At 40.2% G+C, this 72,089-nt stretch overlaps 2 protein-coding genes, 2 long non-coding RNA genes and 2 pseudogenes across 4 annotated transcripts; 2 read left to right on the top strand and 4 right to left on the bottom strand.

Annotated features, from left to right (window-relative positions):
* Nucleotides 1-22,228: 22,228 nt before the first annotated feature.
* LOC124542783 lies at nt 22,229-23,977 on the top strand. Its single transcript, XM_047120673.1, has one exon. It carries the CDS (start codon nt 22,229-22,231, stop codon nt 23,975-23,977), a length of 1,749 nt encoding a protein of 582 aa, XP_046976629.1.
* Nucleotides 23,978-35,042: 11,065 nt separating this feature from the next.
* On the top strand, nt 35,043-35,752 carry LOC124542695. The gene is made up of 2 exons (XR_006967350.1): nt 35,043-35,446; nt 35,523-35,752. It is a non-coding gene; the product is annotated as an uncharacterized LOC124542695 (long non-coding RNA).
* A 6,594-nt stretch (nt 35,753-42,346) lies between these two features.
* LOC124542782 lies at nt 42,347-42,997 on the bottom strand. Its single transcript, XM_047120672.1, has one exon. The coding sequence runs from the start codon at nt 42,995-42,997 to the stop codon at nt 42,347-42,349; it is 651 nt and encodes a 216-aa protein (XP_046976628.1).
* A 4,814-nt stretch (nt 42,998-47,811) lies between these two features.
* Nucleotides 47,812-49,247, bottom strand: LOC124542748. Its single transcript, XR_006967375.1, has 3 exons — nt 49,037-49,247; nt 48,764-48,897; nt 47,812-48,445 (listed from the first exon to the last, which is right to left on the bottom strand). It is a non-coding gene; the product is annotated as an uncharacterized LOC124542748 (long non-coding RNA).
* Nucleotides 49,248-49,850: 603 nt separating this feature from the next.
* LOC124542781 lies at nt 49,851-54,133 on the bottom strand (annotated as a pseudogene).
* Nucleotides 54,134-54,454: 321 nt separating this feature from the next.
* Nucleotides 54,455-63,139, bottom strand: LOC124542747 (annotated as a pseudogene).
* Nucleotides 63,140-72,089: the final 8,950 nt, after the last annotated feature.

Genomic DNA, 72,089 nt, shown 5'->3' with positions numbered 1-72,089 from the left:
GGTCTTGTTTCTCTAGCAGCCGTTTGTACCGGATGGACGGCACGGGGCGCTGCGGCTTGGGCTGCACTTGCCTTTTTGGCCGCCTTCCCCTTCCCTTTTTTGGCAGCAGCCGCTTGTGCCGGTTGGGTGGCACGGGGCGCTGCGGCTTTAACCGCATATGTCGGCGCCGGTGCGCTGCGCTGGTCTGCAGCTAGGGGGGGACGTAAAATCCTCCTCTCGAGCACCGAGAAACGAGCATTAAAGCTCGCCATCTCCTGACGGATCAGGCGAGCCAGCTCTGTCTCCTGCGGCGACTGTTGCTGTTGCTGCGCTTGCAACGTGGCGTCAGGTGTGGCGCTCAGAAGGCCCACCTCCCGCCTGAGGTGTTCCCGGCGGAAGTTGGCCATCTCGGCCTTGAGCTCCAGGTGCTCTTTTCTGAGCGCCTCCACCTGTGCTGCGAGCCTGGTGTTCTGGGCCAGCAGCAGCGCCGTCTCCTCCGTGTCAGTGCGGGTGAGCAGCACCTGGGCGCACTCCAGAATCGAGGCCGTAGCCTCTTTTAGCGCCTTCTGGCTGCAGCCGCTAAGGCCCTTGGAGACCTTGCCCACTCGTCTGATGGCTGCAACCGCGTTCGTCATTTTCAAGTTGAGGTCGGAGGCAGGTAACTCGTCTGCCTCGACCCCTAAGGCCGCAGAATCTGACGACTCCGACCGAGGAGTGGCTCTCCCTTCCACCACCCTTTTGGTCAGAGCCGCGATCTGCCGCTCGTCCTCCTCATGTTTTTGGGCGGCAGCTGCAGCCTTCGTCGCAGCCGCAGCCTCACGCCTGGTAAGACCGATACCGGCATATTAAGCGGTAGTGGTCGGCCTTCCTTTTCTCATTCTTTCCGTCCGTGTGTCGCTGCGAGATGAGTCCGACCCTGAGTCTGGACCCTCTCTCGCGCGTTTTTGTGAGCGCTTTGAGTTGGCGCTCACCGCGCTCGCCACGCTCATCCTGCTGGATACGCTGTCGGTGTCCGACAGCTCACCCAGTCGCTCCAGCCGTACTACTGGCATCCTCATCATAGGCAAATCATTGTCCGTTGTCGTCGCGTTGTGGTTGTTAGATAAGATCAATCTGGCATCCCTGTCCCCTCCAGATTCGACGGTCTGTCCGATCCGTGAGGCGGATCGGAGAGGGACTAAAACCCCCCTGGAGAATTAATTTTGTTAGATGCGCTCATTGTTTGTGTTTTTGCCGGGGCTGCCGGCGGAAGAAAAGTATAAAAAAGATGAAAGAATATAGAAAAAATAAAAACAAGAAGGAAAAAGAAATGCAGTCGGGACCGAACTACCCTCCGGCCATGCATCCCATCGCGCTGCGTAGCCACTTGGGATTCGGGGTTATTTTTTATCGAGGTTGTCTTCCTCAAAACAAAATTTAAATTTACAAAATTTACTACCTACCTTAAAATACAAATAAAATAAAATATTTATAACCTACCTAATAATTATAAAACTAATTAATATATATTTACAAACTATATCTACACTCCTTCCTTGCCACGGGGCCGCGCACACAGTCCACTCTGAAAACAGAGAAAGACCGGGAGCGACCCGTGGCATACCCTCCGCGTCAGTCTTAGCCGTGGCCGGCGAGCAAGCTCAAGCCGGCCCCGTTGCCCAGGGTGCGCCACGAGGAGGCGACTGACATGCACCCCAACCCAACCCAACCCAACCCTTTTTTTTTTTTTGTTTTACTAGGAGGAAATGCATTTACGCATTCCGCCCGGTCGAAAGGGGGGACCGGGACGGATATGTGGGACTCCCGGGGCAGAAGGCCCCGTCCTACCCACTAAAACCTCCTAGGATTTCCGCCTTAGCCGCAAGGCGGCAGGACTACGGGAACGCACGTGGCTCACCACCGCGGCCCTGCCAGCGGCCGTTGCTGTATAGAGGCGACTCGTCTCGAAGGCGTGCCATGATGTTGCGGCACGCTTCCGTCTCCGCCTCCGTCAGAACCGTGACGGACTCCCCCGAGTCCGCCACTGGAGGCTAGGCGGCAGCGGGTGTAAAGGTCCGCTGCCGACTACGCTATGTCACGTCCGGGTTGTGCGGCGGCGGATGTAAAGGTCCGCCGCCGCTGTGTCAAGTCAGGTCAAGGCAACCGGCCTAGATGGTCACGGCGTCGTCGACCAGGTCTCCGTCGACGCAACGGGAGGGAGTTGGTGTCGTCCTCCCGCTGTCGTTCAGCCTTCTCCTTGGCGGACATTACGACCTCGCTGAAAGTTCGTAATGCCGCCCACGCCTCTTCGCTCGCGACCATCTTGCGCACTAGGGCCGGAAGCGAAATGTCTCGTCCAAAAGCCGTGAACAGGGCTGCGCGAGGCTCCGCCCAGGCTGGGCACTCTGCGCGCGTGTGCTCGGCCGTGTCCACGGCTTCGTTGCCACAGTGGTGGCACGTCGGTGCAGGTTCTCTGCCGACCACGTCACACAGGTATTTACCAAAACACCCGTGGCCGGTCAGGAGCTGCGTCTGATGGTAGGAGAGTGGGCCGTGTTTGCGCTCGACCCACTCTCTCAGAACAGGCCGAATGGCCGCCACGAGATCCCCACCGGCATCCGGAACTCGCAGCCGTTCCCTCCACATTTCCAGAAGGCGTTGTCGTGCCTCCTTCCTCCACTGTAAGACTTGGGGTGAGTTCCCCTTCGCTCTTGCATCCTTGGCCCGCCAGTAAACACTCGAGTTGATCTCAGCCTCGAGGTCCCATGGCGGGCTTGCAGACAGCAGACAGGCTGCGGTGTTGGATACCGTACGATACGCCCGAGCCGCTCTGAGCGCCATCACCCGCTGCGGACGTCACCCGCAACGTCAGTTTCGCACTGGTGCAGTTTATGCAGCGTGGTGCTGCTCCGGCTATCCAGTCGGGGCATTTTTCTTTTAAGTGCAGTCCACCACAGTGACAATACTTGGGCTCGTTTTGTTTGCAAAATCGCCTTCCATGTCCGTATCCCAAGCACATGGAGCATTGCACTAGTGGTGACTGATCTGACGCTCTTATTTTCTGCATATCTATATGCACTTTCCCCGTTTGCAGGATCCTATTGTGAATAGCCGGAGAGACCCTGAGCACAACGTGTTTGGTGTGTGGGTTTCTCGTCTTCTTACAATATCGTATCTCAACTCTGTCTTCCGGTTTACTGAGATCGTGGAAAACCGATTTGTTTTGGTTTATCAGTGCGTTGAGGATGTCCTCCTCACCGTGTATTGCGAGAACGTCTCTTAATATTAACATAGGGTCCTGGTTTTTAACCTCCTGTATATGCTCTTCCACACACCTCAGCCGTTCCTTTAATTTTCTTCTTTCTTCTACGGTCTTGCAACCCACTATTACTTTCCTGTCTTTAGTTTTTCGCACCTTTTCAACCGTAATCCACCTGTCTTCCGCGTTTACCGCTTTGCGCACTCTTCCAAGGACTTGGTCCCCAGTATCTGTGTCATTTTTTGGTGCGATTAAGATGGAGTGCAGTGCGGGCTCCCTACGTTCTAAGTTGGCTACTGCTGATGCTGCCTCCACGTAGGTCTTCGCTTGTATTAGCGCGGAGTTTTGTAGGGTCGTAATGGCCTCTCGCACTTTCCCCATTTCGAGGTAAGTGTCTTCTATTCGTTGACTTTGCCATTGCAGCATTTTTATTACGTCTCCGTTTTCTATATTCGTGTCTTGTCCTTCTGTCATCGTCCCCTTGTCACTTTTGTCTTTTATGAAGGTTCCGTCTCTCTTCTTTTGTGCTTTCGTTTTGTCTCCAGCCTCTTCCTTCATTAGCCTGAACATTTCGTCCAGCGCCATTGTGATCCCGGCCTTTAGATCTGTCTTCAGATTGCGAGACTCACTAAGGTGAGTTTTCGCTTTCCGGAGCCAGTTCCGGGCCTGAGTCACCCTGTCGGTGGACTTCACCTGGTCTCTGTCCTTCCCAGGCGGAGAAATGCTGAAAGCTTCGGTTGAGGCCCTTTTTTGTGCCTCTTTATTGACTTGCGGTGGGTTCGAATTCTTTACGTGTGGTCCTTTCGTTTCCCATTCTCCTATACTTCTCCTTACTTGGGAGATTTCATTTTCAGTGGACGTTCCCGACGTCTCCGTGCGGTTTGAGGATGTTGAGACCATCCTGGGGCTCTGTTCCATATTTGACCCTTTAACCGAGGTTTGGAACATATTTAGGGGGAGCTGCGTCAACAATAAAACTTAAACTAAGTTCACCTGTCAATAGACTGAGTGAACGTGTATAAAATGTAAATGTCTTTTTATTTAAAATAAATAATTGTTAAAATGTTTAAAATTGTATAGGCAAATTTAGATAAAATAAATTAAATAATTAAAATTTTAACGTATTTTTAGTTAAAATGATTAAATAATTGTTAATATTTAAAACTGTATAGTCAAGTTTAGATAAAATAATTAAAATAATGAAGATTAAGATATGTTAAAATTTTTAAGAGTATTTAATAATCAAGCAATGTAGTTAAATGTTTTAAATTTAAAATAGTCAATGTAGATAATTAATTATAATGTATTTATAATGTGTTTTTCAAAGGTCAATCGCTCGTCGATCAACAAGCCCAAACTTCTCGCTTCTGTGACTCGTTCTATTCCCTCGCCTTTAATATGCACAAATGGGTTTAGGTCATTAATTAGATTCACCTGGTTTCTTGTTCCTAATAATATATATTTAGTCTTGCTCGGATTTAAAATAAGACTATGTGAATCTGACCATTCTGAAATGCGCTGAAGATCGTCATTTAAATTTTGTATAGCTAAATTTATTTCTGAGTTTTTAAATGATATGTAAATTTGTATATAATCAGCATATATGTGATATTTACAATGTTTTATACTTTTCACTATATCGGCACAGTATAGCGCAAAAATGACAGGCCCTAATATTGATCCTTGGGGAACACCCCTGTTAACGGAGCAACAATCAGAGAGAGCTCTTGACCCATCCTCATTTATTACTTCTACAATTTGCTTACGATTTCCTATATAACTCGAAAACCACTTAATTGTGTCAAGACTGAACCCGTAATATTTTAATTTAGATAATAGTAATGACCTATTGATTGTGTCAAAGGCACGTGAGAAATCCAATAAAACAAGGATTGTACCCTCACCTACGTCCTGAGCACACAAAACATTGTCAATTACATCTAACAACGCGGTAGTAGTGCTGTGATGTTTGCGAAACCCCGACTGTCTATCGGGTAAAATATTTTGAGACTCTAGGTATGCAGTTAATTGGTTACACACTATTCTTTCCAATATCTTCGAAATGCATGGTAATATGCTTATAGGACGAAGATCTTTAATCTCAGTAACATTATCTTTTTTGGGTATAGATCTTACCAGAGCCGTCTGCCATAGGGTCGGAAACGTATTACATGAAATAGATTTATTGACAATAGTGGTAATATTTGACAATGTGATCGGTAAAGTCAGTAGCAACATATCCAATGAAATACCATCAATACCCATGGCATTCGACTTTAAGGAGCGTAAAATTTTTAAAACTTCCAGTTCATTACAAGTAGACAATGTAAAGATAGCTGTACCGTATGTATGCAACTCGTAATAATAAATTGTCGAAAGAGAAACGTAATTGCTACCAGGGATATTTAGAAAATGATTATTTATAGTAGTCGGATTATTGATTTCTTCTGGTATAATATTATAACACTTTTGTTTTATATTAATATATTTTTTCAAGTGATTCCAAAGCACAGTTGAGTTTTTTATATTCGAGTTTATATGGTAATTAAAGTAAGCAGACTTCTCTCTATGTATTGCTTGAGTAACCTGCAATTTCAAATTTTTATAAAAACTTATACTTGTCTCTGACTCTGTCCCTTTCGCTTTTACGTGAGCCGCATCCCGACGACTCATCAACAACTTTATATTGTATGTTATCCAGGGATATTGGTTTTCCCTGATGCAAATTAATTTACTAGGTGCCAGTAAGTCAAAGACCCACAACAAGTTACTATTGAATACAGCCACCATGTCGTTTATTTCCTCGATATCAGTGACACTTTTCCAATTTATTAAATTAAGTGTCTCATTAAGATTTTCTGGATTGATGTCCTTTAATGGTCTATAAATAATAGTTTTTGGTAAAATTTTGTGTTTTTTAATACTTATTTCGCAGGATATAAACGCATGGCCTCCGAACTCAGCTACATAATCTATTCTAATCTGACTAACCAATATATTCGAACAAATTAGATCAATTAAACTTTCACTATTAGGAGTAAAATGAGTGGGTCCGGTGACATATTGTCTTAAGCCATGAGTCGATAGGAACAGGTCCAATGCTTGTTTATGAATATCTCGCGTACCCATATAATTAATATTAAAATCTCCTAACACGTACAGATGATCGTGATAGGGTAAACTACCTATTAGACTCTCTCCTTTATATAATTTCCCATAGTATTAATTTTTCTATATCAACAAACACCTTTCCGGACTTGTGGCGTAAGGCATTTGTTCTCCCACTTCCTAAAATATCAAATCCCTCTCTGCCTAGGCATTATCGTCCAATTTCAATCTTACCTTTCCTGTCCAAAGTACTGGAGTCCATTGTTTACCAGCAATTATCACAGTTCCTCTCATCTTACAACTTATTGAATCCGTTACAATCGGGCTTTAGAGCGGGGCACAGTACTACTACGGCGTTGCTAAAAGTAACTGAGGATATAAGAGAAGCAATGGAAAATAATCGCGTCACAGTTCTTGTCCTCATTGATTTTAGTAATGCTTTTAATGCTGTGGACCATGACTTGCTTCTTGCTTTTCTGGCTCAGGTAAATGTTTCAGACTCCGCTATGCAATGGTTCTCATCTTAACTTCGAGGGCGTCAGCAGGCAATCCGCATAGGTCAGGATTATTCTGACTGGTGCTGCTTGAATGCAGGCGTTCCTCAAGGCGGTATACTTTCTCCTCTGCTTTTCTCTTTGTTTATAAACTCCGTTACTTCCTGTATCTCGTCAAGCTACCATCTTTATGCTGATGACTTGCAACTTTATCGACACGCTACTACTGATTGTTTGTCTGATGCTATTGCTGCGCTTAATACGGACCTATCACAGATATCTCTGTGGTCTGCTCGCTATGGTATCTCAGTGAATCCGGCAAAGTGTCAGGCTATAAGCATTGGTAGTCGTAAACAGCATGCAAAAATTGACACTTCGAATTATAAGCTATTTTACAATAATTGTCTAATTCCGTTTTCCGATTCCGTTAAAGATCTTGGAGTGACCTTGGATAAACACTTAAACTGGTCTGATCAGGTGGGGGAGGTGTCGCGAAAGTTTTACTGTACAATGCATAATAATAGGTTGGGGAAAAAGTTTCTTCGTATTTTATATGAAAATTCAAAAAGTTTTTTTTATAGTTTATTTACATTTGACTAAAGTATGTAGGTGCCATTTTGTTCCATAACTTTTTGCCATCTTGTTGGTAGTGACATGATCCCATTGCTGTAAAAATTTTGGGGCTTCTGATCGAAAAACTGCGACAAGTGGTTTTGGCAGTCCTCTCGTGATGTTAACCTGACACTGCCCAAGGAATTCTGCAGAGACCGAAACAGATGAAAATCTGAAGGTGCAAGGTCAGGACTATACGGCGGATGCATTAATACCTCCCAGCCAAACTCTCGTAATTTTTGTTGAGTGGCTAAAGATGTGTGAGGTCTAGCGTTGTCATGGTGAAAAACCACACCCCTTCTGTTGATCAATTCTGGCCGCTTTCTCTCAATTTCTTGCTTCAATCTCATCAATTGTTCGCAATACAGTTCTGAATCGATGGTCCTGCCGGGCGGTAACAGCTCATAATGAATGATGCCCTTCCAATCCCACCATAAACACAGCATTACCTTGTTGCGAGTTAATCCGGGTTTTGCCACAGTCTGTGAAGCTTGACCGGCCTTTGACCACGATCTTTTTCGCACGTTCTTGTCGTATGTGATCCACTTTTCATCACCAGTTATCAGCTTCTTAAAAATGGTTCGGTTTCATTACGTCGTAATAAAGAATCACAAATGAGTACACGGTTCATTAGGTTTCTTTCAGTGAGTTCATGAGGCACCCATATATCGAGCTTTTTTGTGTACCCAGCTTTATTCAAATGAGTCAAAACCGTTTTGTGGTCAATTGCCAGTTCTTCAGCTACATCGTAACTACTAATATGCCGATCTTGCTCCACTTTTTCAAAAATGGCATCAATTTTGTCCGTAACAGGGCGACCAGAGCGAGATGCATCTTTGATATCAAAATTTCCGGCTTGAAAACGCTTAAATCAAACTTGCGCTACTCTCACAGATACTGCATTAGGTCCATAAAAGGAAGGAAACCTGTTGTTGTCATTTCACATTAGGAAAACCTGTTGTTGTCATTTCCACCGCACCATTCAGGCTTTATGTCGAAGTCGTTTACTGTGACTGCTATTCGTGTATGGAACAGCTTACCAGAAAAAATTAGGAAATCTCCTTCGCGAAACACTTTTAAAATTGCTCTGAAAAAATACTATTTAAATCGAAGCAATAATGGTTGATTTTTGGAATCTTCATTATATGTACTCATATAATATAATATAATATAATATTATATTATATTATATTTAACGGAGCAGGCATGCCCGAGCCCGTTTTTAAAAAAACATGACGTCAGCATAGCTGACGTCACGAGTGTCAGAGTTTCGATCTTTAACCATCTTCGGTGGTATGAAATAAAACTCAGGAAATAATCCTCTCTGATTTATTCCAATATGACCAAGTCTGTCGAAACCGGCGGTCGCTTGATCTTTTATAACAAAAATAGGTGGGTAGACTTATTCACTCAAGATAACAGTTGTTTACAAACATTTAAATATTTCAGAGTAATTTAACATTTAAAAATTCACTAAAAATTATTCATTTAACAATGAAACAGTTTTAAATTATTAAAATAATCATTTCTGGACACGTGTTTTTCTTAAATTCGTGGCTCCGCGCCGACATATTATATTATATTATATTATATTATATTATATTATATTATATTATATTATATTATATTATATTATATTATATTATATTATATTATATTATATTATATTATATTATATTATATTATATTATATTATATTATATTATATTATATTATATTATATTATATTATATTATATTATATTATATTATATTATATTATATTATATTGTTTTATATTATCGTTTAATTTTTTAAGACTATCTTATGTTTTTTGTACACCTATATCATTCTTTCTTGTACATCCTAAGGTTAGCTGGTAGAGAATGCAGTAGCATTAAGCCCGCCTTTTGTTAATACTTTTGTATTGTATAATAAAGCATTAAAATAAATAAATAATTAAATAAACCAGATCACCACAAACTGTAAAAATAGACGATTCCGCTGACACCTGGGAAAGCGAATTTCGACAATTGGGTCACCAGGAAATCGTAGTTAAATATTTTAAATATTAAATATTATAACGATCCTAAGTAATAAACATATTCCATTCATCGTTATCTGTAATCTCGAACTCGGAGCGGGCTATTTTTTTTTTGCTCGCTATTGTGTTGAGCGACATTCCAATCCTTATTGTTGTTTGAATATTCACGACGCTTATCGCATCGCCAACGATTGCATTTATTTTAAAAAAATCACTTATAAATATATATTTAGGAGATAAAGTTTCGGAACGTAAAAACCCGGGCACTGCAATTGAATAAACACCTGCAAGGAACACCTGCAATCGAACACGTGCAAGTGTTCAGTGAGGAAAACAACAAACAACAGATGGAGACCGGCGTGAAGAGATTTTATTCAGTTCACTCGGAGCCGTTGTAGTGTTTAGTCGTCTTAGATTTAAAAGTAGAATTAATGTTAAAATTGTTACATTTTGTATAAATTATTAATTAATTGCATTTTGTTAATTTCATTAAATCCGATTATTTAAAAGTCCTACGTCCATTGTATTTTTATTTTTTTAGTAAAATTTTTATGAATTGCTAATTTCAGAAGTGGGATAAGAACTTCTGTCCATTTCACTTTTATATTGATAAAGTTAATTTTTGTTTTGTTCATTAGAAAATATGTCTGGTGAGAATCAAAGTAGAAAAAAAAGTAGAAGTAAAAGAGGCTCCGAAGTGAACGAACAACTAGATTTAATATTAAAACGTTTAACGGCTTTGGAGAATTTACAGACTCGCGAATCATCAACTCCATCTACATCCGTGGCAATAGCGGTCACTGGTGATAGAACTCCAATGGGGCCTCCTCCGTCCTCGCCGCGAATGAGTGAATCAAGTAGCAGTAGAATAGACGTGGATAGACCGTCGCGTAGTGGCAATACGGATGTAGCAGACAGGATCATCGGAGCACTCAGCACGCTTACTCAAGTAAGATCTAACCATTATTTTGTCTCGAATTTTGACCCGAGTGTACACGACATCGACTCTTGGTGCAAGGAAGTTGACCGGGCTCGATTAGCGAATAATTGGGATGATAATGAATGTTTATCTAGAATTGCTAATTGTTTAAAAGGGGATGCTCAAAGTTGGCTTAACGACTGGGTTACTAACGATCGAACCTGGTCTAATTTTAAGGAAGAATTTAAGCCATTATGCTGTCGAAGAGTGTCGATGTTGCGAACATTTTATTTTACATTATGTGTACGTCTTCCGATAGTTATCCCACGTATGCGGAATATGCTCGACGTTCTTTGTTACGCCTTGGAATTGTAAAAGGCCTTAGTGACGAGCTAATTGTAGCAATCGTTATACGTGGGATAACCGATCCTCAAATTCGTGCAGCAGCTACAAATGCAAAATTAACATCAAAGATTCTTATGGAATTTTTGTCAACTTACGTAAAGCCTAAACGTAGTCCTATTAACTCCCATGATCCTGTGCGCTCATTCAAGTCCAGGCAAATTGACAATAAGCACAGTATACGTTTCAATTCTAGAAAACGGCCATATGAGAATCCGAATACCCGCGACATAACGTGTTTTAGTTGTGGTAGTTACGGCCATTTAAGTAGATTTTGCCCCAAGAAGCCAAAAGTAGAGAATTCCAACGCTAGCCCGCGTAATTTAGAAGGTAGTACTATAAATAAATGTTCTTTTTGTAAGAAAGCTGGCCACAATATCGATCAATGTTTTGCAAAACAACGTTCAGAAACACGAAACAAAAATAATGTAATTTTTTGTAAAGAGTTAAAGAACGATAGCATTAATAAGAATGATGTAACTACTGCTGTCATTCAAGGAGTGCCAGTTGACGTTTTAATTGATAGCGGCTCATGTATTTCGTTAATATCTGAATCAATCTTAAAATATTTCAATGTTAAGCGATTTCCTACTTATCAATTGCTAAAAGGAATAGGTAGCCAAAATATAGAATGCAATAGTTTTGTAACCTTAGTTGTAGAATTTTATGATCTATCACTAGAAATCGATTTATTTATTGTACCCTCCAGCTGTATAGATATACCTGTTATAATAGGAACAGATGTGTTGAACCGTGACGGCGTCGCTTATATACGTACGAATGGTGAACATCGGTTAACCCGTATTAATAATGTAAAGTGTCTTATATACACAACCAAATGTAGCTTTTGAAATAAATACTCCGTTCATTGGTAATGATCGAGATAGGTTGATATCGATTGTAAAAGAATTTTCCTATCATTTTACTGTTGGTACCGCCACTTCTACAATTAAAAACTGTAGTATGAGTATTCGATTAACAAGTGATGCCCCGGTTTGCTATAGACCATACAAACTGTCTTTCGATGAAAAACGTCGCGTCAGAGAAATAATTCGAGATCTATTAAGTAAAGGCATAATACGAGAAAGTGAATCAGCTTATGCTAGTCCCATTATTTTAGTAAAGAAAAAAGATGGGTCGGACCGCATGTGCGTTGATTACCGTGCCCTCAATGCCATTACTGTAAAGGATCGCTATCCATTACCTTTGATAGAAGACCACATTAATCGCCTTGGAAAGAGTAAATATTTTACATGTTTAGATATGGCATCGGGTTTTCATCAACTGAGAATGGATAGCGATTCGATACATAAAACGGCATTCGTAACGCCGGAAGGGCACTATGAATATTTAAAAATGCCTTACGGTCTAGCCAACGCACCTGTGGTCTACCAACGTGTTATTACTAAAAATTTGCAACGGTTTATTGATGATGGAAAAGTATTAGTGTATGTAGACGATGTAATAATACTAGCTAATAATATTGATGAAGCACTACAAAATTTAAAAGAAGTTCTTAGAGTTCTTACGGATGCAGGGTTTTCAATAAATTTTAAAAAGAGCATATTTATATCCGAAGAAGTGGAATACCTAGGCAGAATAATTGGTCGGGGTCAGGTTAGGCCGAGCCCTAGTAAAGTACAGGCATTAATAGACTCCCCTATCCCTTGTAATGTTAAACAAGTGGGGCAATTTTTGGGCCTTGCTAGCTATTTCCGTCGGTATATACCTAAATTCGCTTCCAAGTCTGCTAGTATTGCACGTCTTACTCGTAAAGGTGTTCCATTTGTTTGGGGCCCAGAGCAGGAGGAAGCTCGCAAGTATCTAATAGGGTGCTTAACTAATGAACCAGCTCTTTCCATTTTTGACCCCAGTCTACCAACTGAGCTACACACAGATGCGAGTGCGATAGGATATGGGGCTGTTTTGTTACAAGTGCACGATAAAACTAAGCGTCGTATTATTGCATATTTTAGTAGGAGCACTCAAGGGGCCGAACCTAAATATCACTCTTATGAGCTTGAAACCCTTGCAGTAGTTAAAGCTTTACAAAACTTTAGACATTATCTAATAGGCATCCCATTTAAAATTGTTACTGATTGTAATGCTCTTAAAATGACTGAAAGAAAAAAAGACTTACTGCCCCGCGTTGCGCGTTGGTGGATGTACATGCAGGATTTCAATTACACCATTGAGTATAGAAAAGGTACCCTAATGTCTCATGCTGATTATTTTAGCAAAAATCCTGTGTATGTCAACCACATTACGAAACCGAAAAACTGGGCACAAATAGCACAGTCAGCTGACGAGGAAACTCGTATATTAATTGACAAAGTTACTAATGGTCAATTAGATATGACTAGATATGTAGTAAAAAATGATCTCTTGTATTATAAATACTCTCCTATAGGAGAAAAGTTACGATTACTTTGTTATATCCCAAAAGGACATAGACTGAGCTTATTAAGAATATTTCACGATCAGCATCAACATATTAGTTCTGAAAAGACGGCAGATTTAATTTTAAAACACTTTTGGTTCCCGGGGTTACGTGCTTTTACTAAGAAGTATGTAGCGCATTGCATTACTTGTATTTCGGCCAAAAAGGTCCCAAGGGCTTCGCTTCCACCAATAACTTCTTGGATTAAGCCAGATATACCCTTCAAAATAGTCCACATAGACGTTTTGGGACCTCTGCCTGTTTCTGAGAAAAATAAGTACGTCCTTATTGTGATAGATGCATTCTCTAAATACTGTCTACTATATGCTTTAACTAAGCAAGACGTTACTGAGACAAAACGAGCTATATCTAATGCTATATCTCTATTTGGTGCCCCTGACAAAATAGTTACGGATCGAGCAAGAATGTTTGACAATAATGAATTTCAAAAGTGGGCGTCTGATATGGGCTGTAATATACATTTCATAACACCTGGAGTACACAATGAGAACGGACAAGTAGAAAGATACTGTCGAACGGTATTAAATATGTTGCGCATTGAGGCCCACAATAAGGAAGACGATTGGTCTTAGTCCTTATGGCGTCTACAATTAGTACTTAACTGTACTAAACAAAAAACTACTCAAGTTTCGCCATTACAGCTTCTAACAGGTATAGAAGCCATGACTCCTGTCATCAGAAACCTAGTCCGTGATATCGCCGAAGACGAAACATCACCCAACCGTGAGGCATGGCGGGAATTACGTCGACAGAGGGCTAGTAAGCTAATTGAGCTTAATCGACAAACTCAAAACGATTATGTGAATCAAGGACGCAAACCCGGAAGAACCTTTTAGATAAATGACATGGTTTTTGTCATTAAAGATGCTCAGATTACGGGTAAACTAGATTCAGGCATGCGAGGCCCGTATCATGTGTGTAACATATTACCCTATAACCGATACGAGTTGAGATTGTTGGTAGGATCGAATGGAAAAACCACTCAAGTTCCTCTCAGCATATGGTCTTATGGCGTGGAGAATGGACTCCGGATACTTGCGCGTCGTTTTTTGACAGTAAGTTTTCAGATACTGACGTGTTAACTGGGTCACGTCTGTATTTTGCTTTGACGGCATGTTAACTGGGTCATGCCTGACGTGTTAAAAAAGACATCAGGAAAAACTGATTTCATTTTAAAACGTTTGTACGACGTTTATTAGACAACATTTTGAGTTGTGTGAAAGATGTGTGTGAAATATTGATGTCTGTTTGATTTTGCATATAATTGTCTGAGCGCTCAAGGCAATTATACTACAAATTTTGAAAGATGTATAAAAACAAATTTTAAACGTAAAAACTTAATTATGAGAATTACTAATATTTTGTTTTTTTTTTTACATCAGGTGATGACGAGTCAGTGGTCGAGAACGCCCACACGTCAGGAGAGGCCGATTTAGGAGATAAAGTTTCGGAACGTAAAAACCCGGGCACTGCAATTGAATAAACACCTGCAATCGAACACGTGCAAGTGTTCAGTGAGGAAAACAACAAACAACAGATGGAGACCGGCGTGAAGAGATTTTATTCAGTTCACTCGGAGCCGTTGTAGTGTTTAGTCGTCTTAGATTTAAAAGTAGAATTAATGTTAAAATTGTTACATTTTGTATAAATTATTAATTAATTGCATTTTGTTAATTTCATTAAATCCGATTATTTAAAAGTCCTACGTCCATTTTATTTTTATTTTTTTAATAAAATTTTTATGAATTGCTAATTATATATATATAGTGCATTGATCGTCGTGTCTTTATCTTCGCTGCCTCAAAAAATTTTCTTCATTCAAACTCAACGTTTTCAAAATTTGTTGTTTTATTATTATATACTTATATTATACCAATAAAAATTTTAACAAAAAGAAAAACCGACTTCAAACAAAACACTATTTTAAAACAAATGAATATGCACGAAAAGGTAATAAAAATAATTGCGTATTCAACATATTTTTTAGAGTCTTCCTAAGTTAAATGAAATGAAAAATATTAGACTACTTAAAAGTCGATTCACGATTATATAATGTAGTTATAGTTATTGGTATATTTGGAGCCGGTGTCAGCCACGGTGCCCTTGCCCCAACAATCAAAAGAAAGAAGCGATACGAGCCCCTTGATTGATCCAGTATATTATTTTGTAAAAGGTAATTTGTAAAAAACATATTTGTTAAAGTATTCTCGTATTGTTTTTTGATAGATATACTGTAGGGTTTTATTTTAATATTTAATTTATTTTATCTAAATTTGACTATACAATTTTAAACATTTTAACAATTATTTATTTAAAATTAATTTTAAAATATTTTAACTACATTGCTCAATTATTAAACACTCCTAAAAATTTTTAACATATTTTAATTTTAATTATTTTTTCTGAACTTGACAATACAGCTTTCAAATATTTAACAATTAATTAATTATTTTTACTAAAGACGTCAAACTTAATTATTATTTATTTTATCTCAATTTGACTATACAATTTTAAACATTTTAACAATTATTTATTTTAAATAAAAAGACATTTACATTTATACACGTTCACCCAGTCTATTGACAGGCGAACTTAGTTTAAGTTTTAGTTTTGACGCAGCTCCCCCTAAATATGTTCCATACCCCGGTTAAAGGGTCAAATATGGAACAGAGCCCCAGGATGGTCTCGACATCCTCAAACCACACTGAGACGTTGGGAACGTCCACCGAAAATAAGATCTCCCAAGTAAGGAAAAGCATAGGAGAATGGGAAACGAAAGGACCTCACGTTAAAAAATTGAACCCATCACAAACAAATAAAGAGGCACAAAAAAGGGCCTCAACCGAAGCTTTTAGCATTTCCCCACCTGGGAAGGATAGAGACCAGGTGAAGTCCACCGATAGGGTGACCCAGGCCCGGATCTGGCTCCGGAAAGCGAAGACCCACCTTAGTGAGTCTCGCAATCTGAAGACAGATCTAAAGGCCAGAATCACAATGGCGCTGGACGAAATGTTCAAACTAATGAAGGAAGAAGCAGGAGATAAAACCAAAGCACAACTGAAGAGAGACGGAACCTTTATAATGGAAAAAAGGGAAAAAGGGACTATGACGAAGAGCGAGAAATAAATAACGAGATAGTCAAAATGCTGGAATGGCAAAAGCAAAAAATTGAGGACACATACGTCGAAGTGGGGAAGGTTGCAGAAGCCATTACGACTCTGCAAAAAGCCGCGTCTATACAGACGATGACATACGCAGAGGTGGCATCAGTAACAGCACCAACCAACTCAAAAGGCAGAGAACCGGCACTACACTCCGTAATAATCGCACCAAAAAACGAAACAGACACTGGGGACCAAGTTCTTGAAAGAGTGCGCAAAGCGGTAAACGCGAAAGACGGGTGGATTACGGTGGAAAAGGTGCGCAAAACAAAAGACAGAAAAGTAATAGTGGGTTGCAAGACCGTAGAAGAAAGAAGAAAATTAAAGGAACGGCTGAGGTGTGTGGAAGAGCATATACACATAGAGGAGGTTACAAACCAAGACCCTATGTTGATACTAAGAGACGTTCTCGCAATACACAGTGAGGAAGACATTCTCACAGCGCTGAGAAACCAAAATAAACCGGTCTTCCACGATCTTAGTAAACCGGAAGATAGAATGGAGATAAGATATTGTAAGAAAACGAGAAACCCACACACTAAACACGTAGAGCTGAGATGGCCCAGTGGTTAGAACGCGTGCATCTTAACCGATGATTGCGGGTTCAAACCCAGGCAAGCACCACTATATATATGTGCTTAATTGTGTTTATAATTCATCTCGTGCTCGGCGGTGAATGAAAACATCGTGAGGAAACCTGCATGTGTCTAATTTCATCGAAATTCTGTCACATGTGCATTCCACCAACCCGCATTGGAACAGCGTGGTGGAATATGTTCCAATCTCTCTCCTTAATGGAAGAGGAGGCCATATCTCAGCAGTGGGAAATTTACAGGCTGTTACTTTACTTTTACTTACTTTAAACACGTTGTGCTCAGGGTCTCTCCGGCTATTCACAATAGGATTCTGCAAACGGGCAAAGTGCACATAGATATGCAGAAAATAAGAGCGTCGGATCAGTCACCACTAGTGCAATACTCCATGTCCCCGGGCTACGGACATGGAAGGCGATTTTGCAAACAAATCGAGCCGAAGTGTTGTCACTGTGGTGGCTTGCACTTAAAAGAAAAATGCCCCGACTGGATAGCCGGAGCAGCACCACGCTGCATAAACTGCACCAGTGCGAAACTGGAAGACGTTGAGCACAACGCGTTCAGCGACCAGTGCTCCGTACGAAGAAGGTGGGAGCCACTAGCAAGGGCGAAGATAGCCTATTGCTAAAGTGGTCCCCAGCCGTTCCAGGGTAGGCAACCTCACCAGAAAATACGCAGTCGCCCAAGCTAACCTCCAGCGTAAGGAACTGGCAACTAACGAACTCTTGATTGAGGCCAGTGATCACAAAATCGCATTTGCGTTGGTCCAGGAGCCATATGTGGGCGGCGTGAGAATGAAGGAATACCGTGGTGTAAGAGTCTTCCAGAGCGCAGTCGTAGGAGATGGGACTGTGAAAGCAGCCATAGTCGTCTTCGACGACGATCTGGATGTCATCCAGTGTCCGAAACTTACTAACAACAATATTGTTGTAGTAAGGATCCGAACCAGCGCCTGGGAAATCGTAGCGGTGTCCTTCTACTTCGAACCGGATCAGCCCATAGGGCCATACTTGGACCAAATAAAGAACATCAGAGAGGAGCTGGGCCCACCAGTATAGTGGACATAACCGCATGCTCACTTGACCTGCTGGAACTGATTGAAGATTGGAGGGTAGACCAAACAACCACAAGCCACAATACCATAAAATTCAATATCAAAATACAAAGCAAGGGTATAAATATAGAGAGGACTACTAGAATATATAATACCAAAAAAGCAAATTGGGACCTGTTTACACAAACATTACAACAAGGCAAAATCGAAAAATCAATTAACAAAGAAATTATTGAAAATATAGATAACAAAGAGGTCCTGGAACATATAATAAATACCTATATTCTAATAATAATAAACGCGTGCAAAACTAGTATACCCTTGAAAAACAACAAAATGGTACTTACCATCCCGTGGTGGAGCGAGGAACTTGCCGAACTGAAGAAGACGGTGGTGAGATACAGACGCAGAATCAAGAATGCCGCGAAATCGCGAAGAGAGCATGTAGTCGAAGAGTACCTGAAAAAGAAAGAAGAATATGAGTGCGAAGCCAAGAAAGCCCAAATAAAAAGCTGGAAGAAATTTTGCGAAAAACAGGATAGGGAAGGAGTATGGGATGGAGTATATAGAATTATAAGGAAAACCACCAGGAGACAAGAAGACTTGACCCTCACCAAGGATGGAGCACACCTAAACCCCAAAGAGTCAGCTGACTTGCTAGCTGAGACTTTCTACCCCGAAGATCTCGCTAGCGTAGACAATGTCCACCATCGCCGCACCAGAGAGGCGGCAGAGCAAATAAACGACAGGCAGGATGATGAACATCACGACCCGCCGTTTATTATGCTGGAATTAAAGACCGCGATAGGAGGATTTAATCCGAAGAAGGCTCCAGGGGCGGGTGGTTTCACCGCGGACGTTTGTAGTCGAGCGATATACCAGGACCCGGATGCCTTCCTTGCCCTGTACAATAAGTGCCTAGAGCTAGGACACTAGGAAGGAAGCCACAGTGGTGGCATTGAGAAAGCCGGGCAAGGAGGATTACACGAACCCCAAATCCTATAGACCTATAGGCCTGCTGCCAGTTTTGGGGAAGGTCCTGGAAAAGATGATAGTAGCAAGGATAAAATGGCAGCTCATACCGCGTTTTAGTACTCGCCAGTTCGGATTCATGCCCCAGAAGAGCATCGAAGACGCCCTCTATACCCTGATACAAAATCAAAAATCAAAATCAAAATAAACTTTATTCAAGTAGGCTTTTATAAGCACTTTTGAATCGTCATTTTACAATTAAGTGAAGCTACCACCGGTTCGGAAAGTAGATTCTACCGAGAAGAACCGGCAAGAAACTCAGTAGTTACTCTTTTTTTTAACATTTAAAAAATACAGCGTCATGTTAATTAAATACAATTATTTCAATTAATGTATCCTGCTTGGGAGTCAACAGGTATTAACTCCACGCTTTTTTATCATCTACAAAATCTTGTATCGAATAGTATGCTTTTTCTACCAATGTATTTTTAACAAACGATTTGAATTTACTAAACGGCAAAGTTAAAAATTTCTGCGGAATTTTATTATAGAAACGGATAGAAACCCCAAGAAGGATCCATTGACTTTGCGGAGTCGGAAACTTGGCGTTATAAGTTTATCCTTACTTCTAGTGCATATACAATGATTATCACTGATTTTATCAAAGTGATCAATGTTACTGTGAATATACATGATATTGTTGTAAATATATTGCGACGCAACAGTAAGTATTCCTACTCTGTTAAAAACATCCCGAAGAGAGTCTCTAGCTCCAAGATTATAAATAAACCGAATTGCTCTCTTTTGTAAAATAAAGACAGATTCAATATCTGCAGCGTTACCCCAAAGTAATATGCCATATGACATAATACTGTGAAAATAACCAAAATAAACTAAACGAGCGGTATCAATATCAGTTAGTTGTCTAACTTTTCTAACCGCGTATGTTGCGGAGCTGAGTCTTCCTGTTAGGGATGATAAATGAGAAGTCCACTGAAGTCTGGAATCCAATTCTATTCCTAAAAACACCGTAGTTTCAGCTACTTCAAGACGGTCACCATTTAAAGATATATTATAATTTTGCTTGCTAACATTAGGTAGGGTAAAAACTACACATTTTGTTTTTAGAGCATTCAAAACTAAATTATTTACCGTAAACCAATTGTGTATCTGTGATAATGCACCGTTCACATCGTCATAGTCATTTTTTTTCCTGTCAACCTTAAAAATCAGCGAAGTATCGTCAGCAAACAACACTATATCACAAATACCCTTAACATAGAAAGGAAGATCATTTATACTAGGAATAGAAAGGGACCCAAAATTGAACCTTGTGGAACTCCCATTTTTAACGTAGATCCAGAAGACTTTATTCCATTAATGAAAACTTGCTGGATTCTTTGACTTAAATATGAAGCGATGAGATCAAGAGCTTTACCTTTAACACCGTAATATTTGAGCTTATAAAGAAGCGTTTCGTGTTCTACACAATCGAATGCTTTAGATAAATCACAGAATACTCCAATAGCGTTCTGTGATTTCTCCCAAGCATCGTAAATATGTTTGAGAAGCGCAATTCCCGCATCAGTTGTCGAGCGACCTCTTCTAAAACCGAATTGCTCACCATGAAAAATAGCATTTGTACCGAAATGGACGAGAAGTTGGTTTAAAATAATTTTTTCGAAGATTTTACTTAAGGATGGGAGTATTGAAATAGGCCTGTAATTACCGGGATCGCTTCTGTTTCCAGTTTTAAAAAGTGGTAAAACTTTACTACATTTTAACAAGTTAGGAAATGAACCCGTGTCCAAACTCTTGTTAAAAATTACTGCTATATACGGAGCAATATCGTATATGATGTTATTAAAAAATTTTACCGAAATGCCCCATATGTCGTTAGTTTTTTTAATATTTACAGTTTTAAATACTTTTATGACATCTATTGCAGAAACCGTTTCAAATGAAAAATCAATAACGCATTTAGAAACACTATTATTTAATAACCTAGCTGCATTTGATGTAGATGATTTTAAATGAAATGTTATTTTATGGGGTACTTTATCAAAAAATGATTCAAATAAATTAGCAACCTCTAATTCAGAACTCGTGAATCTACTACCTGTGTTCAATTCTATTGGTATAATTTCCTTTTTGGGTTTTCCACTAACACTACTAATAACATCCCATGTGGCTTTAATTCTATTATCAGAATTCAGGATTTTTTTCTTTAAATATAAGGACTTAGCAGAAATGCATACTGTTTTAAAAATTTTGGAATATTTAATGACGTATTCTAAAAAGGCTACGCTTCGATTCCACCGCCTCATATAATATAAGTCGTATAATTTATTTCTACTTTTATAAATACCAACAGTAGCCCAGTCACTAAACTTTAATTTTGTGTTACTATAACATGATTTCATTTTAAATATATTGTTAAATTCTTTTAGTATTACTTCAAAAAATGAATTACAAAGCTCATTTGGATCCTGTGTCGTAAGATCTAGATTAGACAATTTATACGCCATAATATCTTTAAAACAATGTAATTTGTTAGCCGTTATTGGCCTGTATGTTATTTTTTTTAAATGATTTATTTCTTTGTGTTTTAATGAAAACTTCTGACCACAATGGTCAGAAGTTAAATTATTTATAATTGATACTTCATATATTTCACAGTCACAGAACACATTATCAATACACGTAGAAGTGCCGTCGGTTATTCGCGTCGGTTTATTAACTCTATGAGTTAAATTAAATGACATAAACAAGGCGACCAACCGAACACTTAACGTTGTTTCTTTAAGTAAGTCGACGTTAAAGTCCCCACATACAATTATATATTTATTAGTTTTACATAGCTTTTTAAGAATGTCCTCCATAGTGGTTTCAAACAAATAATAATCTCCCGATGGGGGCCGGTACACGCAGACTATAATGTACTGTGGAAATTCCACGCAGGATAGTTCGATAGTACGTTCGATAGAGAGGGCCACAATATCTTTTCGAGATTTACAAACGATATCATTCCGTACTAATATTAATGAGCCACCACGAATAGCACTCCCTCTTACGAACGCACTTGACAATTTAAAGTTTGAAATATTCAATATGTCAAATTTTTTAACCCAATGTTCTGTGAAACAAAATACATGTATTTTATAACACTCCGAAAATAATTCTATTTCATGATCTTTACACCATATCAAAGGGATGATTAAGCTCAAAAAGCTTGTCACCCTGGTGTCGCTGGATATAGAGGGAGCCTTCGACAGCGCATGGTGGCCAGCAATCAGAATTCGTCTGGCTGAGGAAAAAGTACCGGTTAATATAAGGAGGCTACTTGATAGTTACCTCGACGAGAGAAAAGTCAGACTCAGGTATGCTGGGGAAGAGACGGTTAGAACCACGAACAAAGGATGTGTGCAAGGGTCAATAGGTGGCCCTATCCTGTGGAATCTTCTGCTAGATCCTCTATTGCATCAGATGGAGAAAAAAGAATATTATTGTCAGGCTTTTGCTGACGATATAGTTCTAGTTTTTGCCGGAGAGACTGCTCTCGAAATCGAGAGGCAGGCCAATGCTGCGCTCGGTTTTGCTCACGAATGGGGTGTCGCAAACAAAATGAAATTTGCGCCGCACAAAACATGTGCGATGATCCTAACAAATAAATTAAAATACGACACCCCACGTTTGAGCATGGCCGGGGTGCGCATTGGAATGTCTGACGAGATTAAAATCCTGGGGCTCACAATAGATCGAAAGCTCACTTTCAACTCACACGTAGCGAATATATGTGCAAAAGGCACCGATATATATAAAAGACTTTCAAAAGCCGCAAGAGGTAGCTGGGGTTTACACCCCGAAATAATAAGACTAATTTACACGGCAGCAATAGAACCAATTATAATATACGCAGCAGCAGCATGGGCACCTGCAGCGGGAAAACTTGGGGTACAAAAACATTTAAATGCGGTTCAGAGAGGTTTCGCTCAGAAGCTTTGCAAATCCTACCGCACGGTTTCTCTGAACGCGGCGCTGGTACTGGCCGGAATACTACCTCTGGACCTTAGAATACAGGAAGCAGCCGCACTGTATGAGGCACGAAGAGGGTCATCCCGCTTAGTGCTGGGCGATCGAGAGACTGAGAGAGCGGCGGGATTTGCCGAGGCTCCTCATCCGGCCCTGCAGATGGATCTGGAGATCCGAAGTCTTTCAGACCAGTACCAGGTAGACCGAAACAATGTGCAACAGGTGCGAATTTTCACCGACGGGAGCAAGATCGACGGTCGGGTCGGGGCGGCATTATCCTTATGGAATAATGAAGCCGAGACCAAGGCCGTCAAACTCAGCTTACCCGCGTACTGCACAGTCTACCAGGCGGAACTCCTGGCCATCTGCAGAGCCACGAGTGAAATCCTTAAGGACAATGGGAGTTCTTTTGGTCTTTACAGTGATTCCAGAGCAGCGCTGGAAACTGTAACGGACCAGTGGAACCTCCATCCACTAGCAGAGGACATAAGAAGGAACCTGTATGAGGCTCTAATGCGAAACAAAACTGTGTCCTTGTTTTGGGTTAAAGCCCATGCGGGCCTTCCCGGGAACGAGTGCGCGGACTACCTCGCGAAGGAAGCAGCGCTCTCGAGCCGGAGAAAGCCTAACTACGACCAGGTTCCGGTTTCATTCGTCAAGAGGAACATTTGTGAGAAGACTCTTGATGAATGGAATCGGCGATACCAGTTGGGAGGAACGGCTTCCGTAACGAGAGCGTTCTTTCCGGACGCGGTAATCGCGCACAAAACTATTAGGAAAATCAAACCCCAAGGATACCTAACCCAGATGCTCACGGGGCATGGTGGATCCTCCGAATACCTGAACCGGTTCAAGTGTAAGAAAAATCGATCCACAATCAGTGGAATCGTCGCTGCACTGCTTACTGGACTGTCCCACACAGCAAACTGACAAATATAATTTTGAGCAAAAGACGGGGGTGAAATTGGAAAAAAGTAGCCTACCGGAAATAATTGGAAAAAAGGAACTCGGTGTCGATTTTAAAAACTTCTGCATTAAAATTTGTAAAAAAGTAAACAATAAAAATCTAGATAAGTAAAAATTGTATAATATTAGTGTTTTTATAAGAGTAAATTATTTAAAATTTTAATGTTTTAGACGTAGACGTAAGTTTTTAAAGAAATGTAATATAATAAACAGTATATAAAGGCCCTGAATTAATATCAGGGGATTGGGTCGAAAAATGAGCAAAAAATTTGAATTGGTGACAAACGGGGTTTTTAGCCGGTAGGAGTCCGGCACTGCCTGGGCTTTCCATTCCCAGGCGTCCATGAGGGATTTTCCCCGTTTGTCTTAACGTAGTATATTGCAAATTGACTCATATATTTCCTGACATGTGGAAAGAGTCAGTAATTCGACCTATCCCCAAGAATAATAACCCTGTTAGCTTAAAAGATCTTCGACCTATAAGCATTCTACCATGTCTCTCTAAGGTTCTTGAAAAGATAGTATGTCGTCAATTAACAGAATATCTAGAGTTAAATCGAATACTACCTGAAGAGCAGTCTGGGTTTAGAAAAGGTCGCAGCACAACTACCGCTCTGGCCTGTGTTGTTGACGACATACTTACAGCTCAAGACGAAGGAAAAGGCACTATTCTCGTTATGCTAGATTACTCCCGCGCATTTGACTGTATTAATATTCCTCTGCTATTGTCCAAGTTAAAATATTACGGTTTTGATCATACATCTCTAAATTGGTTTTCCAGTTACCTTAATGATAGAAAACAGAGAGTTGAATTGAAGTGTGAAGATGGGAGGCCTTTAATCTCAGGCTGCTCCACAGTTAAAAGAGGAGTGCCACAAGGCTCAATTCTAGGCCCACTTCTTTTTATATTATACAGCTCGGATATTACGAAGTGTATTAAACATTGCAATTATCACACATATGCCGATGATGTTCAGCTGTATATTTCCTTTAAACCTTCAGAGACAGACAACGCGCTAGAAAAGCTTAATAAAGATCTTAGTAATATCTCAAACTGGTCTGAGTCCAATACATTAGTGCTGAATCCAAGTAAAACTAAATATATGTTACTGGGTACTCCTAATCAAATTAAAAAAATATCTGTTAAAACCACAACAAACAAATTAAGGGTGAAAATATTCAGAGAATTTCTGAAGCAAAAAATTTGGGTGTCTTAATGGACGAGAATCTACGCTTTGAAAACTACTATTCTGAAATTGTCCGCAATTGCTATTACCGTTTAAAGATTCTGTATCGTATCCGTGACTCACTGAGTACTGATTTGCGTATTACATTGTGTGAGAGTTTGGTTATGTCTAAGCTGAATTACGCTGATGCAATTACAGGACCAAGACTACTTGCAAGAACTAAAAACGTAATACAACGTGTTCAAAATGCTTGCGCTCGATATTGTTTTCACATACCCCCTCGCACTCACGTCACGCCATTTTTGAATAATTCTGGTTGTTTAAAGATGGAAAGCCGTAGAAAATTACATTTAGCAACACTTTTATTTGGCATTATAAAAAATAAGGAACCCTTGTACCTTTACAAAAAACTACGATGGGCGAGAGACGAAAATACCTCGTATGGTACCAGGGCGACCACATACATGCTCAGACAGCATAAGCACAGCTCCGCTAGTTTTCGAGGCAGTTTCTGGTACTCCGCAAGCAAAATCTGGAACAACTTGCCACCGCCTATCCGTAGCCTGCAAAACATTAATAATTTTAAAACAAAATTCAAGACCCATCTGCTAAATTTACAAAAGCAGACATAGATCTAGTGTATACATAATTTATAGTAGATACTACTTGTATATACTAGGTAGGTACTTTTTTCTTTATTATTATTATTTTTTTTATTATTATTTATTTATTTAATGTTACTAAACTCAACTAATTTTGCTAATTCAACAACCTTTTAAATATTACGTATAGTATACCTAGGTATTTAATATATAATTATTTTTTAATTTGATTAACTACTTGCCTATCGGTCATGGCCATCTTGCAATATGGAAGTTGCTCCTTACTTGAACACGGATGCCGGATTGCCTCGACTCGCCTATGATGTTTCACTCCCTGAAAATACATACAAAAATACGATTACAATATTAATATGCATATTTCAAATCAAATAATATATAACACAAACAGATTCTTTGACTAAAAATAAGTTGATAATTAAATTTTATATATAATTAACAGATATACTAAATAAAATAATACATAACATACCTTACAGTAGCACAGTACATTTGCATTATGTGTTGCTGAATATCGTTTAGTGTATAAATATGGAATAATTTTCTCAATTAACCTATGGTAGTTCTTTTATGTTGCTTTTACTATGTTTGTTGTTCACTTTTTATTGTTTTTTACAATTAATGTAAGCAAATAAAATTACTTTAATGTAGTAATAACACGTCACAGAATAAGTAACATAATAGGTTTATAATGACGCAACGTGACGCAATCTACACGGGCGTGCGGTGACGATCACACTGACGTCGACGGTGTTCCGTTATGTCCACGGACCACGTCCACGTTGCGGCCGCGCACCCCCCGCCCCGCGCGTTTAAGTTGATACTGTCATTGCGTGGCTACAAGGGAGACAGCTGAAAATCAGCAGAGGGATAAAAATCCCTCATAGCCTGAGCTGTCTCCTTTTGACTGCACACAAGTTTTACATTCATTATATATATATATTTTTTTTTATTCGTTATTATTATATCTTTCTTTGTTTTTGTTTTTTTTTTAATCAATTTTTTCTTTATATGTGTGTATGTCAATAAATGTTTTTTCTTTCTTTCTTCTTTCTTTCTTTCAAATTAATAGAGGGAGCAAAGCTTTTAAAAAAAACAAAAAAAAAAAACCTAACCTAACCTTTTTTTTTTTTGTTTTACTAGGAGGAAATGCATTTACGCACTCCGCCCGGCCGAAAGGGGACCGGGACGGATATGTGGGACTCCCGGGGCAGAAGGCCCCGTCCTACCCACTAAAACCTCCTAGGATTTCCGCCTCTCCGCAAGGCGGCAGGGCCACGGGAACGCGTTTGCCTCACCACCGCAACCCTGCTAGCGGCTGTCGCAATAGGGGCGACACTTCGCGAAAGGCACGCCAGGGTGTTATGGCGCATCTTTCGACACTCCGCCTCCGTCTGAACCGTGACGGACTCCCCCCGAGTCCGCCACTGGAGGCTGGGCGGCGGCAGCGGATGTAAAGGTCCACTGCCGACTAAGCTTCGTCAAATCAATTCAGGGCGGTAGCGGATGTAAAGGTCCGCTGCCGACTACGTTGCGTCAAGTCAAAACAGGGCTATGCGACAGCGGGTGTAAAGGTCCGCTGCCGATAGCGCTGTGTCACATCCGGGTAATGCAGCGGCGGATGTAAAGGTCCGCCGCCACTGTGTCTCGATCAAGGCAACCGGCCAAGATGGTCGCGGCGCCGCCGACCGGGTCTCCGTCGGCGCAGCGGGAGGGAGTTGGGATCGTCCTCCCGCTGTCGCTCCGCCTCCTCCTTCACGGACATTACGGCTTCGCTGAAGACCCGTAATGCCGCCCACGCCTCTTCACTCGCGACCATCTTTCTGATGAGGGCCCGAAGCGACAGGTCTAATCCAATGACCGTGGACAAGGCTGCGCGAGGCTCCGCCCAGGCTGGGCACTCTGCGCGCGTGTGCTCAGCCGCGTCCACGGCTCTGTCATCGCAATGATGACATACCACCGACGGCTCTCTCCCGACCACTTCGCAAAGGTATTTGGCGAAGCAGCCGTGACCAGTTATGAGCTGTCAGGTGGTACGTCAGTGGGCCGTGCTTGCGCTCGACCCACTCTCTCAAAACGGGCTGGATCGCCGCCACGAGTTCCCCACTGGCATCCGGAACTCGCAGCCGATGGAGATGGAAGTTCCGCCGACAGTAATGGACATACCCTGAGGTGGCACGTTCCGAGGTCCATGGAAGACTAGGGCCTCGGATTTGTGCAAGGCCACCTCAAGGCCCAGAGCACGAATGCGGTGGACCGCATGTGCCACTCCCGCCGTGGCAAGATACGCCGCCTCCCGATGGGTACTGCCGCGGGCCGACACGAGGGTGTCGTCAGCGTAGCAGGTCACGCTGACCCCCGCAACGTGGCCCCGCGCAGCACCCAATCTTAGCCGATGTTCCACAGTAGCGGCCCCAAAACCGAGCCCTGTGGAACACCGCAAGTCACAATCCTCCTGCTCACTCCCTCCATCGTCGGGAACACCACCACCCTACCCGAGAAATAGTCGACGATGGTTCGTCGCAGATAGTCCGGAACGTTGTGGTATCTGAGAGCTTCCAGAACCACTTCCCAGGGCAGAGTGTTGAAGGCGTTGGAAATATCCAACGACACTGCCAACAACACCCCACCCCGAGAGACCTCCTCCTCTGCGACCTCCCTCAGTCTGGCGACTGCGTCCAGCGTCGAGCGGCCCCGGCGAAAGCCGAACTGTCACTCGCTCAAGCCTGGCTCCATGCTACCGACTAGACGGGCTGCAAGTATACGCTCAAAGAGCTTACCCGTTCGTCAAGCAACACGATGGGCCGGTAGGCCGACGGCTGATCGGGGGCTCGTCCCTCCTTGCGGATGAGAACGAGCTTACCCGTTTTCCACCGATTCAGGAACCTACCCTGAGCCAGGCAGGCCGAGAACAGTTGGCACATGCCATCGCCCAACTCCTCCGACGCGATCGCCAGGGCGCGTCCCGGTATCCCGTCAGGCCCGGGGGCTGTCCTCTTCGAGCGAAGCTTCAGGACAGCCGCGCACAACTCTGCCTCGATAACCGGGAACGCCTGATCCGGCACCTCCCTCACGAAATCGGGCTCCATCGCCGGTGGGACGAACGCTCCGCGCTCCGGAAATAGTTCCTCCGCGATCCGTCCCAGAAGCCGCGGCTGGATGGTTGTGGTGAGCGGGGGTGTCCAGGGTCGGAGCTTCTGCCTCACGACCCTATACGGTCTCCCCCACGGATCCGCGTCGAGTGACGCCAGCCACTCCGCCCATGCCGCTTCCTTCGCCTGCGCGATAGCCTTCCGGAGCGACACGCAAGCCTCCCTGTAGGAGGTGTAAAGAGCCTCCTCCAGGTCATGATCGCGTATCCGCCTCCGTCTGGACCTGGCGTATTGGCGGCGGGCCGCAACACACGCCCTCCGCAACGTCCGTAGCTCCGGGCGCCACCAGTAGACTCGGTGACGTGGAGTCTGAGGCTTCACCCTCGGCATCGCCGCATCGCAGATGCGAAACAGGGCGGCGCCGAGTCGGTCGGCCTCTCGGTCGACCTGGACGGCCGGGTCGGAACCGGCGCACCAGGCCTCCACGATGGCCGCCTCTTTTTCCAACTGGCGATCGAGACGGCCAAGACTCCACCGCGGACCTTCTGACCGCTCAACAGCGGGCCGGACGACGGGAACCGCGGAGACATCAAATCGGATATAACGGTGATCCGATAGAGTCTCCACCCCCGTCTCCACCCTCCAATCTCGAACACGGCGGGCTAGGGCGATGGACGCGAACGTTAAGTCCACGATCGACTCGCCCTGCTACCGCACGCACGTGCTCTCCGATCCTCTGTTGATTGCCGTGAGTCCCGATGACACGGCCCACTCCTCTAACACCTCTCCTCTGGCATCGGTCGCAGGGGAGCCCCAAGCCGTAGATTTGGCATTGAAGTGCGACCAGAGCCCCGACCTCAACGAGAAGTTGCTCGAATTCGGCGAGACTCCGGTTAGGAGAGGCGTAGACTGCTACGAACGCAGTTCTTCAGTCTTCAAAACAATTTTTTTAATAATGAGCGAACCTAATATAGAACATATATATTTGTATACATCTCACATATATGTGTATTTGAATAACTATATTTGTCTTCATCATTCTTATTGTTATTTTATAGCACCGTTATTATACTCATTTTATTTATTTATTAATTTATTGTTATTTTTTGCGTTTCATTAAGGATAAAAATGATAAGTAGTAAAAATATTAAAATAGGCTTATTTAACCCGGGTTCGCTTGGTTCACATCACGATGAGTTCATAGTTCTAATGGAGCGTCATAACGCAGATGTGATAGCAATCAATGAGACGTGGTTGCGCTCAGGAGAGGATGGCAGAGCTCCTGTTGTGCCTGGTTACCGATTGCGTCACATACCGAGACCGGTTGAAATTCGATCACGTGGTGGCGGTGTCGGTTTTTATATCAAACGCGGTATATCTGCGCGTACACTGCTGCACCCGATATCGCCTCTTGTGGAGCAAATGTGGATAGCCATCAAAATAAATGGCAAAACCATAATTATTGGTACAGCCTACCGCCCCCCTTGGGGAAATATAGCAACCTTTTTTGACGCATTGACCGAAACAATAGGTATAATATCACAATAGTTTACCCTATCACGATCATTTATACGTGTTAGGAGATTTTAATATTAATTATATGGGTACGCGAGATATTCATAAACAAGCATTGGACCTGTTCCTATCGACTCATGGCTTAAGACAATATGTCACTGGACCCACTCATTTTACTCCTAATAGTGAAAGTTTAATTGATCTAATTTGTTCGAATACATTAGTTAGTCAGATTAGAATAGATTATGTAGCTGAGTTCGGAGGCCATGCGTTTATATCCTGCGAAATAAGTATTAAAAAACACAAAATTTTACCAAAAAATATTATTTATAGACCATTAAAGGACATCAATCCAGAACATCTTAATGAGACACTTAATTTAATAAATTGGAAAAGTGTCACTGATATCGAGGAAATAAACGACATGGTGGCTGTATTCAATAGTAACTTGTTGTGGGTCTTTGACTTACTGGCACCTAGTAAATTAATCTGCATCAGGGAAAACCAATATCCCTGGATAACATACAATATAAAGTTGTTGATGAGTCGTCGGGATGCGGCTCACGTAAAAGCGAAAGGGACAGAGTCAGAGACAAGTATAAGTTTTTATAAAAATTTGAAATTGCAGGTTACTCAAGCAATACATAGAGAGAAGTCTGCTTAGAATAGATAGATAGAATATGCTTTATTGTACACCACAAACAATAAACTTTACATGGAAAAATTAAAATGTACAAAAAGGCGGTCTTATCGCTAAGTAGCGATTTCTGCCAGACAACCTTTGATTTGGGGAAATTGTGCAGCGAAAAGGTAGGTGGTGCCTTATATATACAATAATACATATATACGTATAAATAAACATACATACATAAATATATATACTAATAAAATAAATGAACAATTACACATATAAATATAAATGAATATAATAATATATAATATATAAGTCGTCTCAAATTTAATTATGTAAACACAAAATTTTAAATAAGTCACAGTAAATAAAAAAAAAATAAATAAATAAAGGAAACAAAATAAAATTAACAAATAAAACATAAAAACTATACAAGACCATATAGTGACTAAGTTTCCATAGCCAGATAGTGCTCTTTTACCAACCTCTTAAAAGACAATAGCGTTTGCGCTTGCTTAATGTTAATGGGTAAAGCATTCCACAGTTGGATAGCCTGTACGGTAAAGGACATTTTGAAAAAAATTGTGTTATGCACAGGTATCCTCAATGTCAGATTTTCAGCCGATCTTAACCCTTTATTATGTAGTCCTAGGAACTCAAATTTTTCCTTTAAATAAGTCGGGGCATTAACATTAAACAAGACGCAATAAAGAAGCGAGAGAACATGCAGATTCCGGCGAAAGCGAATAGATAACCACTTGAGTTTAGATCGAAAGTTGGAAACATGGTCATATTTGCGCAAGCCAAATATGAAACGTATAGCAATATTTTGGAGTCGCTCAAGTTTGTTTAGTTGATCCTCGGTTAAATTAAGATAGCTTGCGTCAGCGTAATCGAGAATAGATAGGAGTAAAGATTGTGGTAACATAATTTGAGATGGCCCAGTGGTTAGAACGCGTGCATCTTAACCGATGATTGCGGGTTCAAACCCAGGCAAGCACCACTATATATATGTGCTTAATTGTGTTTATAATTAATCTCGTGCTCGGCGGTGAAGGAAAACATCGTGAGGAAACCTGCATGTGTCTAATTTCATCGAAATTCTGTCACATGTGCATTCCACCAACCCGGATTGGAACAGCGTGGTGGAATATATCCAATCTCTCTCCTTAATGGAAGAGGAGGCCTTATCTCAGCAGTGGGAAATTTACAGGCTGTTACTTTACTTTTACTTTAACATAATTTTGGTTGGAATAGGAAGGAAATAACGCAGACGCTGTAGAGATTTAATGGAGCCAATAGTTTTCCGACTTAGTTCTTTAATATGGCAGTTCCACGATAGAGTATTATCTAAACGTATACCTAGATTTTTAACATTTGGACTATAAGGTATTACGGCATTATTAAATTTTATTTTAGGTAAATCAGACCAAACCACTCTCGAAACCAAACTCTGGCTGCCAATAATAATGGCCTGAGACTTAGAGGGGTTCACCTTGAGACCATGAGACTTACTCCAATGGCAGATCTCTTCCAAGTCATTATGTCTGTGCTTATTGTCCATTCCCCATCGAATGTCGTCGGTAACTTTCACCAGCGCAGTGACCGTACTATGACCAGGACGGAAACCGGATTGTAAGGGATTTAGGATATGGAATTGATTAAGGAATAGACTAAGCTGGTGATGGACTAGCTTCTCTAGAACTTTTGAAAGGAAAGGTAGAATGGAGATTGGGCGAAAGTCGGAACAAGTGCTGGGGTTAGCCTTTTTTGGTATTGGAATAATTTGAGCATTTTTCCATGCATCAGGGAATTCGCAGGTATTAACGGAATGGTTTAGGATGTGAGTTAAAACAGGGATAATGATGTCAATGATAGGTAATATCATACTACGGCTAATACTATCGGTGCCGACAGCATTGGACGTGATAGACAATATGTTCTTTTTAACATCACATTCAGTAAATTGATTTAATGTAAACGGTGGATAATTTGGAGTGGACATTAAAGAAAGAGTATCAAGCGTAGATTTTTTATCAGCGCTATCAATTACGTTAGCAGCAGAAAAGTGATTATTAAGATTTTCAATATCCATATTAGAAGAAAGTGAAATTTGAGAATTTTTACCAACTCCAAGTGACTTTAAAAATTTCCATGTTCTGGTTGTGTCGCCGTTTTCGACAGATTTGTGAATGTGACGTCGTTGTGCATCTCTACACAATGTATTGCAGCGATTACGAAATTTATTGTACTTTGTGCGATTGGCCTCTGATTGATCTGACTTCAATCGCGCTTTATAAAGTCCTTTTTTGGCAATCATAGCTTTTAAATCATCACAAAGCCATGGTGCAGGAAGATGTTTAATTTTAACAGGTCTAACAGGGGCATGCGTGTCGTACAGCTGTATTAAAAACGAGTTGAAAATGTTTACTTTTTCATCTATCGTGGATGCATCAATTACTAGTGACCAATCGATTTTACCAGCATCTGCACAGAGACTGTCAATATCCATTCCACCAAAATTACGCTACAGAAGTACTCTCGGCTTCGCTTTTGGAGGACGTATTTTATAAGAAAGATAGATGAGATCATGGTATGAAAATGCATCAGCTGAGCAATGACCATACTTAAACACATGATCTAAGGAAGAAACCAAAATTAAATCAAGTAGGGAGTAGAATTTGGAAAATTATGGGTGGTGGATAGGGGCATAATATGCATATTGCAAGCTTCTGCTACCGACTGAAATCTTTTAGCACGAGCATCGTTTTTCAGTAAGCAGGTGTTAAAGTCACCCATAATTATGGTATGATCATAAACAGGCATAAAATTTTCTAAAGTAGTTTCAAATGAGTCAAAATAATCGTTAAGGAGAGATGGGCTATAAAAGACACCAAGAAGAATTTTTGTATGGGACAAGATAACTTCAATAAGTATGTGCTCTGCCGCATCCACAGAGGGGGGTTGGCTTGACGTGCTAATTACAGTAAAAGGAATGTGGGACCTAGCTACGCCACCACCACCTTTGTTGATGCGGTCATTGCGAATGAGATGAAAGCCTGGAAGGGAGAAAGAAGTAGAAGGAAGCGATGGTTTAAGCCAGGATTCAGATACTAGAATGGCATGAATGTTTTTGGAATCGAAAGACGCAAGCATGTCGGGATAATGGGCCGGAATACTTTGTGCATTTATGTGAATGACGTTAAAATGCTTCTGTAGATCTAAGAAGTAGGTGTCAAGAGTGACATTAAGAGGTTCAGGGGACGTACTGTGATAACTATCTTCGCTAATAGAAGAGTTATTAGACGACAAAGATATAAATAAATTACTGTCTATACTATCATTGTGGGACGACATTCAGAATAAAAATATGTATAATAAAAATAAAAAAAAAAATAAAATAATAATAATTAAAAATATATATATATATATATATATATATATATATATATATATATCTAAAATAAAAATAAAATTGCACATACCCAAACCGCCAGCAGACTTCAGAAATCGACGTAAGATAATTTAATAAACTAATTGCACAAATTGTTATATAACTAAACCAAACAAAACAAAAATATATGAAAACAATTTATCAAGACAATATATACCTAATAAGATAAAAAACAAAATATCTAACATTTATTAAACAATAAAATTCTTATGTGACCCACTAGAAAAAAAAAAAAAAAAAATTAAAGTAAAAATAATTGTCTATGGTTATTCATTAGGCAGAATGACGTTTGACATAAAACAATTTAACATGTCATTCTGACATGACAACATTAACATAAAGTGTAAAAGTGGGTAACATATAAATAATAAGTAATCGTAAAATTAAGTTAAACACAATAAAATAAAAATTAAAAAAAAAATCTAAGATTAACAGACTAAAATTATAAGAAAAAGTGAAATTATAAATAAACTATGGAATCAAAATAACAAAGAGTATAACAGTCTTAAGAAAGTTACTAACTAATTTTTTCACGTTCCTCCTTGTTCTTAATTGAGACAACTTGTTATCCTTGGAAGCTTGAACAATAGCACTGGCTGTGGAGGGCACTTCCGTGTCATTGTTGGAACTGGAAACCGCGTTCAAGTCAGCAAGTGAAAAAATTCGATGCTTCGACCCGTCAGACCCCACAACAACAACAACACCGTCTCTCGTCCAGCACTTGTTAATGCCAAAGCGTTGCCGAGCAGTCAGGAAAGCCTCATGCCGACGCTTAGTCAAGAACTCCGACAAGGTCACTCCAGAGCCTTTCAAACATTTCTTTGAAAACCAAACCTTATCTCGGAGTGAAGTTTCATTAAACTTGACCAGGATGGCTCTAGGACGTTCAGGGCTAGATCGGCCTAAGCGACGAGAAGTACGGATACTATCAGAGGTCAGTTCAGGAAGCTGCAGCCGATCTGACAATACCTTGACAAGATTCTCGGTAATATTTTCATTTTTTGCTTCAGGAACTCCATGCACAAGTAGGATCTTCTTTCTTGACCGCATCTCCATGTCATCGGATTGCCTGGATAACAGCTCCACCTGAAGTTGAAGATTCTCCAATGCCGCTAGCACAAAGGATCGGAATGCGTTGAATTGTGCATTGATGTTTGAAGTTGGACTAGTAGCGGGAATAGATGATTTCAACTCTTTTTGAAATTCAGACATCTTCATATTAAAGTGTTCGGTCAAGTCATCCAGTGTCTTTTTTATTAAGTTGTCAAAAATTGTAAGTGAAAATATTATATAATATTAGGTTTAGTGAATATTATTAGAAGTGAGTAGATGAGCAGATGATTGTTTTTGTGCAATAATATATAGTAGCTGGCAGGAATAATTGATAGTGGAAGTGCCACGCTGTATACCTTCGGGTTACAGCCGAATGGGCCGGCACGCCCGGGGAAGTACCACTCTCTCACTTAAAATCGGCGTAAAGTGGTAGTTATGCTACCGCGTTTCGTCCGGTAAGTGAGAGTTCCGGAGGCCCAATCCCCCTCCCCCCCAAAACTTGATGGTTGTGCAGAATTTGGTTAAATTACCCCAGGAGGGTACCATCAGCGACAGCGGTGGAGAATCCCTCTCTGGGCATCCATGCTCAGGACATACAACACCTGAGCAGGGATGCCCAGGCTGCCCTCCGAATTCTGGGGGGGGCAATTTTGCGCTCGCCACTGTTCGGGGCAAGCGGAGCAGGCATCATAAGGCAACCCCTACCACCCTCGCTGTGGACTTCTGCAACATAAGGGGACTCAACTCCAACCTCAACGCCGTTCACTACCATCTGGAAACGGCGAAGCCGGCCTTGCTCTTTCTAACCGAGACCCAGATATCTTCTCCTGCCGATACGACTTTTCTCTCGTACCCTGGGTACAAATTGGAACATTCCTTTATACCACGAGCTGGGGTATGCGTTTACGTCAGAGATGATATCTGTTCTCGACGCCTCGGCAGCCTTGAAGGACAGGACCTATCGATTATCTGGCTGCGTGTAGACTGCGATGACCATCCGCGAATCTATGCGTGCCTTTATAGGTCCCATAGCGGTAATGCCGAAACCGACCGACTGGTTGAGCACGTCCAAATGGCTACAGATTCCGTGCTTCAGCAGATTCCATCCGCAGAGATCATTATTCTGGGTGACTTTAATGCTCACCACGCATGGTGCCGCCGAGTATGGCACTACAAGTCAGCAGATTGGGATGGGATGCGGTCTTTTTTTGCATCTTACCCATGGGGGCAGATTTGTTTCTCGCCGGATGATCCGAACGCTGCTGCTGACTCTGTTGCCGATGTGGTGCTTCAGGGTATGGAACTATTCATTCCTTACTCTGCAGTACCCATCGGTGGCAAGTCCCAGCCTTGGTTTGGTCGCTTCTGCAAAACGGCATCACGCCGAAAGTGGGAACGCTATCAAACCTGGGCTAATGCATCTGCGTCTCGTGATGTAAATACCAGCGCATTTAAAAAGGAATACAACTCTGCCTCTAGGTCCCTCAAAAACGTGATTGCTAGGGCGAAGACGGAGTACATTGGCAGAATTGGCGAGAGACTGGTGCGTCTCCCTTCAGGAACACGAGCGTTCTGGTCTCTCGCTAAGGCTGTCTTAGGGAATTTCTGTCAGCCATCTTTTCCATCTCTGCACAGAGACGGTGAGTCATTGGCCCATACCGCGAAAGAGAAAGCTGATCTTTTAGGCTCTCTCTTCGCGTCGAACTCGACTCTGGATGACCAAGGAAAATCTCCACCAACAATTCCGCGATGTGATACCACGATGCCGGAGGTTAAATTCCGGCAAAGTGCAGTTCGTAAAGCACTTCTTTCCTTGGACATTCATAAGTCGAGCGGACCCGATGGTATCCCTCCAATCGTGCTACGGACATGTGCTCCCGAGTTGGCACCGGTCTTAACGCGTCTTTTCCGGCAATCCTACACATTAGGCGTCGTCCCGAATTCCTGGAAGACAGCTTTGGTGCATCCGATCCCTAAAAAAGGCAACCGCTCAGACCCGTCCAATTATAGGCCTATAGCCATCACCTCCTTGCTCTCCAAGATAATGGAGTCCCTTATAAACTGCCAGCTCCTGCGGTATCTAGAGGAGAACCAGCTGATTAGCGACCGCCAGTACGGTTTCCGTCGGGGTCGGTCAGCCGGTGATCTTCTAGTTTACCTTACTCACAGGTGGGCTGAAGCAGTTGAGAGCAAGGGGGAGGCATTAGCAGCCAGCTTGGACATAGCAAAAGCCTTCGATCGTGTATGGCACAAAGCGCTTCTTTCGAAGCTTCCTTCCTATGGGCTTCCCGGGAAATTATGCAATTGGATTACCAGCTTTTTGGCAGATCGGAGCATCAAGGTCGTTGTCGACGGTGCATGCTCTGACTTAAAATACGTCAATGCTGGTGTTCCACAAGGCTGCGTTCTATCACCCACTCTGTTTCTTCTGCATATCAATGATTTGTTGCAAATCGGGAACATTCATTGCTATGCAGACGACAGTACCGTTGACACCTTATACACCGGCCGCGCTAATATTTCTCGGGAAAACGTCGAAGAGAACCGGAACAAACTTGTGTCTGAAATCGAGTCTTCATTAAACGAAGTCTCGAATTGGGGCCGGCTAAATCTAGTCCATTTCAACCCCAAAAAGACGCAAGTTTGCGCGTTAACCGCTAAAAAAACACCATTTGTCGTATCTCCACGATTTGAGAACATTCCGATAGCCGCTACAGGTAGTATCGGAATACTTGGCGTTGATATTTCGAGCCTCGTTCAGTTCCGCGGTCAATTGGAAGGCAAAGCCAAATTGGCTTCAAAAAAGCTGGGCGTGCTCAGCAAGGCGAGGCAGTATTTCACGTCGGCCCATCGCTTTAAACTTTACAAGGCGCAAATTCGGCCTCACATGGAGTACTGCTCTCACCTCTGGGCGGGTGCTCCCCAGTACCAGCTCCTTCCATTTGACCGCATCCAACGTAGAGCGGCTCGAGTTATCGACGATCAAGCTCTTTCCGATCTCCTTGATCCTTTGGCTTTGCGTAGAGATGTCGGATCACTCTGCATCTTCTACCGAATTTTTCACGGGGAATGTTCCGAGGAATTGTTCGGATTAATCCCGGCTGCTGAATTTCACCTTCGGACATCTCGCCAAAATTCTAAGTTTCACCCGCACCACCTTGATGTCCGAAAATCCACAACAGCGCGATTTCTCAGACATTTTCTGCCTCGCACAACCACTTTGTGGAACCAGCTTTCGCCGGCGGTTTTTCCGAACCGATACGACATGGGAACCTTTAAGAAAAGAGCCTACTCCTTTTTGAAAGGCCGGCAACGCACCTGCAAGTCCCCTGGTGTTGCAGGTGTCCATGGGCGGTGGTAGTCACTTTCCATCAGGTGAGCCTCCTGCTCGTTTGCCTCCTATGCCATAAAAAAAAAAAAAAAAAAAAAAAGAATAGGGCTGTCACAGGTATTTTTTTTTACATATAAATATTTATTTTAATTTTTAATTACAGCTGAGTAAAAAACGTGACTTGTCATTTACACTCCTACCCTCAAAAAAAAAAACTTACTTACTTTACTGCTTACTTTAATTACCATATAAACTCGAATATAAAAAACTCAACTGTGCTTTGGAATCACTTAAAAAAATATATTAATATAAAACAAAAGTGTTATAATATTATACCAGAAGAAATCAGTAATCCGACTACTATAAATAATCATTTTCTACATATCCCTGGTAGCAATTACGTTTCTCTTTCGACAATTTATTATTACGAGTTGCATAAATACGGTACAGCTATCTTTACATTGTCTACTAGTAATGAACTGGAAGTTTTAAAAATTTTACGCTCCTTAAAGTCGAATGCCATGGGTATTGATGGTATTTCATTGGATATGTTGCTACTGACTTTACCGATCACATAATCAAATATTACCACTATTGTCAATAAATCTATTTCATGTAATACGTTTCCGGCCCTATGGCAGACGGCTCTGGTAAGACCTATACCCAAGAAAAATAATGTTACTGAGATTAAAGATCTTCGTCCTATAAGCATATTACCATGCATTTCGAAGATATTGGAAAGAATAGTGTGTAACCAATTAACTGCATACCTAGAGTCTCAAAATATTTTACCCGATAGACAGTCGGGGTTTCGCAAACATCACAGCACTACTACCGCGTTGTTAGATGTAATTGACAATGTTTTGTGTGCTCAGGACGTGGGTGAGGGTACAATCCTTGTTTTATTGGATTTCTCGCGTGCCTTTGACACAATCAATAGGTCATTACTATTATCTAAATTAAAATATTACGGGTTCAGTCTTGACACAATTAAGTGGTTTTCGAGTTATATAGGAAATCGTAAGCAAATTGTAGAAGTAATAAATGAGGATGGGTCAAGAGCTCTCTCTGATTGTTGCTCCGTTAACAGAGGTGTTCCTCAAGGATCAATATTAGGGCCTGTCATTTTTGCGCTATACTGTGCCGATATAGTGAAAAGTATAAAACATTTTAAATATCACATATATGCTGACGATATAGAAATTTACATATCATTTAAAAACTCAGAAATAAATTTAGCTATACAAAATTTAAATGACGATCTTCAGCGCATTTCAGAATTGTCAGATTCACATAGTCTTATTTTAAATCCGAGCAAGACTAAATATATATTATTAGGAACAAGAAACCAGGTGAATCTAATTAATGACCTAAACCCATTTGTGCATATTAAAGGCGAGGGAATAGAACGAGAAGCGAGAAGTTTGGGCTTGTTGATCGACGAGCGATTGACCTTTGAAAAACACATTATAAATACAGCTCGCAATTGTTTCTATAGATTAAAAGTTTTATATCAGATCCGAGATGCTCTAAGTAAGGATATGCGCATAAAGTTATGTGACACTCCAGTTCTTTCAAAGTTTAATTATGTTGATGCGGTCATCGGGCCCAGATTGCTCGCTCACACAAAAAATCTTATTCAGCGTATACAGAATGCATGTATTAGGTACTGCTACAAAATACCGCCTCGCGCACATGTTACTCCATATATCAATAGTGCCCGAATGGCGAAGATGGAATACCGCAGACAATTACACTTTGCCACCTTGTTATTTGGTATTATTAAAAATAAAACGCCTATATATTTGTACAGCAAACTAAGTTGGGCCCACGAAAGTAATAGAAGTTACCAAACGAGAGCGACTTCTTATATGCTGAACGTGCCGGCTCACCGCACAGCAGCATTCCGCAGCAGTTTTCGTTACGCGGCAACGAAGTGTTGGAACAACATCCCCCCTCCGCTTCGGATCCTGAAGTCCGTAAAAACATTCAATATCAAATACAAAACATATACATTAATATACAGCTAGAATTGCACTAATAAATGTATAATTATGTGTATGTGTATGTATGTGGTATATGTATGTGTATGTATATATGTATATGTGTACATATGTTTATAGCATATGATCTTAAAAATTGGCTTCGTTATCGAGTTACGTAACTATGGTCTACCTCCGGCTTAATTACTTTATTTATAAATATATATATATATATATATATATATTGAATACTCGTATATATATCTAAATTGATATTCAATTACAAGTAAAATGTATCTCGGTTGTATTTAATATATATTAGAAATATAACATACACATTTTTTTTTCCATAGATACATATATAAATACGTATTATCTCACCTTAATGGTATGGCTCCGTTGCTTGCATCGTGTTGTTCCATCGACTATATGTTAGCTATGCTGAGAAAACTGCCGCTAATAACGAAGTATTGTTACCCATTTGATTTAACTATTGCTTTCGTGGGTAGTCTAGAAATAAAAGAATAATATTTCAATAATTATTTATATTTTTTATATGAGCTCACATAATATATTTATAACTCACCATCGACTTCAACGTCCAACAATTATTTGTTTTTTTTTTTCTGTGTCTCAATTTTCTTGTTCATTGTTATTTATAATAAACGCAGAATAAACAAATAATATTACTATAGTGCACGTCTCGCGACTACCGGCGCACGTGGCATTCTGATAACATTCCCAGTTGTCTGTAACTGGTTTTGTTTTTTTTTTTTTTTGTTTACATAATAATAGATACCTATGTTGAAAAATTACTATTTAATGTGTGCAGATTTATTTAATGAATATATTATATATTTTATGTATATTGTCTATTCTATATATATATATATTAATCTAAGTACTCGCATTATAACATCACCGCCCGTCAGTAGTTATCAAAAAGGGTACCATTGAAAACCAGCATTAGGTGTCCACACCTATTAATTGCTGAATGGTACACCTATTTGGGACACGTCATATATGTTTATTGTAATATAGAATTTTTTTTTTGTTTCTTTTAACCCTTTTTTTTTGTATTAATTAATTTTTTATTGTTAATTTTTTTAAATGTTTTTTCGTGTAAATGTTAATAGTAATTTAAGTTGTTTTTCTTTAGTCACCTTTTTTTTTATTAATTTCTAATTTTGAAGTAACTTATATATATTTTGATATTTTTGTACGGTGACAACGGCGGCCACGCACCCTCTGCCTTTGGCAACCCTATCGATCGCAGGGGCACCGGGAATAGCGGGAGCGACGATGGAGATCACTCCCTCGTGGTCGGAGAACCAGTCGTCCCGTAAATGAACGACGTAGGGCTCCGCCACGATTGCCACTCCCATTTGCCACTCCGCCATGCTCTGGACTGGAAGGTCCTGGGCTCTGGCGGAGTGGTTTAAATTGGCCTGGAGACAACGCAGGGCCATTATTGTGCGGTCTCCATAGGCACCTCAATCCGTTGGGACACGGCGACGGGCCCTTTCGTCACCGCACCTCCCATTCTTTTGACAGGGCGACCTTTGCCGCCCCGGCACGCCTTACTGCCCAAGACGTGCGTCGCAGTTTTACCGGCCGCTGAGCACAGGATGCAGTTCGCTTCAGCGGCGGTGCATTCGCGGGCCTTGTGGTCGGGCTGACCGCAGCGGAAGCACAAACGGCTGCGGTCCACACCCCTGTCACAAACGGCCACCATATGGCCACCTTCGAGACACTTGTAGCAGCGGAGTGGCCTCGGCTCGAGCAAAAGCACTCGCGCCGAGATCCACCCCACCTTGACCCTACCAGTCGCCATCAACTTCTTGGCCGCTACAACAGGGCAGCTGAGCCAGAGCGATCTGCAGCCATTGGCAAACCGAACTACCACGCCCGGCCTGATCGCTCCTTCGGAGCATCCTCCCTCGCTGGCCACAGCTGCCACCACCTCCTCCGACGACACCGAGTCGTCCAGATCCATTACTCTGATCTCGACGCATTTCGTCGGTCGATGGATCTGGACCTCGTCCGGGCTGAGGACGCTGCGGAGCTTTTCCGCAAGGGCATCTGCCGACTTCTCGGCGTCAGCGGTGCCCGGCGGCATCTCGAGCATCCGCGCTCCCGTTGCCGCCGTTCTGAACCGGACCGTCGTCAAGCCAACCTCGCTCAGCCTGATCTTGCTTTTGGCTTGAGCCAGGACGGTCTCGTACGTGAGGCCCTTCTCCTCTCACCGGGTCTTAAGGTGATCGTGATCACCGCGGTGCGAGGAGAGCGAAGCCTTTTGCGGGCCTTCTTCATTTCTTTTGCCGTTGGGACGGTCTTCGCCGGTTTTGTCACCGTCGCCTTCTTGGGCGGCTTCGGGTTTGGCGGCTGCCGAACAACAGCCGCCCAAGACACAGCAGAACTGCCCGGCTTCGGAGTCGGCGCGGGGGCAGTCTTCTTCGCTTCAGCCGCTGCCGCCTCCTGGGCAGCCATGCTGGGGCGTTTGGACTTCTTCTTCGTCGAAGAAGTCGAGGCCGTCTTCGCGCTGCCACTCTTTTCCGCAGCTTTGGCGGCGGACGGCACGGGTGGTGCCAACGGTGCCTTCGCAGCAGGGACCGTAGTCTGCGCTGCTCTGCGGTCTGCGGCCAGCGGAGGTCGCAGCCGAGGCTCCGGAAGGAGGCGCCGCTCGATGCCCTCCATCCGGGCGTTCAGCATATTGCTGAACTGCTCCCGGCTACACCTCAACGCTTCCTCCATGATGCGTTTCAGGTTGTCTTCGCTCGGTTGTGGCGGCTTTTTACGCATATCGGCCACTTCCCGTCTAAGTTCCGCCAACTGGCCGGAAAGCTTTGCATTAGCAGCTTCCAGCCGGGCCACTTCCTCCGACATGGTCAGGGCTCTAAGTTCCGCCACCGCACCTTTTATGGTGTCAGCGGCAGTCTTCAGGGCCCTGACGAAGGTACCCTTCAGGAACGGACGAAGGGCCGTCCGTCCGTCATCGGAACGTCATTGACAGTGTTTATGTACAATTAAGTTCAGTAAAAATAGTAAAACGACGTAAATATCTTTAAAAGTTTTATTAAAACGTTATATTAATTGTGACTACATATTTACAGTGTTAGTGATATCTAAAATAAAGTGATAAGTGCTGCAAATACAAAAATATAATTTAGCGTACAGTGGAAAGTTAACTTGTACCCACTAACAATTAAATTAAATATAATACTAGGTTAAAGTGTTTAATAGCCAGAAAAGTTCATATAAAATAGTAATAAACCTGGACACTTAAGAATCAATTACAATTAAGTATAGCGATATAAAACTAAATTAAATTAAAATAATTTTACAAAATACTATTAATTATTATAAGTGCCATCTAGCATCCATATTCATAATTGCCTTGTTGATATTAACGCAGCGTTATGACGAATAAGTGCAATCATTGCGGTAAATACCTCGCAATAATAGATGGCGCGAAGTGTAGCAAATGCGCTATGCTTTATCATAGAATGTGCGTTAATATAAAGCCGGGAGACACTATTCCCAAGAAAATACTGTGCAACAATTGCAAAGTAGGAACGAAGCGTACTACCCCTGCGAGCGCCAGTAGCCATCCCTCTCCCAGCTCAGATATAGAAAATGCAGAGGACAATTTCACAGATGCTGATGAAAATAACTCTGAAAAGTCCCTCGCTCATGAGATAAGGCTGTTGCGATTGGAATTTTCTTCGGTAACCAGGGAGCTGTCGCGGCTTAGTACGACTATATCCGAATTTAATAAACGGGTGGACAGCGTCGAGAAACGCTTAGATAATTTAGAAAAAATTAATCAGGAGCGACACTCGGAAATTGTCGATAAAAATGCGACCGAAACAATTGCCCAACTGCGATCCGAATTGAATGACCGTGACCAAGAGAACCTGCTAAATGATATTGAAATCTCGGGTTTAGAGGAGAAAAATGGCGAAAATCCAACCAATATAGTAGTTTTAATTTAAAAAAAAATTGGGGTGCCACTGGAGGAACGCGACATCGTCAGCGCTGAGCGTTGGGGCCCGCGCCGTATAATAGCCGATCACAGCAGCCAAACTCGGCCGCGGCCAATTGTCGTGCGTCTCGCTCGGCGCGCCGTCCGCGACGAAATGCTACGAGCCGCGCGCGTGCGCCGCGGCTGTGACTCATCGGGAATCGTCGAGTCGGTGCCTAAGCGGTTTTATGTTAACGAGCGTCTCACTCCGATGAATCGCCATATATTTTATAAAACACGCGAATTAGGTCGACGCGATGGATGGCGATATATCTGGACACGAGGAGGACGCATTTACGCTCGTCGCAGCGGAGACTCCGAAACTCGTCGTATACGCACGTTGAGCGACACAATTAAGTTTTTTGGAGACAATACCGTTTGATTTTGAGCTCATATAAGATTAGTTTATTAGATAAATTTAAAGAATATATCATACATGTAAAAACAAAATTAATTCGCAAGCAGGTTAAATTAATTTCTCATATTTATTTAAAGTGTATTATATTTTATATAATTAAGTTTTCACTTTGTGGCAGTATCATTCTTCTAAATAGTAATTGCAACGATGTATTATTATTATATTTAATTATATTATTTGCTTTTAAAAGTAATATATGTAACAATTATTGTGAGATGCCGAATGTAATATGTAAAAGTAAACTTCATACGAGTATAGCGTATATTTTGGAACTCATGTATCGTTCACAGTTAGCCAGTATAATATACATATTTGGTTTTTTTAATATATTATATACATGCGTAAAATGAATAAGTCAAAAAAATTACGAATTGGCTTTCTGAATCCTGGCTCACTTGGTACTGGTCATGATGAGTTTTTATATGCAATGGATCGCCACAACGTCGATATCATGGCACTAAATGAGACTTGGCTACGTGAGGGGGAGGACGCCCGAGCCCCAAGAATTCCAGGATACTCATTGCGTCACATTCCTCGACCTGCGGAAATACGTTCCCGTGGCGGTGGAGTCGGTTTTTATATAAAACAGGGTATTTCTGTTCGGACCCTTAAACACCCAGAGACCATAACTATTGAGCAAATGTGGTTAAGTGTTAATATTAGGGGTAAAGTTTTAGTCATTGGTACAGCATATAGACCGCCTTGGTTAAGTACGCAAATTTTTATTGATGCCATTACTGACACATATGGCGCTTTGCCATATCATGATCACATACTATTGGTGGGCGATTTTAATATCAATTTCCTAGATACAGGTAATGTAAATACAACTATGTTTACAGACTTTCTCACATACACAAATATGACGCAATATGTTACCGTACCCACACATTTCACAAGTCACAGAGAAACCCTCCTCGATCTCATCTGCTCAGATACCAACGTCGAACGAGTGTGGGTTGACTATGTAAGCATTTTAAGTGATCATGCATTTTTGTCGTGTGAGCTTAATATTGAAAAAGATAAGCCCGTAACGGAAAAAATATATAGTAGACGATTAGACGACATAGATTTAGACCAATTAAAATATTATTTAACCGCGCTTATTAACTGGGGACTCATAATTTCAGATCAAGACATTAATAAAACAGTTGCAGCTTTTAATGACAGTATCCTGTGGGTATTTGACACATTAAGCCCTATAAAGTTGCGATATATCAAAGAATTACAATATCCATGGGTTACTTATAACATCAAATTAATGATGAGACGGAGAAATGAAGCACAAATTAGATGCCGTAGTACGAAGATAGAAGCTCATGTTAACTATTATAAGCAACTTAAAAAATCAGTAGAATCGGCCATAAATACAGAAAAAAACTGTTTATTTTACTTTATTTATTAATAATAATTACAAAAATTCGCGATACTTATGGTCACATATTAAACGCCATGTCAACATTAATAATAAGAAAGACAAACTTTTGCCCGCTCATTTTGATGATCCAGATGGTATTAATGATCACTTTCTCCAACTACCAGGCAGGCCTCAGGCTTCTCCAACTGATATAGCATACTTTAACAGTCAACTTTATGGTGATGCTACATTCTACATCAAAACTGTCGATTGTACAGTTGTCAATAAAGTAATAAGTAGTATTAAATCAAATGCTGTTGGGGCCGATGGAATATCTCTAAAAATGTTGTTGCTCATTATGCCTCATATTCAAGAAATTATTACTACGATAATTAATATGTCTATTACCCAGAGCATATTTCCTATAATATGGCAGAAAGCGATAATTAAGCCTATCCCTAAAAATAATAATCCCTCAGAAAATAAGGATCTACGGCCAATAAGTATCCTGCCATGTTTATCCAAAGTATTGGAAAAAATAGTATATAATCAGCTATCTGATTTTCTTGAGACCAATAATATATTACCCATGAGACAGTCAGGATTCCGTAAACGTCGCGGTACTGCAACTGCACTGATTGATGTGGTTGACGAAATATTAAACGCGCAAGATAAAGGTAATGGCACTATACTAGTTTTGTTGGATTACTCTAGGGCATTTGATACGATTAACGTCTCTCTTTTACTAGCTAAACTACACTACTACGGACTTAGCGCAGAAGCTATACAATGGTTCACCAGTTATCTGGGTAGTAGAACGCAAACCGTAGAACTTAAACATGAAGATGGCACCATAAAATCATCGCAATGTAGGCAAGTTCTTAGAGGTGTACCCCAAGGATCGATACTTGGTCCTCTACTATTTATTATATATTGCGCTGACGTAACAAAGGTCATAAAAAACTGCCGTTACCATATGTACGCTGACGACATACAAATATATATATCTTTTCCACCTAATGAAACTCATAATGCTGTACTTAAGCTAAATGAAGATTTAAGAAACATAGCAGGTTGGTCAGAAGCAAATTGTTTAGCGCTAAATCCACAAAAGTCTAAATTTGTAGTACTGGGCACGGCGAATCAAATACAACTGATATCAAGGGAAATACCTATGGTTAAAATTCAAGATGAACCAATTGAAAGAGTTACAGAAGCACGTAATCTTGGCGTACTTATGGACGAATGCCTTAGATTTGAAAAACATATTCATAATACAGTTAAAAGCTGCTTTTATCGTCTAAAAGTTTTATACCAAATAAGAAAGTTTTTAAAGGTAAATGTAAGAATCCGCCTATGTGAATCATTAGTATTATCCAAATTAAATTACGCCGATGTAGTGGTGGGCCCAAGACTATTGCAACGTACAAAAAATTTAATTCAAAAGGTGCAAAATGCTTGTGCAAGATATTGCTTCGATATACCTCCACGTACGCATGTCACACAATATTTAAATAACGCAGGAATTATGAGAATGGAATACCGTAGGCAACTGCATTTTATGACGCTCTTATTCGGGGTAATCAAGTTCAAACTTCCACCATACCTTTATAACAAGCTTCGTTGGGCGCACGATACGAACACATACGCAACCAGATCGAAATCATATTTACTTCTTATGCCACTCCATAGAACGGCCGCCTTCCGTGGCAGTTTTCGATACGCCGCCACCAAGTGCTGGAACAACCTTCCACCGCCATTGAGGAACCTAAATATAATTCATAATTTTAGAAACAAATACAGAAAATTTCTTCTTGATAAACAAAAGCAAACATAGCAATTGATTTTATTTATCTTTGTTAATTTAAATATAATATAATGATTTATATTTAATTGTATACATATGTATGAATTTATATACATGTTCGTGTGTGTGTGTGTGTATATAATATGTAGGTATGTGTGTGTATGTAGTTGTATAGATGAGATTTTATATATGTATATGTCATAACTATAAAATGATAATTCAATATAATCTTATAACTTTTTTTTTTTTTTTTTTTAATATGTAATCAAATCTACTCACCTTACAGTGCATGGCCCATTGGCAAGATGGAGTATTGATCAGACTTGGTTAGACTATTTAGTGAATAGATTTAAACCTCTATTTGATTGTTATGATATTTGTTAAACGGCACGTCTCGACCTGCTTGCGACCTTCTGTAATAATATGTTCGCTATATTAATTTATACCTCCAATAAATGCAAAGAATCAAAAGTAATATTATCGTGATTTAGATTATATTAAAACACATTTAAAAAAAGAAAAGAAAAACAGAAATTAGTATATATTACTTACTTATTATTATTAATTCTTTTTTTTTCTTTCTCCTTAAATAATTCGTAGGTGATCGAATATCTTTGTGATCTCAGCGTAATATAATTTAGTTTTAAATTTTAATCCATTGTGCTACACGTCCAACCTCCACTGCCGCCGCGAGGTACCTGAGGGCTGAGCGTATCATACTATCCTAGACTTGTTTTGATTTCTGTTATGTTTTTACTTTTATTTTTTTATTTGATTTTAACACGACATAATAGTGGACTATTGTCAATGTCGTTCACTTGACGTACGGAAATAAGGTGATCACTGAAAATCAGTGCTGCCGTCTTTGCGAATTTCACACATAGTACGAATCGTATTTTAATTTAAGTATAGAAAAAAAAAAAAACTATATAATTTAAATCGTTAATCTTTTTTTTTTTGTGTGTGTGATATTCCTAGGACGACAGCAAATGCTGAGTGATTTCCCTTTTTGTGGCATCGTACTGCTATATATGTATATATGTAGGCAGCATTTTGTTTTTATTTATTTATGCCTCTTTTTAAAATCTTTCTTAGATATTATTTAATTGTATTGTTATTTTAAGTTTTTGTTTTTTCTTTTTTTTGTTGTATTGTTTATGTCACTGATGTATCAACACGATGCTTACAAATAAAAATTCTTTCTTCTTTCTTTCTTTCTTCAGATTGCCCGACTTGTTGGCAACCTGAAGTACCACGTCCAACGCCTCTTTTACCGTATTATCCAATGCGGCAGACGTCTTCTGAGCGTCCTCATTGGTCGAATCCGTTTGACGGCTCCTACAGCGAGCCGCTCTCTCCTCTATAGTCACTTTTGCCGCTTCAGTGTAAGCGGCCAGGGCGTCTTCGGTCTCGAAGCGGTCCTCTCTGGCCTTCGTTTTCGCTGCACGGAGTTCCGCTTGAGACTTACCCAAGCCCACGTATTTGCCGTGAGTGGGCGGCCGGCCTCGCCCTCTCTTAATGTTGTCTTAAATTTTCGCGATTATTACACATTTAAATAAAACGAATTATAACGGATGAATCGCGTATATTAATATTTATATATTAATAAACGGGTAGACCGTCTACCCGTGACCACGAACACTGCAAAGTGCTCGAAACGTCGGGATGTTTAAAAATAATTAATCTACGCGATTCATCCGTTATAATCTAGACACGCGGTAGCGTGTCAGCCAAGTTCAGGTAACAAAACTGGCGAGTAGCACCGTGTGTAATTTTACACGAACCATTTGGAGCCACTTTTGACCCTTTCATAACTCAAAAACTGTTTGACATAAATTTGTCAAATTTGGCAAATATATTAAGACTTGCGAGATACATATGTGCTCCAAATTTCATAAATACGTCTCAAACGGTTATTTACATATTAATGTCCAAAAGTCGTCAATTTTATCACTGACTGAAGAAGAAGAAGAAGAAGAAGAATGTATTTATTTGAAACACAGGCACAGGTATTACAATAAAAAAGGAACAAGAGAAACAAAAAAAAATCTACGAACTAACTAAAACTATGACAATAAATCCAAAAACAATTATGTGCGTAGACATGTACATATGGAAAGCCTGCAAATATGCCGTGTCCCAAACAGGCGGACCATTCAGCGAAATATGGGTCCTAAAAAAAAACCCAATGCTGATTTTCAATGGTCACCTTTTTGTCGTATTCATCGCTGTGACGGGCAGCGACAAAGACATCGAATTAACATAATAATAATTACGTGAATTAAAATTAAAAAAAGAAACTGATATCTGTATAATACATATAAGAAATATATATATTTCTTAATAAAGTCATAATAATCATAAAAAAAAAGAAATAAAATAAAAAATACGAGAAAAAAAAACAAAGGAATATAAACAATATATAAAACAATCGGCGCACGTGAAGCAGTGCAGGTGTTCACCCTCCGGCCATCAGACAGCCACGCGGGCCGGTAACGGCAAGAGGTGTATGCTCGAGTTTTTAGTGTTTTACGATTATTATATTACGTAACATGCAATCGTGAATTCATGATAAAGGAAACGTGCTTTGTTTGCAGAGAACAAAATGAAAAAAATATTAATAAGGTATGTTAATGCACACTATTATAAAATAAATATAATTTTTAAAAAACGTCTTGTCATAACCTAAAATTCATTTTTAGACCACCTTCACAAAACTTTGTGCGATAAATGACACACTGGCCGCTTACACTGACCTATAGATCAAAACTATTTCCCACTTCCAGGTGTCCTAGAACGTTCAAATTTGGCATACAGGTAGGTGATCAGTTGTATACAAAGGAAAAAATCTGAAACTGGTAAAATATTATCATTTTTTATTTTTTTTCACTTTTGATTCTTTTAGGAACACTAACTTAAATAACTGTTTTAAAAATTATTTAAGAATCGGCACTTATGATATCTATATGTGGAATTCAAATACTACACATATCATACCATACTAGAAAACGTTTATATTATTATTACAAAAATATATTAATATTATACGTTTGCGTATAACCAATATGAATCGAAATAGATTGTATATCCATCTCACTTACACACGCTAAAAAAAGTGAGAAAAATATATTCGGCCATTTTTAATTGTTTATTATATTTGACATTTCTCGCAAGTCGCAATGTATTGTCTAATGTTTTTAAAAGTTTAAAGGTTATATTTTCTTATTTTACAATGTTTATATTATTAAAATTAATAAAACTGTAATTTACTTAATTTGTAAGTGTTAAAAGGGAAAAAAATATCATTGAGACATGGTTTACTTAAAGATGTACATATTTATCGAAGCTTAAAATTATTATATTTAATTTCCAAGAGGTACGTAAACATAAAGTTATTATTACACTAAGTATACGATATAATTGCAAGGACTGTAAGTAAGAATTGTAGTTTAAAACAAGTATAAACAATTAATATCGTTTATAATTAAAGAAATTTGAGTTTAACTGTGAGTAACATAACCTTCAAGTATTTTTAGTTGAATTTTCCTTACAATTTTACGTTAACATACTTATACATATTTAGAACAACTATTACTAACTATAAATAAAATATAAATATAAATCAGAAGACAAAAATAGATTTTTATTGATATTTTTGTCGAAATAAATTTTGAAGTTGCATTTTTGACAAATTTTGTAAAAATCTAAAAAACGTGATAATTCAAAAATGGTTCACTTTTGGATAATGCATAAAGGGGTTAAAATTATTGCAAATAGTCACCCCTATCACCTCCTAGCGGATGTACGTCGAGTTACTAATAACCCTGTGTATATATATATATATATATATATATATATATATATATATATATATATATATATATATATATATTCAACTTATTCATTATATGAAATTGTTATCTATATATATATATATATATATAACAATTTCATATAATAAATAAGTTGAATCAACTTGGTAGAGTCCAAAATTGTACCCGTCTTCCCCATGACAATATATTATAGGATATTGCAAGGCATCATACGCTCGGTGTGTTTCATAAATACGCTGCAAACGATCGTCGTGAGTGCGCAATACAATGTCTCGTCTATCGCATTCCTGATCAATCATGACTATTGCAACTTCATCTACAACAAGAACATTATACCGTCCACGATGTTCTGCTGCAGGACGCCTATCAGCCTTAATTACAACTTTATAGTTATTATTTTGATCTCGTGGGATAGAGTCTAATGCGGATTTAAAACTCCTAACATATGGATTTACTTGATGTAACATATTTTGTAGTTCAGCTATTAGGTTGATGTTCAGGTCTGAAAAAATTCCGTTACGGATATTGGCCTGTTCATTATAATTTGACACAAAATATATTTGTAAAAATCTAGGCTCATTTAGGGGAAGCAACGATTCAATAAGATGATATATTTGGCCTTGCACCTTAAAAGTTGGCATAAATGGTCCTTCTGTTATTTGTTTGGTCCCAAAAGACGTAATTTGGAATGCACTATTTTAATTACTTACTAATGTACGTAATTAAAATAGTGCATCTAAGAAATGTTTAGACTGCGGATGGTTACCATCGAGTAATGCTTTTAAGAATTCTGGAGGCTCACAAGAATTATTAATAAGCACTTTACCACTTGAACAGCACATTCCATTTGGTTCTATTCTCCATTTTAAAGCGTTAAAAAACTGACAACATACCTCCATACCTCCTAAAGTAGAGAATCCAGAGTAGTCTATTCTGGACGTATACAAAAATCCTGATTTCTCCTTTGTGACCCAAGGAAGGGCATCACTATCTGAACCATCATCCGAGCCTTCTATCGAATTCGAGGATATTCTATTAATTCGATGTCGAAGTCGATCGGCTCTTAGTCGTGACTGACGTTGGTCTACAGTTTCTTCGTGCCGTATTTATCCTGACGGGTTAGATTATAATTTTCTCTAGCTGTTTGTAGTCTATGTTCATGTTCATCTTCATTTTCAAGAATTCTCGCATTGTTATTTCGCTCGCGATCAGTTCTTAAACGCTCTTCACCTTCTGAACTACTTTCCAGCTCTCTAGACTGCAAAGACCGAAATCTTTGAGAACTAAAGTGAGACTCTCTGTCAGTGAAAGTCTCAGATTCACGCGACAAAGCATGAGCCTCTCGATCGGTAGTCAAACGTGCTTAGCGTTGTTCATCCGTTTCCTGAGATCGAATTCGAGCTGACAGCACTCTTAGAGAACTCAAGCGAGATTCTCTATCAGTAAAAGTCTCAGATTCACGCGACAAAGCATGAGCGTCTCTATCGGTAGTCAAACGTGCTTCATGTTCATCTGTTTCCCTGTCAATTAAGTTCTCAGACTCACGCGATAGAGCATGCGCCTCACAATCGGCTGCTAAACGTGCATTACGCTGTTCACTACTCTCTCTATTTCGAAAGGCCATCAATCGAGAACGTTCTGACCTCAGTCGTGATTCTCGCTGACGTGGTGTTTCTGAAGCACGTAACCTGGCCTGACGTTCCTGAGATGCAGTAAGTCTTGCTATATGATCCTGTTCCGATTCCTGTGATCGAATTACTCTCATCCGTTTAGCATCTCTGCTACATTGGCTGAGATTAGATTTTTTTCGAGGCATTCTCACTAACTATGATGCAACTATTATATTAACAAACTAATCTAATTAAAACAACAAACGAAACTAACAAAAAAAACTAAATTAAAATCTTCTTACTGCTTAATCAAAAATTTACTAAGAATTAAACTTAATTTACTAAGAAAATGTTATTAATGAAATGAACGTACAACTGTTTAAATAAAACTAATTATAACGGATGAATCGCGTATATTAATTATTTTTAAACATCCCGACGTTTCGAGCACTTTGCAGTGTTCGTGGTCACGGGTAGACTAAGATGACATTTGTCTATTTGAAGTACAAAGGAAATATTATTAACAACTACCGCCAACGATTTCTCAATTGATATCTTGAGTAACGTTCCGGTTGCACGCAGAAGGCACTAACTGTATCTTTAGATCTTGCAGTCTGTTGGATTTGGGATTTTAAATTTTTAATAAGTGGATCCCAGGTGTTAGAAAGTCTCCAACCATCTTCTCTATTGAAGTTCGGATGTTTTTGAATTTCAATAGCCTCGCGTATCATTCTAGGAATGAATCTGTGTTCTCTAGCGAGGATCTGTGGTTTATCAAATCGGATAAAATGGTTAGGTTTATCCAGAGCATGTTCACAGACTGCAGACTTTGAAGAACGCCTATTTTTGACATCTCCTATATGTTCCTTGACCCTGGTACCGATACTTCTCTTTGTTTGGCCTATGTAAGATAAACCACACTCACATTCGAGTTTATATACTCCTGCAGTTTGTAAAGGGATATTACTCTTGATAGGTCTCAAGAACTGGCTCACTTTCTTATGAGGCTTGTAAACGGTTTTAATCGAAGCTCGCTTCAAGATGTTGCCAATCCTGTCTGTAACTCCTTTCACATATGGTAGAAATGCAGGTTGTCGCTCAACTGGGGGTGGCTTGATACGGCTTCTGCGATGCTGGCGAGGCACGGGCAGCTTGTTCTGGTGGAGTGCAAGCTTGACCTGACGTAGCTCGTCCTCTAGGTGTACAGTATCGCAGAGATGGTGGGCTCTCTGAAACAAAGATTTGCCAACGGTAGCTAACTGACTAGGGTGGTGGTGCGAGTCACCATTGAGGTATTTGTTGGTGTGTGTGGGTTTCCTATAAACTGTGTGACTTAATGTATTATCAGGATTCTTGATAATAAGGATGTCAAGGAAAGCTAAAGAATTATTTGCCTCTAATTAAATCTCTATATACGGTTCATATTTGGGCTTCGCAAATATGACCATGTTTCTGAATTCCGCAAAAAGCTCAAGTGGCTTCCAGTCCGCCTTCGCAGGAATACTCGTATTCTATCATTTCTTTACTGTATCCTATTCAATCCAAAAGTTCCTCTTTATTTAAAAGAGAGATTTAAGTTACTTGGCGCTTCTCATTGTCGCTCTCTGCGCTCCGAGGATAATTTAATTTTGAGTATCCCTTCTCACTCTTCAACTTGTTACTCAAAATCTTTTACAATTAACGCAGCACGCTTATGGAACTCCTTGCCCTTAGCGGTACGTCGAGCTAAATCCCTTGAAATATTTAAATGTCGCATTTTCGAATATTATATTGATACTTGAAATCGTATTTTCATCCCTTACCTTTCTCCTCCTCCAATCCTCATTTATTTTAAAATTGTGTGTATGTTTTTCTTACTAGTTATGTGTGTATTTTCTCATTATATATGTATGTATTATTTTTACTACTTTATAATGTTTGTATTATAGTACACCTCCACCCTAAATTTATTTATTTATTATAATGTCCTATGCCAACCGGTTGCCTGGAAGAGATCGCTCTTCTAGCGATAAGGCCGCCGATTGTATACTGTATAACATTGTTTTTTTTTTTTTTTTTTTTTTTTTTTCTGTTTTAAAATTTTATGTACTTTGCTTGGTGTACAATAAAGTATATTTCATTCATTCATTCAATTCCATAGTAAATTGAATGTTTTTATTTATAGAATTAAGATGTACTAAAAATGCAGATGTCAGATCACTAGGTAATATTGTGAAAGTGTCATCTACGTACCGTTTATAAAACCTAGGTGTTATTAGTCCGGAGCGAAGAGCCCTCTCCTCCAGGTCTTCCATGAATAAATCGGCGACCACGGGGGATACTGGAGAACCCATGGCTACCCTGTCAACGTTTACATAGAATTCATCATTCCACAATAAATAACCTGATGTGAGGCAGTGATGTAACAGCTCTGCATATTCAATAGGCATGTTGTGTGTCTGTAGTTTCCTCTTGACAATTTCGATGCAGTCTTGTTTGGGTAAGCATGTAAACAATGACTGGACATCAAAACTAACCATTGTCTCGTTGTTGGTTAATTTAAGGTCTTTGATTTCACCAACAAACTGGTAAGAATCCTTGACATACGCCGCAGTGTGTCCTCGGAGGGGTGATAATATCCTTGCTATGTGTTTCGATTTGGCTTACAATAGGACGCAGCGGAGCACCAGTTTTATGGATCTTAGGTAACCCATACAGTTTTGGCGGCTTTGCACATGTAGGCACGAGTGATTTTTTTTTTTTTTTTAAATAATAACATCGATACACCAACATATAGATTGGCTCAACACATTATCAATGTCGATGACGTCTGGCATGTGGGCTGCGCAGTACGGGTAGTGCGTGGGAACGTCTGGTCCTAACACATCGTAGCCGTGGCGGTTTGCATCATCCAGGAGGCGTCTGCCACCCGGACTCACGGTGCTTGAGTTCCACGCCGTGTGTTTCGCGTTGAAGTCTCCAGCAATTACCGTGGGCAGCGGCGAGTTCAACAGAGTGTGGACGTCAGCTACTGCGAGTCGGTTATTCGGAGGCTTGTAGAAGGCGAACACGCAGAAGGGATGGCGATCGATGCATATCTGCACGCCCAGGGCGTACGACGACTGCAGTTGTTGTACTGGCAGGAGTTGGTGAATGATCTTTCGACGGACCAAGACTGCTAAACCCCGATAAGCAGTTCCGTTCGGCGAGGTGTGATCCTCCCGGTAGACATAGTATTCGGAAACCTTCAACTTGTCTACTTGTCTAAGGTGAGTCTCGCTGATCAGGCCGATGTCCACTCGACGCTGGGCAAGCAGAGTCTTAAAGAGCTGGGCTTTTTGTGATGAAAGCCCGTCGGCATTCCAGAATGCAATACGGAGCTCACCCATGACAGAGCTCCATTATGCATTTTAGGATCAGCGGTATTGGGTCACGCTGCTCCTGGGTGGCCACCAGAACCTGATTAAGGGTGCCGATGATATTAGTCAGTCTTGGGTCCATAGGAGCCACCCGCTTCGCCTTCGTCCCCGTAACAGGGGTAGCGACCACGGTGCGCTTGGACGGTATGTTAGGCTTACGACGGCGCTTTTGGCTCGGTTGCTGTTGTGTCTGGTTTGCTGCTGCCATGAGCGAACCGGGCGCGTTGACCTCTGCTGTATTGGAAGCTGAAGGGACGGGGGCTGAGGGAGCGCGCTGTTATACGTGATTTCTTTATTGGTTTTTTAAAAAAAAACACTATTCACGAAACTAAATTTAATTTAGAAATTTAATTTATTATTTAATGAAATAGAAAATTATTATAATGAAATAGAATTAATTAAGGATTTAGAAATAGATTTAGTAATAGATTTAGTAGTCGATTATTCGACTTCCGACCCGTACCGAGACTGAGATTGAACTGCTCTATCTCTGAAATGGAACTGAGGGCTTGACTCCATATCGCTGATGAAGCAGATCACAGGAATGGATAGTCAGCCCTTTCCCATAGGTAGTCAGGGTATAACAACAACCCCTCCCCCCCATAAGACTGAAGTTCGAGGGAAAATCGAAGTTCAGAGGGTAAAGGCTATTTAGACAACTTCCCTTAATCGGGGTAGTGGAATTGGAGAATCTTCGCATTGCGAGTTATTTTCAATTTCGGCAGGAGTCGGTTTGGATTTAGTAATTACAATTTTATTCTTATATTTAAAAAATATTTTAATTAACTTAAATATAACAAGAAATAGTAAAATAAATGAAATAGTAATCGTGAGAATAGAATAATGTATTCCACATTTAACAATGGCAGGTTTTTCGTTTATAATTTTATTTAAATCAGAAATTAGTTTATCATTATGATTGTATTTTGTAAAATCATCTAAGTCTACATTTTGAATGACAGAGGAAAATTTATTAATTGAATTAATTGTATCATTTATAATACAACAAGAATCGTTAATAATGTTTAAATCTAGAATAGGAGTAATTATACTTATATTAAGATTATAATTAGAAGAAATAAGTCTTGCACTCTTTGTGTACACTGTACATTGTTCAGGAACTTGTAAAATGCCGGTGCCGATTATCACCACACTCAATAGAGATTTTATCCGGTTTTGTTTGCACGAAAATCCACCGATTGTTTGTAAGTGGTTTCCAAATGTCTAATCACCGGATATTGTTTTAGTTACGCACATCACAGGAATAGCACTAGTGGGTTTCGTTAAAAGTTCACTTTCACACGTGGGGTTACTGGTAGTCAGCATCACCATGGAGATTTCGCACAGATAGAACTCAGAGCTTACAATTTTACATTTATCTAAATTTTCTAAATTACAAAAACTTAACTTATCCTTAGAAATACCAGTATATAAACTATAAGGAGAAATTAAACTAAATACATTTGGGTTATTAGGCCCATGAGGAGTTGGTAAAGCTAATTTATGATATAATAGGTTGGGGAAAAAGTTTCTTCGTATTTTATATGAAAATTCAAAAAGTTTTTGTTATAGTTTATTTACATTTGACTAAAGTATGTAGGTGCCATTTTGTTCCATAACTTTTTGCCATCTTGTTGGTAGTGACATGATCCCATTGCTGTAAAAATTTTGGGGCTTCTGATCGAAAAACTGCGACAAGTGGTTTTGGCAGTCCTCTCGTGATGTTAACCTGACACTGCCCAAGGAATTCTGCAGAGACCGAAACAGATGAAAATCTGAAGGTGCAAGGTCAGGACTATACGGCGGATGCATTAATACCTCCCAGCCAAACTCTCGTAACTTTTGTTGAGTGGCTAAAGATGTGTGAGGTCTAGCGTTGTCATGGTGAAAAACCACACCCCTTCTGTTGATCAATTCTGGCCGCTTTCTCTCAATTTCTTGCTTCAATCTCATCAATTGTTCGCAATACAGTTCTGAATCGATGGTCCTGCCGGGCGGTAACAGCTCATAATGAATGATGCCCTTCCAATCCCACCATAAACACAGCATTACCTTGTTGCGAGTTAATCCAGGTTTTGCCACAGTCTGTGAAGCTTGACCGGCCTTTGACCACGATCTTTTTCGCACGTTCTTGTCGTATGTGATCCACTTTTCATCACCAGTTATCAGCTTCTTCAAAAATGGTTCGGTTTCATTACGTCGTAATAAAGAATCACAAATGAGTACACGGTTCATTAGGTTTCTTTCAGTGAGTTCATGAGGCACCCATATATCGAGCTTTTTTGTGTACCCAGCTTTATTCAAATGAGTCAAAACCGTTTTGTGGTCAATTGCCAGTTCTTCAGCTACATCGTAACTACTAATATGCCGATCTTGCTCCACTTTTTCAAAAATGGCATCAATTTTGTCCGTAACAGGGCGACCAGAGCGAGATGCATCTTTGATATCAAAATTTCCGGCTTGAAAACGCTTAAACCAAACTTGCGCTACTCTCACAGATACTGCATTAGGTCCATAAACATCACAAATTTTTTTCGCGGCTTGAGTTGCATTTTTACCTTTTTTATAGTAAAATTTTAAAATGTATCGAATTTCTTCTTTAGATTCACTCATTTTAACAACAACAAAAACAAATGAAAATCACACAAATTCCTAATTTGAATTTGGAATTTGTGTGATTTTGTTGTGTCTTCTTTAAAATTAAAATTTTTTAATGATACCAAAACCAGCCGGATACAAATGGTATAGCCAAAGAGATTTTATTACAAGTTCATACATACTATATGCGAAAAGACTTTTTCCCCAACCTAATATAACATTCTGAAAATAATTCTATTTCATGATCTTTGCCACCTATGCCCTGTATATTTTCAACCGACTTCAAAAAGGAGGAGGTTATCAATTCGTCTGTATTTTTTTTTTTTTATTTATGTTTGTTATCTCATAACTTTTTACTGGGTGGACCGATTTTGATAATTTTTTTTTTTGTTTGAATGGTAGTGCTTCCCGTGGGGTCCCATTTTAATTTTATTTTTTTCCGATGATGACGATGAACGACATAAGTCTTAAATTTGCATTATGTATGTGCGCGACAAATAGGTGAATAACTTTAAATTGGTTAGCACAATTTTGATGATTCTTTTTTTATTATAAAGGATATACTTTAAGGGTAGTTTGGTGAAAGTTTGGTAAGGTTCTGAGCATAGGATCCATGACAAATTAAGGGAACGGGAGGGAACGGAACAGGAACAAAAATTCACCTGTGAAATGGAGAAGAATAGATCAATAGCATTCCTTGATGTTAAAATTGGAGTACGTACGGATGGGTCGTTGAGCCATACTGTCTACAGGAAAGCAACGCATACCGACCGATATCTCCATGCTACTTCACACCACCATCCTCGACACTTAAACGCTGTAGTAACATCATTGACCAATCGCGCATACGACCTTTGTGATAAAGACCATATACAATCTGAGCTAGCACACGTTAAAGAGGTCCTACAGCGGAATGGATATAAAGCGAGAAACACAGCTGCACGGAATAATAAGCTACTGCGACAGTACAGGGTTGAAAGACAACCAGCGTTTATGCCATATGTTAAAGGAGTGACAGATAAGATAGCTAGAGCCCTGAGTAGATATGCGGTGAAGACTATCTTCACTCCTTTCAAGAAGATAGGGCAAATGTTGCGTTCGCCTAAAGATAGCTTTCCCCTGGAAAAACCCGGAGTTTATAAAATCGACTGTAGTTGTGGTAAATCCTATGTTGGACAGACGAAGCGTACGGTATCTTGTCGCATTAACGAACACATCAAGGCGGTAAAAAACAACGATACCAAGAAATCAGTCATCGCGGAACATCTCCTGGAAGCCGGGTCGAACCATTGGATCGAGTTTCATAATACTTAGATACTCTTGACAGAACGCCACTACATACCCCGACTGGTACGAGAAGCCATTGAAATAACTAAATTTAGTAATTTCAATAGAGAGGATGGGTTTCAACTGTCGAGAGTATGGAATCCAATAATAAAATTATGCAAACCCCCGCAAAATAAATATAAAATAAAAAATTCGCGAATTGATACGGTGAGTTTCGTCTGCAAAACACGGGATCGAGTGTCGAGTGTACATAAAATAAATTCAACTAGTGACAATGGTAGGGGTGACAATAGTAGTGGTGACCGGTGTTTACATAGCAAACGTACAAGAAAGGAGGTAGTTCGATACGGACATCTCTAACATTATCAGCATCTACCCGCACACTTCAGTCTCGTGAACAAGACATTCGTAGACAATGTCGAAATATCGAGCTCCACCGAACAAAAATAAAAAACATGGTAAATATCCCGAAATTAATAACTTTAATAATAGGAATTTTAATGTCGTGAGATAAGTGCCGTTCGTTATCAACTAGCCCTTTGTAAAACTGAGTCGGAGTTATTATGTTCGGATGTAGAATGTTTTGGCTACTCAGAATGATTGCGTCTGTTAAATCTTCTAATTGAAACGAGAATGTAAGTAGGAAACTTTCAATGTTCATGATTATGGTATGGACTTTTGTTTTAATAATTAAATTATTCGATATTTCCGTAATATTATTTGTTTGATTTAAGATCGACTTTAATATTGTATTAAAGGTTTCTTCATTGTTTTGTAATTTTTTAATAGTTTTCTCAAAAGATTCTAATGTTGAAGTAGTAATTAAAATATTTTCTTTCATTAATTCCGCGAGTTTCTTTTGATTATTGTGGACGAGTTCAATAGCGGTATCGTATTTTAATGCATCATCCTCATCAAGGGTGCCAAAAATATGTTTGAATAATGTGCCTATACCACCAAATCAGGCAGATCTTTTATTCCGTTCGGATACCAGGTGAGAGATGGAATCGTATTCGCGACGAATGTCATTAAAACGGACATTTAATATAGAAAGTGTGTTTTCGCAATTAAAATCACTAGTTTTCTGACAAATAGACCTCACTGATCCTATGATTTCGTTTATATTAGTTAAGTGAGGTTTAATATAGGATATATCCAAGTAACTAACAATATTTAGATCGCCTTTTATAATTTTAAGTTTTCCTAAATTATCGAAATATATTCCGGAGTTAGAAGGATAAGGCTTGATGAGATCTGGATGCGCGTAGGTTGAGAAACTGAAAGAGAAAAGAAGTAAGAATAGATAAATAGAAGAATAAATTAATAGAAAAATGAATTAATAAAATTATGAATAAAAGAAGAATGAATTAATAGAAGAAGATAGAATGAATGAAATTAAATAAATAGAAGTATGAGTGAATATAAGAGTGAATGAATAGAAGAATGAAAAGAAGAATAGAATAATGTAGAATATGACTTTAGTATTTAATTATGATCAAGAAGAAGAAGGTTGTTGGACTTCTGCAGGTTTAACTTCATTGAAATGGTGTGTTATATGACGTCTGTTTATGAGTAGCGTGAGTGTGTTGTTGTTATGTACTTTAATTATTTTATAAGATCCTTTGTAGACGGGAGATAGAGCTTTTCTCAATCTCAAATGATTTTAAAGATATACATAATCACCTTCTTTATACTGTGGTGGAGTTCTAGTTCTAGCATCATAGTAGTTTTTAGAAGATTCTTTTGATTTTAAAATATTTTCTAATGCTAAATCTCGAGTATATTTAAATTTATGTTGTAGCATCCGAATATAGTCTGAATAAGTAGTACCAGAGTTATTTTCGTAAATAGAATTTGGTAAATAAGGTTTATGTCCAAAAACAAGTTCATATGGACTGAATTTAGTAGTAGAATGTATAGAAGTATTGTAGGCAAGCATAGTAGTATAAACATATGTAGGCCAATTATCTTGATTTTCATTTATAAAGGATTTGAGATATTCTTTGAGAGTGGAATGGCTTCGTTCTAGAGCACCTTGTGTTTGGGGATGATAGGGTGATGCCCATAATTGTTTGATTTTCAGGAACTGACAAGTTGTTTTAAAAAGATCTGACGTGAAATTAGTACCTTGATCAGTGAGAATGGATTTAGGTAACCCGAAAAGAGAAATAAAATGAATAAGACAATCAGCTGATTCTTCTGCTGTTGTACTTCGTATAGGGTAAGCTACAGAATATTTAGTATGGTCATCTTGTAGAGTTAGTATATATATGGTTGTTGGTATATATGGTTTTAGCTGTACCTGACTCGGGAAGTGGACCTACTATGTCCAGTGCTACTCGTTGAAAGGGAGCAGTGGAAGTGGAAGTGATTTCCATAGGAGCTCTATTAATTCTTCTGAGAGCTTTATTTTCTTGACACATTTTACATTTCCTAACATATTCTTCTATATCTCCTCTCATTCCCTTCCAGAAGAATTGTTCTCTAACTCTATTGTACATTCGGGACGAAGCTAAATGTCCGGCTACTGGGATATCGTGATTTTCTTTTAGGATTTTCGGTATTTCACTTAACGTAGGATATATAGTTTTATTCAAATAAACATGCACACATACCTTAGTTTCATGGAATATGTATATTAGGATATTGTAAATTTTGGTATAAGTGTGTTTATCAAAAGGATTTTTGAAATCGGGTATTGCAATATCTGTTACAGTTCCTGATTGTAAAATAATATCTCGTACTTGTTTAAGGCATTTGTATATAGCAGGATAAGAGAATTCGTCGAAATGATGGACTTTAGTAAAAATGAAGTAAATATCTTTATCTGCGTATTTTATTTTCAGATAGGAATGAAGTTCTTTTTCAGAATTAATGATTTCGTCTTTCTCTGGATGATTTAGAAGGATTTCGGGTATATATGGATTTTTGGATTTATTATGGATGGATTCATCGAGATCTATTTATGTAGGAATTAGGATAACTTTGAATGAGGATTTTAGGAGATTTTCATTATGTTCTTTCAGCATGGTATCATATGATTTATCCTTTTTGCTAATAGATTTTAGGAATTTCGAATAATCGTCATTATTTAGATTGGAGTTAGGTTGGGAATTAGAACTTGTTGGAGATGGAACATCAATGTTATCAAAGTCGAGATGAAGATTTGTATTTCGTGGACTTAAGTCTAGAGGTCCGAGATCTATTAGGGCTGGTTCTTCGTTATGAGGTAATGCAGGATTTGGAATTGTGTCTGGGTCAGAAGCAGGGTTCGTAAAAGGATTTAGTATATAGTCTTGAATGTTACTTGGACCAGGAGTTGGATCTATATATGGATTTAGCATGGAGTCTGGAAGAGTACTAGGACCAGGGTTTGGATTTACATATAGATTCAGAGTGGAGTCTGGAATAATAGGTTGTCTAAGATTAGTGTCTTGATTTAGTAGATCATTATTATCGAAAGAAGAAGGAATATGAGAAGGTCGCTCTAGGGGAGGATCTTCTAGAGGATTTTCCAAAATATCAGAAGGAAATGGAAACAAGGAATCAGCGGTTGGTGAATTTTCACCTATTGGATTTACTGGAAAGCGGGAAAGTGCATCAGCGTTAGAGTTGATTTTTCCCTTTTTATGAACAATGTTATAATCGAAATCTTCTAATTTGAGACGCCAGCGGACGAGTCTTGATTCAGGATCTTTACAATTAAATAACCACTGGAGAGGTTTATGGTCTGTGGTTATTGTAAATCGATGACCATATAGATAGGGACGAAATGCTTTAGTTCCAAAGATTATAGCAAGACACTCTTTTTCCGTAACGCTGTAATTACATTCGGCTTTATTAAGAGTGCGTGAAGCGTAAGCGATTGGACGATCTTTTCCAATCTGACCTTGAGAAAGAATGGAAACGGAAAAGAAACGGCGTAATTAGATGCATCGCAAGTGAGTAAGGAAGGACTTGAGAAATCAGGACATGCTAATATAGGAGAAGTAACGAGTTTATTTTTTAGGTTTTCGAAAGCTAATTGTTGTTCGTTTTTCCAGTTAAACGATACATCCTTTTTGAGAAGATTTGTCAGAGGTTTAGCAAGTTTGGAAAAGTCTGGAATGAAACGCCTGTAATATGACACTAACCCAAGAAATGATTTTATATCCTTTGGTCATTTTGGTAATGGGAATTCAGTAACGGCTTTTATTTTATCAGGATTTGGTTTGACACCTTGACTGTTTATGATGTGACCAAGATATGCAACTTCTTTACGTAGGAATTCACATTTGTCAGGTTGTAGTTTTAAATTGTATTTTCTGAGTCTTTCGAAAACAGCGGAAAGATTTTGTATGCTGGTGGATAAATCTGGTGAATACACTACGATGTCATCTAGATAAACGAAACAGCGTGAACCTTGGAGTCCAGAAAGACATGTGTTCATTAACTTTTGGAATGTAGCAGGGGCGTTTTTTAGCCCAAATGGCAATCTGGTGAATTGGAAATGACCTTGAGGTACAGAAAAGGCAGTTTTAGCTGCATCTTGTGAGGACATAGGAATTTGATGAAAACCAGATGCTTTCCGTAATTGGTCTAAAATTTCGGTGATTTGTGGGATTGGATAAGTTTCACCTATAGTGATATCGTTGAGTTTTCTAAAGTCTATTACGACTCTCCATTTCTTTTCACCTGATGCGTCTAGCTTTTTGGGGACTACCCAAATTGGTGAAGACCAGGGTGAATCTGACGGGACAACTATATTTTGTTCTAGCATTTTATTAATCTGTTTTTCTACTTCTTTCTTATGACATTCAGGGAATCTGTAGGATTTTGTTTGAATTGGAGTTTCTGTGGTAGTTTTAATCTTTTGTTCTGTAGCTGTAGTGAAAGTAAGTTGATCGTCTGGAAGGTGGAAAATATCAGAGTAATCTGAGCAGATCTTAATTAGAGCATTTCTCTCTTCATAATTGAGATGGGATATTCTAAGTTGTTTAATGACTTCATTAGTTCTAGCTAGAGTCCTTGGATTCGGTGATGTTTCAAAAAAGGTCGTGCAGGGATATTTGTCTATCTGGTCTAGAGTGAAATTAAGGTTTGGGTGAAGAGTAGCAGGTTCATCTGATATATTTGCAATAGTTATATTAATGCGCTTATTATCTTTAACAGTAACAATACAATTAGCAACTAGTAATGATTCTGAAATGTGTTGATCTAGAATTACACCCTCTCGAATTTCAGGGTTTCTAACAGTACATTCGATTACTGTTTCATTACATTGGGTCCTATCCGCAGTAACTTTTTACTGTAATCGATTTGACATGCAAAATTTTTAGAAGGTCGTTTCCTATTATACCATCGTGATTTAAATTTATGTCTTCGACAACATGAAATTCATGAGATTTAGTGAGATTTTTGAAAATGTTCATTTTGAAACTCCCTAGAGTAGGAGTCACATCATCTCCGGGGTCAATTCCTTTCAGGGTTATTATTGTGTTGCTCAATTTAGGAAATTTGGACATGGATTTGAGTCTTAATAAGCTCACACAGGAGCCAATGTCTACTAGGAAGGATAGTGGTCTTTCTGAAACAGGAGTTTGGACAACAATATGCGGTAAGTATCTTTTCTCTGTATTTTTATTTATTTCATATATTCTCATGCTATTTTCTGTTTTTTGTTTCAGATTTCGTGTGGAAGGAACAGCGGATTTTGGAGAACTTTGATTCTGAGTATTGTGATTCGGTGGATTATGATTCGATGACTTATGATTCAGTGGATTATGATTCGATGAGTTATGATTCGCTGAGTTATGATTCAGTGAGTTATGATTCAGCGAGTTATGATTCAGTGAGTTATGATTCAGTGAGTTATGATTCAGTGAGTTATGATTCAGTGAGTTACGATTCAGTGAGTTAGAATTCAGTGAGTTAGAATTCAGTGAGTTACGATTCATTGAGTTACGATTCAGTGAGTTACGATTCAGTGAGTTACGATTCAGTGAGTTACGATTCAGTGAGTTACGATTCAGTGAGTTACGATTCAGTGAGTCACGGCATCGCACTATTTTTGATAGCCGCGGAAGTAGCCCTATCGAGAAAGTATGAAGGGCCAAGTCCTCCATTGCTGCTACGCGGCCAGTTATTTCGGATTTCTTTCGATTTGAGATTTTAATCTCTGTTAGTAATTTAGAAAGAATGGTTTCTATTCTAAGAGCGAATTGGTTTACTGTTTCTGAGGAACCTTGTTTGCATTCTTGTAACTCTGACAGTAAGTGGGCATAATGTTTTCTATCCCCAAATTGTTGTTTTAGAAATTCAATGAATTGATCAAAACTATCGATTTGTTTGATATTACAAGTGCTTTCCGCTCTATCCGTCAATTGGCTAAGGATATACCGAAATAGAATTGGTTATTGTGTTTTGTTCGCTAAGTTATACGCGTTTTGACAATTGGAAATGAATGCATTTAACTTTTCTCGTGAACCATGGAATGGTTTTATGAATTGAAGTAGTACATTTAACTCTACCTTTTCGTTTTGTATTTCTACGCGGGCGTTCGAGTTTTCACTCGCGGCACTAACAACTTTTGTGGTTTTGTCAGTGTTATCCGATTTTTCAACTTTCTTGGACTTTGGTTCACCTTTGGTGTCCATTTTGACTAAATTTCAAATAAGAGTTAAATTTAATATGCTATTTCCATATGTAGTTAACAATTGCTTAAATGATACAGTGCTTTGTTATGATATGAATACAATGTTGTTGAAATATCAACACGAAAGGTCAATACGATCTAGTAGTTTTAATTACAAAATTTATTAAATTGTATATATTATGTTTTTTTTTTTTTTTTTTTTTTTTTTTTTTATGGCATAGGTGGCAAACGAGCAGGAGGCTCACCTGATGGAAAGTGACTACCACCGCCCATGGACATCTGCAACACCCAGGGGCTTGCAGGTGCGTTGCCGGCCTTTGAGAAAGGAGTAGGCTCTTTTCTTGAAGGTTCCCATGTCGTATCGGTTCGGAAAAACCGCCGGCGAAAGCTGGTTCCACAAAGTGGTTGTGCGAGGCAGAAAATGTCTAAGAAATCGCGCTGTTGTGGATTTTCGGACATCAAGATGGTGCGGGTGAAACTTAGAATTTTGACGAGATGTCCGAAGGTGAAATTCAGCAGCCGGGATTAATCCGAACAATTCCTCGGAACATTCCCCGTGAAAAATTCGGTAGAAGATGCAGAGTGATCCGACATCTCTACGCAAAGCCAAAGGATCAAGGAGATCGGAAAGGGCTTGATCGTCGATAACTCGAGCCGCTCTACGTTGGATGCGGTCAAATGGAAGGAGCTGGTACTGGGGAGCACCCGCCCAGAGGTGAGAGCAGTACTCCATGTGAGGCCGAATTTGCGCCTTGTAAAGTTTTAGGCGATGGGCCGACGTGAAATACTGTCTCGCCTCGCTGAGCACGCCCAGCTTTTTTGAAGCCAATTTGGCTTTGCCTTCCAATTGACCGCGGAACTGAACGAGGCTCGAAATATCAACGCCAAGTATTCCGATACTACCTGTAGCGGCTATCGGAATGTTCTCAAATCGTGGAGATACGACAAATGGTGTTTTTTTAGCGGTTAACGCGCAAACTTGCGTCTTTTTGGGGTTGAAATGGACTAGATTTAGCCGGCCCCAATTCGAGACTTCGTTTAATGAAGACTCGATTTCAGACACAAGTTTGTTCCGGTTCTCTTCGACGTTTTCCCGAGAAATATTAGCGCGGCCGGTGTATAAGGTGTCAACGGTACTGTCGTCTGCATAGCAATGAATGTTCCCGATTTGCAACAAATCATTGATATGCAGAAGAAACAGAGTGGGTGATAGAACGCAGCCTTGTGGAACACCAGCATTGACGAATTTTAAGTCAGAGCATGCACCGTCGACAACGACCTTGATGCTCCGATCTGCCAAAAAACTGGTAATCCAATTGCATCATTTCCCGGGAAGCCCATAGGAAGGAAGCTTCGAAAGAAGCGCTTTGTGCCATACGCGATCGAAGGCCTTCGCTATGTCCAAGCTGGCTGCTAATGCCTCCCCCTTGCTCTCAACTGCTTCAGCCCACCTATGAGTAAGGTAAACTAGAAGATCACCGGCTGAGCGACCCCGACGGAAACCGTACTGGCGGTCACTAATCAGCTGATTCTCCTCTAGGTACCGCAGGAGCTGGCAGTTAATAAGGGACTCCATTATCTTGGAGAGCAAGGAGGTGATGGCTATAGGCCTATAATTGGACGGGTCTGAGCGGTTGCCTTTTTTAGGGATCGGATGCACCAAAGCTGTCTTCCAGGAATTCGGGACGACGCCTAATGTGTAGGATTGCCGGAAAAGACGCGTTAAGACCGGTGCCAACTCGGGAGCACATGTCCGTAGCACGATTGGAGGGATACCATCGGGTCCGCTCGACTTATGAATGTCCAAGGAAAGAAGTGCTTTACGAACTGCACTTTGCCGGAATTTAACTTCCGGCATCGTGGTATCACACCGCGGAATTGTTGGTGGAGATTTTCCTTGGTCATCCAGAGTCGAGTTCGACGCGAAGAGAAAGCCTAAAAGATCAGCTTTCTCTTTCGCGGTATGGGCCAATGACTCACTGTCCCTGTGCAGAGATGGAAAAGAGGGCTGACAGAAATTCCCTAAGACAGCCTTAGCGAGAGACCAGAACGCTCGTGTTCCTGAAGGGAGACGCACCAGTCTCTCGCCAATTCTGCCAATGTACTCCGTCTTCGCCCTAGCAATCACGTTTTTGAGGGACCTAGAGGTCCTATTTTCCTTTTTGAATGCGCTGGTATTTACATCACGAGACGCAGATGCATTAGCCCAGGTTTGATAGCGTTCCCACTTTCGGCGTGATGCCGTTTTGCAGAAACGACCAAACCAAGGCTGGGACTTGCCACCGACGGGTACTGCAGAGTAAGGAATGAATAGTTCCATACCCTGAAGCACCACATCGGCAACAGAGTCAGCAGCAGCGTTCGGATCATCCGGCGAGAAACAAATCCGGCGAAAAACAAACCATGGGTACGATGCAAAAAAAGACCGCATCCCATCCCAATCTGCTGACTTGTAGTGCCATACTCGGCGGCACCCAACAAAGCGAGGCCGTGAGTACCGCACAACCGGCACTGTACTCCGGACGAGACAGTGGTCAGACGAGCCCAGAGGGGGATCGACGATAACCTGATAGCCATCCGGATGCGAAGTCAGCAGAAGGTCCAACAGGGAAGGTGTATGATCCTCCACATCCGGTATTCGCGTTGGCGAGTTGACCAGTTGTGTCAGATCATATGCTAGAGCGAAGTCCAGAACAGATCTACCCGCATGATCGGTGGTGCGTGAGCCGAGCCATTCTGCGTGGTGAGCATTAAAGTCACCCAGAATAATGATCTCTGCGGATGGAATCTGCTGAAGCACGGAATCTGTAGCCATTTGGACGTGCTCAACCAGTCGGTCGGTTTCGGCATTACCGCTATGGGACCTATAAAGGCACGCATAGATTCGCGGATGATCATCGCAGTCTACACGTAGCCAGATAATCGATAGGTCCTGTCCTTCAAGGCTGCCGAGGCGTCGAGAACAGATATCATCTCTGACGTAAACGCATACCCCAGCTCGTGGTATAAAAGAATGTTCCAATTTGTACCCAGGGTACGAGAGAAAAGTCGTATCGGCAGGAGAAGATATCTGGGTCTCGGTTAGAAAGAGCAAGGCCGGCTTCGCCGTTTCCAGATGGTAGTGAACGGCGTTGAGGTTGGAGTTGAGTCCCCTTATGTTGCAGAAGTCCACAGCGAGGGTGGTAGGGGTTGCCTTATGATGCCTGCTCCGCTTGCCCCGAACAGTGGCGAGCGCAAAATTGCCCCCCCCCAGAATTCGGAGGGCAGCCTGGGCATCCCTGCTCAGGCGGTGTACGTCCTGAGCATGGATGCCCGGAGAGGGATTCTCCACCGCTGTCGCTGATGGTACCCTCCTGGGGTAATTTAACCAAATTCTGCACAACCATCAAGTTTTGGGGGGGAGGGGGATTGGGCCTCCGGAACTCTCACTTACCGGACGAAACGCGGTAGCATAGCCACCACTTTACGCCGATTTTAAGTGAGAGAGTGGTACTTCCCCGGGCGTGCCGGCCCATTCGGCTGTAACCCGAAGGTATACAGCGTGGCACTACCACTTGAAAATAAATGTAGTAAGAGTATATAATAAGAATGTTACGAAATAGTAATTTTAATTATAGTACATTCCTATTGCTCTGAGTTCCTTATATTTAGCGAAATAAATCTCCACTTACGCGTTGATGATGGACAGGAACAACAGGAACGCCAGGAACAACCGGAACGCCAGGAACATGTTGATCCAAGGACGAGTTAAACTGTATCTTCCACAGTTTCAAATGAACTGATGATGGGATGATTCGGAGTTTTTCCTTAGACACTGTTTTAAACACTTTTGCATTTTGCGATTTAATTCACTCACTTTAAACTGTTTTCACTTTGAACTGTTTTTTCGAAGTTTTTGATTTTCGGGAGACGTATTTGGGCGAAATAATGAATTTCGTATCCCACCGCTGCCACCAAAAATGTTATACGTGATTTCTTTATTGGTTTTTTAAAAAAAAACACTATTCACGAAACTAAATTTAATTTAGAAATTTAATTTTTTATTTAATGAAATAGAAAATTATTACAATGAAATAGAAATTAATTAAGGATTTAGAAATAGATTTAGTAATAGATTTAGTAGTCGATTATTCGACTTCCGACCCGTACCGAGACTGAGATTGAACTGCTCTATCTCTGAAATGGAATTGAGGGCTTGACTCCATATCGCTGATGAAGCAGATCACAGGAATGGATAGTCAGCCC

This window comes from Vanessa cardui, chromosome W (assembly GCF_905220365.1).
Source record: "Vanessa cardui chromosome W, ilVanCard2.1, whole genome shotgun sequence".
Classification (NCBI taxonomy): domain Eukaryota; kingdom Metazoa; phylum Arthropoda; class Insecta; order Lepidoptera; family Nymphalidae; genus Vanessa; species Vanessa cardui.
The sequence above is the reverse complement of the archived record's forward strand: the minus strand, read 5'-3'. Positions and strand labels throughout refer to the sequence as shown.

Excerpts from the sequence above, each read along its gene's own strand:
- LOC124542783 (XM_047120673.1), top strand. The coding sequence starts at position 22,229 with ATGATTAAGCTCAAAAAGCTTGTCACCCTGGTGTCGCTGGATATAGAG.
- LOC124542782 (XM_047120672.1), bottom strand. The coding sequence starts at position 42,997 with ATGCCGCCGGGCACCGCTGACGCCGAGAAGTCGGCAGATGCCCTTGCG.